The 72,089-nt window shown below is 38.0% G+C and overlaps 2 protein-coding genes and 2 pseudogenes across 2 annotated transcripts in view; all 4 read left to right on the forward strand.

Moving 5' to 3' along the window:
- The first annotated feature begins 593 nt into the window (after window positions 1–593).
- LOC113040328 (zinc finger protein 239-like) lies at window positions 594–3,313 on the forward strand (annotated as a pseudogene).
- Window positions 3,314–10,036: 6,723 nt separating this feature from the next.
- LOC113040324 (zinc finger protein 501-like) lies at window positions 10,037–59,314 on the forward strand (annotated as a pseudogene).
- On the forward strand, window positions 36,472–39,222 carry LOC113040323 (zinc finger protein OZF-like). The gene is made up of 2 exons (XM_026198666.1): window positions 36,472–36,654; window positions 37,453–39,222. The coding sequence occupies exons 1-2, from the start codon at window positions 36,504–36,506 to the stop codon at window positions 38,655–38,657; spliced, it is 1,356 nt and encodes a 451-aa protein (XP_026054451.1). The 5' UTR covers window positions 36,472–36,503; the 3' UTR covers window positions 38,658–39,222.
- Window positions 59,315–71,597: 12,283 nt separating the features above from the next.
- Window positions 71,598–72,089, forward strand: part of LOC113040325 (zinc finger protein 501-like) — a 2,938-nt gene continuing 2,446 nt past the window's right edge. The window contains exon 1 of the mRNA XM_026198667.1: window positions 71,598–72,089. This exon is cut by the window's right edge and continues 227 nt beyond it. The gene's annotated coding sequence lies outside the window, so the exon portion shown is untranslated.

Consider the following 72,089-nt stretch of genomic DNA (forward strand, 5'->3'; position numbering starts at 1 on the left):
CAAACACGTCATTAAAATGGAGTGTAACAAGTGCTGCTAACAGATATTCTGTGATAAAGTAATCCATATGAAAACAACGCGATGTCTGTTTTTCATGTCTCCCTTTGTTATATCTAATGTGACCACGCCCCTGCGCTGAATGCTCTATTCAGATTCAAACTGAAGCGCGCGGCTTGAATGCACCCACACAGAAGAAAAAGCAGCGAGACTGTTCAAGTTTATTATTTTACTGTTTGCTTCGCGATGAGAGGAATAAGACATAATTCACCCCAAACAGATGCTAACGCATAGTTTACCGTGGAGGTGTGTGCGGAACAACCAATCAAAACTGACTATGTTAGTTGACCAATCAGAACACAGTATGCTACTGAAAGGTGGGGTTTAAGGAAACTGAATCTTTTGAACAGCTTCGCGCGAACCGTTTGGGGATCTCTGAGAATTGAGGCGAGGTGATATTTTGACAAAATGACAATGTTTTTTAACCTTGGATGGATTTAAACCTAATGTACAGGACTTATAAACAGTGATAGGAAGCTTAGAATTTTCATCTTACTGACTCTTTAATGTGTAATAACTGATTTATCTTTAATTTTGGCAGATCTGCTTCAGTGAAGCCCCTCCCACAACAATCACACCAGCAGTGAAGCTCCTCCCGCTGCAGTTCATCAATAAATGCTGGAATATTCCCATCAGTCTACAAGTGAAGACCAGCATCAAATCATCAGGAAGAAGTGAAATCTGCAGAGACAGAGTTTATTGAAGAATATAGAGAACATGAGAGATCCAGAACCCTGCAGAATGAACCACACTGAAGAACAAACAGGTTGGTGTTTATTCTTCATCCATCATCAATGAGGCAGAAGAAAAATTAAAGTTATCAGCGGTTAATCAGATTTGATGTTTATAGTAGAAACATAATCTAGGAGTTGTAAAAAAATAAAAAATGAAGAAAAAAAAACAATAAATAATATAGGGGAGACTTTCTATCCCCAGGGTAAAAAATATGGACTTAAAGGGATAGTTCACCCAAAAATGAAAATTATGTCATTAATAACTTACCCTCATGTTGTGCCAAACCTGTGAGACCTCGCTTTATCTTTGGAACACAGTTTAAGATATTTTAGATTTAGTCCAAGAGCTCTCAGTCCCTCCATTGAAGCTGTGTGTACGGTCTACTGTCCATGTCCAGAAAGGTAAGAAAAACATAATCAAACTAGTCCATGTGACATCAGAGTGTCGGTTGGAATTTTTTGAAGCATCTAAAATATATTTTGGTCCAAAAATAGCAAAAACGACGACTTGTGTCGAAACAAAGCAGTTCAAAACAGTTCAAAACAGACACCTCAAAACAAAGCAGTTTGTGATATCCGGTTTGTGAACGAATCATTCGCTGTAACCGGATCTTTTTGAACCAGTTCACCAAATCGAACTGAATCGTTTTAAACGGTACGCATCTCTAATACGCATTAATCCACAAATTACTTAAGCTATTAACTTTTTTAATGTGGCTGACACTCCCTCTGAGTTCAAACAAACCAATATCCCGGAGTAATTCATTTACTCAAACAGTACACTGACTGAACTGCTGTGAAGAGAGAGATAAACACCAAGCCGAGCCAGATAATGATTCGTTCACGAATCAAGAACCGGTTGCATCAGTAGTTCTTTCTGACAGTTCGATTCAATAAAACGGTTCACTGACTCTTTTGCGCTCGACATAATGGCGTCATGGGCGATGACTGCAAGCCTTCAGTAGTGTCTGTATTTTTAAGATAGATCATTGTATCTTATTTTTTAAAGATTTCTCTAAATTATCATAATTTTGAGTAGCCTTTTTCTGCTTTTACTTCACATTTCTCAGATTTTTTTCATGGTTTATTTATATTGTAATTTTTAAACCTTTAATTTCAGATCTAATGGAGAGACCACATCATGTCAAAACTAGAGAAAAAACTCTCTCACAGACTGAAAGAGTTTCTTTACGTAAAAGAAAAGCCAAGAAAAGTTTCACCTGCACTCAGTGTGGAAAGAGTTTCACAAAAAAACAGAGTCTTGAGATTCACACGATGATCCACACTGGAGAGAGACCTTACACATGTGATCAGTGCGGGAAGAGTTTTACAGCATCATCAACCCTTAGGAGACACATGATCATCCACACTGGAGAGAAACTTTATGAATGTGATCAATGCGGAAAAACATATTCACATGCTTCATACCTGAAGAGTCACCTGAAAGTTCATTCAAAGGAGAAACCACATTCATGCTCTTTGTGTGGAAAGAGTTTTTCACATCTGCAGAGTTTAAAAGTCCATCAGAAGATACACACTGGTGTGAGAGAACATATGTGTTTTGAGTGTGAGAAGACTTTTATTACAGCTGAAGATTTGAAACGGCACCAGAGGATCCACACTGGAGAGAAACCTTACAAGTGTTCACACTGTGACAAGAGATTCAGTCAGACAGCACCCCTGAAATCACATGAGAGGATCCACACTGGAGAGAAACCTTACAAGTGTTCACACTGTGACAAGAGATTCAGTCGGTTAGGATATATGAAAACACATGAGAGGATCCACACTGGAGAGAAACCTTACAAGTGTTCACACTGTGACAAGAGATTCAGTCAGTCAGCACCCCTGAAATCACATGAGAGGATCCACACTGGAGAGAAACCTTACAAGTGTTCACACTGTGACGAGATTCAGTCGGTTAGGAGACCTGAAAGCACATGAGAGGATCCACACTGGAGAGAAACCGTATCACTGCACTGTATGTGGGAAGAGTTTCAGTTATTCATCTTCTCTACAGAGACATAAAATAAACAAACACTTTAAGTAGTTTATCTGCAGATCCACAGCATTCAAGCTACACTGCATCTCATCCATAGTAATCTGTCATAAGAAAAATAATTTAAATTAGTCGCAGTGAATAAAGATTATCTTCAAGTCCAGCAGTTTCTGTGAGATTCAGATCAACTCAAAGATAGAGATCGTCCACTAAGAACAATATCGAAAGTTTTATTCTCGTATACAAATTTGCTTTATGATATAAGTTATATTGTTATGCTTAATTCCGAGTTTCATTATGTTCAAAGAAGGTTTTTAATGTTCTTGTTCACTAAGCTAAAAAAGAGGCTGATTTTTCACTTCATATTGAGTTGTCTGTTGATTTTTCTAGCATCACGAATGAATACTTTCATAATTTTAGTTACTTCTAAAAGCATCTTACAATAAATTGATAATAGCTTTGGGAGCTTATATTTGCTTCAGGTATTAAATTGTAATCGTCCATTATTGTTTTCTGTTGATTCTTTTTGCATCACTAATAAACAATTTTAATAAATAATAGCAGTGTTGCAAATAAATTAATAGATATGACCATGGAAAATATGTATTGCAAAATCATTGCTTTTGCACTATTTCATTTATGTTTTGCAATTCTTTATTTCCTCTTGCAATTCTTTATTTTTGTTTGCAGAAAGCAAAATTATTTTCCTCAATTTTCTTTTGCAAAACCTTTTTTTTTTTCGTATATATGTGTTACGGCCCATTACCATTTCAAGGCTTGTGAATTCTAAGGACACAGGCCGAACATATAACAAAGAAGAATCACAACCCCTGATGTGAATTCCAAGACGTCTCTATTTAATTAAAGTTCAAAATCAAACATTCACAAATAATATTTATAATAAAGAAAACAGTCCAATGGATAATAAAGAGAACAAACAGTTCACGGGTAGGAAAACTAAGAAAACAGTTCCCTAACTACACCTGCTCTCAGAGTAAAGTTCTTACCTGGCTACCGAAAAATAAAAACAGGTGAGTCTTCCGGACATCTGCTTCCCTCACTCAGTTCTTACTAAATAAGCAAACGTGAACTAATAAATAAATACATACACCACCCGCAACTGAACAATAAGAAATATACTAAATATCAAAACACAACTTTATACGTTAAACCTAAGCTTAACATAAAACAAACAAAAATCGCCTCCAAAAGGGGGTTGGAGACGCTGATGAATGGGAAGCGGAGAGAAAGAGAGCACCGCCATTGCCGTCTCGGAGCCTTTTATCCGGTATCCCCGATGACGTCATAATTCTCACATAAGAAATCCTCCCAAAACGCCACCTACGGACTCAGAAATAATTAATCACACAGATACACATAACAATATGTAAGGCATTATTTTGACTCCATAGTCTGACTGCATACATGCACTCTGACCCCTCATTTACACTGAACACGTGTGCGGCGCATTACGGCTGCAATACGCGCCCATTCTAATCAATGCTTGTGTTTAAATTTCAAAATAAACACCCTGTGCAGACTCCCAAACGTATTGCATGTATATTGGCAATATATCCTTGGTAGGAGACAAGAAATAGACAACGAGAGATTCATTCTGGAATCAGAAAAAACACGTCGGACAGGCAAATCACGTGGTCTCACGCATCCAGTCGCTCAGCTTCTGATATGCTCCCGGTGTGAGTTGGCACCGCGTGGAGGACGGAATAAAACCTTGTCGCAGCCGTAACCCCTCATTTACACTGAACATGTGTGCGGCGCATTACGGCTGCGACAAGGTTTTATTCCGTCCTCCACGTGGTGCCAACTCACACCGGGAGCATATTAGAAGCGGAGCGACTGGATGCGTGAGACCACGTGATTTGCCTGTCCGACGTCGTTTTCTGATTTTGGGGTTTCAAGTACCAAGGATATATTGCCAATATACATGCAATACGTTTGGGAGTCGGCACAGGGTGTTTATTTTGAAATTGACAAGAGATTTTTGACTTTTATTTTGTATTTCCTGTGCGACTTGGACGCGTGTCCGTCAGAAATAGACTAGGCGCCTATATTTAGCGAAGCGGCGCGGAGAGCCGCTTCTGGGAAGCTTCTGAAACGTGCCGCGTCGCGGCCGGTGTAAACACAAGCATTGACTAGAATGGGCGCGATCAGCTCCGGTAGCCGTGTCGCAGCCGTAATGCGCCGCACACGTGTTCAGTGTAAATGAGGGGTCAGACTCACGCATGCGCACTGTTTTAAATGCACGCACACAGGCCAATCAACTTGATAAACAGGATTTAACGGTCGCACAGATAGGCTATTATTGTAGGCTAAGTATATTTATTTAATCCGTTCAAGATAAAGTTTAAGTAAAAGTGTTGTTTTAGATCAATGTTTTTGAAAATCATACAAATGTTTGTAATGTGTCAAGAGCGCATGCGTGAGCCTCAGGCCGGCGACACACTGCATGCGTGGCGCAAGCGTCTCAGCCGCGTGGCGTGTCGGTTTTTAATTCGGCTCCCATGTTAACAGGTTAGAGCTTACAGACCACCTGCGTGAGCCGTGCGGAAAACGCGTGCATACTAGAAATAGAACCGACGCCTATTTTTACCGCGACACGCGCGTGTTGGAAGCGTTTCCAGGCATAATATTATAGGAAAATGTGTTTATATGTCATTTTGTACACAAATACATATGAATTCATGATATTTTGATATTTGACAGTCTATAGGTTGACATAAATTCAGATATAAATGTAATTTAAATATAAATTATTGACGGACACGCGTCCAAGTCGCACTGGAAATACAAAATAAGTCAAAAATCCCTGTCAATTTCAAAATAAACACCCTGTGCAGACTCCCAAACGTATTGCATGTAATATCCTTGGTAGGAGACAAGAAATGGAGGACGAGAGATTCATTCTGGAAGTTGAAAAACACACTGTTATATGACACCACAAATCCTTTTTACAAGGACAATTCCAAAAAGGACAAGGCATGGAGTTTGATTGCACAAGTTTTAGGAGTGGAAGGTGAATACAATAACCTACTAATTATCTTCCTACTACATGATTTTGAAAAGTATCCTATATAACCATTATTTCTATATCTGGTTATTTATATAACCAGTAGTTATGCATCTTGAAAACCACGTAGGACAGGCAAATCACGTGGTCTCACGCATCCAGTCGCTCCGCTTCTAATATGCTCCCTGTGTGAGTTGGCACCGCGTGGAGGACGGAATAAAACCTTGTCGTAGCCGTAATGCGCCGCACACGTGTTCAGTGTAAATGAGGGGTCAAGACACAGAATCCGCCACGCTTCTGGCACGCAGCAGAGACGCCACGCAGCCAATGTGTCACCGGCCTCAGTGTATGGAGGGCCAAAAGGGTCAAATTCACGTGAATTTTATCGCGTCGACAACACGTTAAATACGTGTATTTCACGCGTAAACAACACGTATTTAACGCGTTAAATACGTGTTGTTTACGTGTTAAAAATCAGCGTGTATTTAACGTGTATTTCACGTGTTAAATACACGTGAAGTACACGTGAAGTACGCGTTAAAAATCAGTTTGAACGGGTCAATGTCATTGGCTGCTGAGGACTTGGGTCAAACCACTTCTGTGAGCTTAGAGGGGTGTACCATTCACCGACAGGCAACCATCATTTAACATGCTATAGATCAGCTTATTCCGCCTTATTATTTTGTCCTTTTTTGTATAGACTATAGAAATAATATATTTAAATTGCAGTTTTATTAAATATTTATTTTTTAATAAATATTAATTAAAATTTTGTGGTGATAGTATAATGTTTATAAAAGTTACAGTATTTTGTAATGAAACAGGACTTTTTGTTTAGCTCTTGACTCTCCTAAATATACTATTTAAATACTGTTGCTTTCTGAGTGCCATACACAAAAATACCAACTCATAACTCCACGAATATAGCAAGGAGAGTCAAAAGTTATAGTCTGATTCTACTGTGACGATCCATGGGGCTGTAGTATTTTATTTTGCCCAGCAGGTGTCATGGGGTAACACTTTTTGTGTCTTTAGGTGGCTGGTCTGGGAAGATTGTGATCAGCGAGACAGGTTACAGATGAGGCGGCGGACCCCTCGTTATCTGCCTCACGGCAGAACAAGACAGGCAACAAACAGTCCATACAAAACTCTCCAAACGACTTGACAAGACTAGACAGGACAGGACAGGACTAATGGTCTGTAGAAAAAGCACAAAAACGTCAGAAACATCCAAAGTGGTTAGTAATAATCTAACAGGGAATGGAAAGAGACAGAGCTAGAAATAGAGAGCCTATGATAGGAGATAGAGAGCAGGTGAGCGGAGGAGAAAGAGGAACAGCTGAAGATGATGATAGTAGAGATAAGTGAGCGGAAAGGAAAAGAAAGAACCAGCAGATGGAGACCGAGATAGAAAAGAGAAAGAACTGGGATCATGACAGTTGCAATCCCGACTCGTCATCTCCTCATTAGAAGCGCTTTTAGAGATAAGTACATCTTTATGGGTTATAGTAATTTTTTTTATTTTGTTAAGTAGTTATTTAAAGCTATATATATATGTATATGTATATATATATATATATAGATATATATATATATGTGTGTATATGTGTATATGTTTTCACTGAGTTTCGGTTAATTTTTGTACTCCTATTAAAGACAACACGGCAGAACGAGCAACTGTTTTGTTGATATTGTGTTTACAGTTACGAATAATGTATTACTTTTACCTTTTATGAGCAAAAATGATGGCATATCCAAGGAAAAAATTGCAAGTGATCATGCTGCCGTCTCCCTGTCCTGAAGCATCTCCTCACAAATGATTGGATAGCTTACATTTATCTGGGTCTAACAAACACTGTCATATGCTTCAACTGTTTTATATCTATAGATTTTATTTTAGGCAAATCGTGATGATTTGAGAAGGCTAAATTGATCAAACATATAGGCTCACTGTCTTGTATAGGCTCAAGTGGACTTGTAAGAAAAAAGTTAGGCGCACTAGTGTAACAAGTGAAAAAAATGAGCCTAGAGCCCTGTTGTTTTATTCTACTTCATGAGACCTTTCAGATGACATATGGCACATGTGTATCCGAGTTGTGGGATATTTTTATAAATATTAGAGTACATGGCAAAATGATGATTATTGTTTTTTTTCTCAGCACTATTTTGGAGTTGATCAACATGCTATATGCATTGTAATGCTCAGACTCTAAGCTTTCAAATGATTTCTATTTTTTATTGATTTTAATTCAGCAGTTTGAAAAATATGATTAGTAATATTGATGTGTTGGGGGGGGGGTTGACTGTGGTAGCAGTAGAATACTTCTGTCCTGACCCTAGTACAAGTTTTCATTCTAATCCTGAAAGTCTTAAATGCTTATGTCTTATAACATCACCTGTGTCCCTAATAACTGATTGTCTGATGAGTGCATCGCTGAACAAAAAGTGCAGAATTGCTGAACAAAAAAGAGGTTTCAATAAGTGCCACCTGCTTGGCGATAGCTGTAAATGTAAGCACAATAAAAGCTGTTGATTCCTAAGATGATTGTATTCTAAAGACATATTGATTTCAATGGTTTGTATCTTAAACCTGAATTGATTGCTTATCTCCATTGTAACTATTTCCCCCACACAAATGTTAATGCTCGATGCTAACTTAAGTCTTATACTATCACAAAACATTTGAAACCAGTACTTTAACTAAACTTATGTATGTCCTGAGATATTGAATATCAAATATGATGGATATAAATAATTTATCTTGAACGCTATATTTTTTCTTACATTTTTGTCAGTTATTTCTCAGCAGGAGAATGTGCAAATATATATTTTTATTTACTGAAAGTCAGAGTTGAGCAGTAAGTAGTTACTAGTAATTTAGTTATTTTAATAATATTGGAAAATTTAAAATTCTCTCGATTAAAATGAGCCCAATTATACAATAATCTATCATTTAGATTTGAAGATATCCGTCATCGAATGATAACAAAACAAGAAAAAAACTCCAAATGCACACATGCTACAATATTCTCATGGTTTTACCTTTATAACTTCATGAAACATGCTCTGATTGTGAAAATGGCATATCATTATTTACAGCCGATTCTCAAGATTGAAATGAGTCCTAAATCAAAACAATCCATACAATCTTTCGTATGTAAAAAAATACCTAAACCCATGAATCAGTTGGAGAGCTCTATTAAACATTTGACAGAACGTAGTGTTACAACCCCTTGGATCAAGGAGTAACAACATGAATAGAGAGTCCATACAACATAATCAAATTTGCACAAATATGTGTTTTAATCAGAAAACAGCCATAACCACATTGAGGTAAAACATAAAAAAAATATAAAGATACAAAAACACAACATCAAGCCTTGGACTGATAGCGTGAGTAAGCCAGCATCTTATAGGCAGCATGGTTAATCACAATAAATTTTCCACACCTGCATCACAGCACTTAACCTAAAGACACAAAAAGTGTTACCCCATGACACCTGCTGGGCAAAATAAAATACTACAGCCCCTTGGATCGTCACAGTACAATCAGACTATAACTTTTGACTCTCCTTGCTATATTCGTGGAGTTATGAGTTGGTATTTTTGTGTATGGCACTCAGAAAGCAACAGTATTTAAATAGTATATTTTGACGAGTCAAAAGCTAAACAAAAAGTCCTGTTTCATTATAAAATACTGTAACTTTTATAAACATTATACCATCACCACAAAATGTTAATTAATATTTATAAAAAAATAAATATTTCATAAAACTCCAATTAAATTATATTATTTCTATAGTCTATACAAAAAAAGACAAAATAATAAGGCGGAATAAGCTGATCTATAGCATGTTAAATGATGGTTGCCTGTCTGTGAATGGTACACCCCTCTAAGCTCACAGAAGTGGTTTGACCCAAGTCCTCAGCAGCCAATGACATTGACCCGTTCAAACTGATTTTTAACGCGTACTTCACGTGTACTTCACGTGTATTTAACACGTGAAATACACGTTAAATACGCGCTGATTTTTAACACGTAAACAACACGTATTTAACGCGTTAAATACGTGTTGTTTACGCGTGAAATACACGTATTTAACGTGTTGTCTACGCGATAAAATTCACGTGAATTTGACCCTTTTGGCCTTCCATATCAGTGTGTGCATATCTTCAAAGCGCATGCGTATGGAAAGCAAAGTGCCCAGTGCGCATGCTCGGCTGAGGGTGCATCGTGTCTGCAACAAGGAGATTGGGTACGAGATTATTTCATCGGATTCTCGTGTGACCGTGGTGTTATTTGTTAAAGAAGAGGCTCAAGTAAACCGCATAATAACTAATGGAATTGTGGTAAGTGGAGAATTTATTGTTGTTTCACCACTTGTTGCGCCAACAACTACAGTTACTGTATCTAACGTGCCTCCGTTTATTTCGAATGAGGAAATTGAGCGAGGACTTTTCCGTTATGGTAAATTTGCTAGCGCAATAAAAATGCGACCACTCGGCTGTAAAAACAAATCGTTAATACATAATGTCTTTCAGAAGATAAAGGTGTTCATGTTTCTGGAAGAACCTAATTTAGATGTGTCTTTTTTAGAGTGGTACACGAGAAAGGCATATATGATTTATGGCAGCACTGGAAGCATGAAATGTTATGAATGTGGGCAGGGGCGAAAATCCCATCTAAATGTTGTGGGGGACAATAAACATAACATTTCTCACGAGCAAGTTTTGAAGGGGACAGCAATAAAACAGGCAAAATTGTACTTAAGGATATGTGTACAGAGAGGAAAGCCTTACTATTGCATGGAACCAGTCCATTATCCTTCTTCTCTAAGTTTCTTTCTGGTTCAATGAAAAAGTTGACTAAATTGACCAAAACATTGTTCAAAACTTTTTTTTTTTTTTTTTGCAATATTTTTGAAGTTGTTTACACAATCAAGCCACCAAAATACAATGGAATTTGAACTTAACTTCAACTTTTATTTATATAGCACATTTAATAGGAATGTTATTGCTTCACAGTTATAATTAAAACAAGCATATATAAAAACATTTGCCATGCCTAGCAAAATGAAGGCATACACCCTCACACAAATGTGTATAGTGAGATCGGTATAGACGTGAAAGAGAGGGGGAAAAAATAATAATTTATTACGTCAAAGACTGAGTTGTTCAAAAAGTGGATTCACTCAGTTAGGAAACACCTCCTCAGTGTGTTTCTCAAAATAAGTGCTGTTACTGCTGTAGCTTAGTTTTCAACTTCTTTCATTGGTGAAATGGAGCTAAAACAGGCAATATGGTGCCTAAAATGCACTTAATATTAACTTGTTGTTTATTCAATTTTTATAAAAATCAAAACCACATTTGTTATGCTTATATCTGGAGAACAACTGCACTCTTAGTATGATGTTATATTAGATTAACTATATTAAATTAAATAAACCGACCAGTGGCGGCTCGTGGGTTTTAAAATAGAGGAGGCAAACTAATTGTATTGGTCTGGGGATCCCTGACGATTGTTATTATTATTATTTGCTTAACCACTTTAAAATGCCTTTTTGGTGGCTTTTAGTCAGAAACGGTAAAGAAAATATATCTAATATCGATGCTCATTATAAATAGTTGGTAAATTATCAGCCCTGCCGCTCCGGGAGACGTTCAACCATAAGACTGTATAAAAACAGGTTCAAACTAATAGCACCTAATTAGTTGCACTGAGACAATTTAAATGGTACCAGACATGAGTGTTAGTTCACTTGCATTAATATTTTCTTGTAATAATTTTGATTGAGTAGAAGGAAGAATGGGTGAAGGGATTTAAAATGAAACAAATGGCCAGAAGGGGAGGAGGACTCCTGCTCCTCCACTCTGTGGGGTGTCTCGAAGATGCCTGTGCATGTTTGTATTGTCTGTTTCTCAGGAAATCAAAGTATCTCAGGTTCTTACATCCTTACACTAGCAACAAAAATGGCTAGACTCACATTGATTATACTTGATTGTTTAAAATCTTATTAATAAAAATCTTCCACACTTTCAATGTAATGGTATTACAACTGTGAAATTACAAACAAAATTATATACATTCTGAGACATGAACTGAAATAAATAGTGAATTTTATTAACATTAAATCTTCCTCATTTTCACCTCAAAAACTGGGCCTCCCCTGCCTCACCCGACGAGTCGCAACTGAAACCGACTAAATCATAGTGAACGCGGGAAAATCTAAATGCGCACCCGCACTATATGCGTACACTATGGGTGTGTGTAAGATGTTATTAAACAAGCTAGGTAAACAAACGCCTGTATAAAACAAGGGTAAACGATGTTATAATCGCTAACAGCGCAGACTACATCGGTGACAAAAGTAAATTGGTACACAATAATATTTTTGGACACGATTTATTAATGACTCAGCATCATCTATATTAAAGAGAAAATAATCACGTCATCCGATGTTTAATGTGAATAAAGTAAGCTAGACTGGTGGAGTTACACAACTACTGAAACACGTTGTTTTCTCGGACTGGACTGTGTGTGTGTGTCGGTGGTGGTGAGGTAAAAGGGGAGCAGGCAGTGGACCAGTGTGAGGCAAAGCAGGGGGAACTCGAGATGTTTAAAACTTTTTTTGTTGTTGCTCCATTTGCATTTGTATTGTTTTATTACTTACACATTTAGTTTAACTATATATCATTATATTATTTAAAATACACATATTTTAGGGGGGGACAACCCTCAGATGGGGGGACCGGGGGACCTCCCCCCCACCCCCCGCTATTTCCGCCTATGAATGTGGGGATGGGTCACAAGTGGCTAGCATGCCACAAAAAGTTGGGACTAGTGGGGAGAACTCCGGGCCGAGTACTGCGAATGCATCAGAGGCTGGTTTGGCCCCAGCTGTGGAGGAGCGTGACGCTCAAATTGTTGAACAGTCTGAAAGTGTTATAGATAACGGTCAAAATGGGAAAGTTGTTGCTGAAGCAGAAGAAGGTGAAAATGGTGTAATGAATGACGATGTGAGTGATCAGGTAGTCATATATGGTGAAGTGGCTAGTGTTAATATAGATACATCAAAAGGTGAAGAAATTAAAAGTATTTTAATATACACTATTATACAGTATTAAAAGTTATGCAAGAATTTAAAGTATTGGACGTGTGGAGAACAAGAAATATAGGTATAAGGCAATATACATGGTTGAAAAATTGTGACCGTATAGTTTGTGGTGCAAGACTGGATCGTTTTTATATGAAAGAGATATAATAAAAATAGAATAACTGATGCATGTATTTGACCAAATGTTTTTTCCTGACCATCACATGATTATTTTTGGATTTAAATCTAAATAAGACATTAAGATCTAATTATTACTGGTTTTTAAATGTTAAATTATTACATGATGCTTTTTAAAGTTATTGGAAGATGAAGAAACTTTTACTTGAGAATCCTTGTCAATGGTGGGCTTTGAAAGGCGAATATTTTTTCAGAATTATGCTTTTCATACATCAACAATGGTTAAAACAACAGTAAATGTTTAGCAAAAGGACCCTGAGTTGTTGGAGAAAAAAAATCTTGTAACTGAAAATGGGGATGTACATGGTGATGTGTTGAAGAAAAAAAACTTTTACAAGGGCAGGCAAAAGGAGCATTGATAAGGACAAGATTTTGCTCTTTCAAAGACAAGTGCTTTCTTTTTTAATCTTGAATGAAAATGTGTTAATCAAAAACAAATGTGTCATCTTTGCCATCAGGATGGATGAGTGACATCAAATCCAGTTGAAATGAGAAAACGAACAAGAGACTTCTATCAACATTTATACAGTGCTGAGAGCTGTGATGCTGAAATTGTTGATTTTTTTTATTAAAAAAACTACCTCAGCTTGAAAATGAATAAAAAAAAAAGGAATGAAACGCTTTAATTACTTTTAAGGAACTTAAAGTAGAAATTACGTATTGGCCGTTCTTCAGGAATTGATGGACTACCTGTAGATTTTTATCAACAATTCTGGGGTGAAATAGGACAAGATTTTTATGAAGTGTTGCTAGACTGCTTTAGATGTGAAACTCTTCCCATAAGCTGTCGTCGAGCTGTCTACTAGCCTCTTCTGCTTCCAAAGAAAGAGGACTTGGGACTTCTTAAAGGTCCCATCACATGGATTATTTCCTTTTCTTTAAATGCTTTTTAATGTTTCCTTAGGTGTACCTATATTGTTAGTATGATTTTTTTTTTACATTTAAAATTTAGAAATAAAAAGCATTTTTATATCCTGATATGAGCCCTCTGGCTTGATTGCTTTGTTTGAAGGGGCGTGTCTGCTGCGAGACTCCGAGTAAACGACAACTGTTGTGATTGGCTGACATCTTTGCATACAAAATGCGTATTACATGTGGAACCCCTCTCAAATATATATATATATTTACTATTACAGCTGTCGAGATTAACGAATCATGGAAGTGTTGATTATATAATTATTTTTTCGATCTTTTCCCATCACATGAAAGGCTGCAGTGATGAGCATTGAGTAGACCGAGTCTGTTTATCGCCTGGATGCAGTGATCTCGTCATTATTGCAACACGTTTTCTTCACAAAAAATGCTTTCACCACAACTAACACCAAACACATGAATACAGTAAGACAGCTTTGTTGTGAAGCATAACAGCGTCATTCATTGTAACGTCAGTTTAGGCAAGTGTGCAGATATACTCACGATGTGTGACCGCTCCGAAAAAAAGGGAGCATTCTTTGATCGCTCTCTGTAGTTAAATCACAATTTAAAGAGCCAGTTAGATGAAAATTCTAAGCTTCCTATCACTGTTTATAAGTCCTGTACATTAGGTTTAAATCCATCCAAGGTTTAAAAAACATTGTCATTTTGTCAAAATATCATTTTAAAATTACCTCAATTCTCAGAGATCCCCAAACGGTTCGCGCGAAGCTGTTCAAAAGATTCAGTTTCCTTAAACCCCACCTTTCGGTAGCATACTGTGTTCTAATTGGTCAACTAACATAGTCAGTTTTGATTGGTTGTTCCGCACACACCTTCACGGTAAATTATGCGTTAGCATCTGTTTGGGGTGAATTATGTCTTATTCCTCTCATCGCGAAGCAAACAGTAAAATAAAAAACTTGAACAGTCTCGCTGCTTTTTCTTCTGTGTGGGTGCATTCAAGCCCCGTTCAGCGTGGGGGCGTGGTCACATTAGAATGAAGGGAGACATGAAAAACAGACATCGCGTTGTTTTCATATGGATTACTTTATCACAGAATATCTGTAAGCAGCACTTGTTTAGTTTTAAAGTAGACATGTCAAGCTTTCTATAGATATCTCTCTCATGTTACACTTCATTTTAATGACGTGTTTGTACATGACGATCAGCACAAACAAAGGCTGCAGACAGCACACATACTGATAAGACGCTCGGGAGAAAACAGACCCATAACTTCATAATCATACTTCGCGTGGTGATTCGGAGATAATAATAAATAATAATGCTCGTTGTTCTAAATAAAGTTGGTAATGAACCATCTTTTATGGCCAAACGCTTTGAAAATCCCGCTGTACTCACAGAGATTAGAAAAGCAGTCATCAGTGAACACAACAAAAGGGATTTGTTGTACTGCTAAGGTATTGTGGTGAAAATGAATTTTAACCATTGGCTCTTCTGATCTTCATTCTTTGGCAGTGAAAATAAAACACACTGTCTCCTCGACATGATGCTCTCACACCAAACAGAGCGTCTGTGTGGGGGGGTGGGGCAGGTCAGAGTTCAGTTTCTCCCAAGACGGTAGGCGGAGATTATTATGCAAAGTGCTCCTAGTGACGTACATAGAGATGGGCAAAAGATTTGAAATCTATAACGACTCGTTTCAGCGATTCAGAGTCGACTCCTTACTTTAGAAGCCAATAACTTTATAAATCGTGTACTTTTTGGTTTAATTATTTGCACATTGTTTACACAGATGGACAGCTACATCATACACTGTAATACAGGAAATTTTTGATTTCCCATCTGTGTGGCTCTTTAAATCACAGATTTGTTTCATGCTACTAAGAGAAACAACGTGAAGTTGATCGTTTAGTCACTGGCTTCATTCACTGATGCATAAACAGTATTAAACGATTTAGAAAGTAAGTCTGTGTGAACTTGAATAATTAGCTACACATCAGAAATCACTGATCACAGATCAGGCATTAATGAGCACTGTTACTCACTGTTTGTGCCGGTGCCGTTGAATCCATATCATAAAAGTCTGTTTGAAACGCCTGTGCTGACATTGCGACTGAATTATATGTAAATATTTGGGCGGGCAAAGCAGAGAAAGGGGAGGTAACCTTTCTCCTTACAACTTCACAAGGAGGAGATTCAAGATCAGCCCAGTTGAGCTTCCATTTTCTCAAAGGCAGAGAAAGATAGCAAAATCTCGATTTACACAGATTAAAATTTCTAGAAACTTGGGAACCATATACAGGCTAGGGGAACTCATATTAATGTTAAAAAACCTCAGAAAGTTTTTACAGGTTATAATCAACATTAATCATTTTTATCATGTTAATTTTGGAGTTCTGTCACTTGATCAAGAAAAAGCTTTTGATCAAGTTGATCAGGAATATCTTTTTAATGTGTTAAGTATTTTGGGTTTGGTGACAGATTTATATCTTATATTCAGTTGTTGTACTGTGATGTTTATGTTATGGTTAAAGCGGGCGGTGGATTGAGTGAACCAATACCTGTGTCGAGTGGTTTTAGACAAGGATGTCAGCACTGGATCCATGCAGCTGCAAGTTATTTACGTTATTTAAGAGGGTGGTCAAGGCTTGGTGGATGTGAGGAGTAGGATTCGGGCCTTTCGGATGCATGCTGTGCAGAAATAAAATGACAAGCGCAATTTTGAAGTGGACAGGTCGACTTGATAAACACCAGTTTTTAGTGAAATTGAAAATTTCAGGAAGAAATTACAGTAGTGAGCTTCCACTTTTTTTTATAAGTCTGTGCTCCGGGTTGGGGAGTAACGGAATACATGTAACGGCGTTACGTAATCAGGATACAAAATTCCAGTAACCGTAATCCGTTACAGTTACGTCAAAAAACGAAGTAATCAGATTATAGTTACATTTTGGGGAATACTTTCAGGATTACAATGGTTTCATTTAAAACTATATAAATGAGTATTTTGGCATAATAAACACTATATTAAGCGCAGCTTGATTAATGATTCATGCGAGTGTGCCACCCGCTTTCTACAATCTCCTCAGACGCAGATTGATTCACTGCTGCTAAACGATATGCTGCCTGCGGGCAAAAACGCGTTCATTTCATGGAAATTCCGCTGCTATTTTGTTTTCAAAGAAGAAAATGCTAACAACATGGTTGTACAGTGGAAACTGTGCCTTCCAGCAATGATATTCTTATCCCTTGGTCAAGCAGCTCTTCATGAAGTACAATACCACATTGCCTTCTAGTGCTCCCGTTGAACGTTTATTTAGTTATGGGGGAAATGTACTTACATCATCTCCCACCTCTAGAAGAAAAAAATATTTTTTTTGCAATCCGTCCCTTCAAATTCATAAACTGTTCCCTCGGATTATCAAAACGTGCCCACAATTTTCCATTCGTGCACTCAGATTTTGTAAACCGTACCCTCGTTTTTTGAATCCGTACCCACAAATTTATAATCGGTGCACACGCTTTCGCAATCCGTTCCGGAATACGTGAGTACGGTTTATAAACTGAGGGGACGGATTGCAAAACTGTCGCCACGGATTGATTTTTTTTTCTCCTACAGGTGACGTGCTGGGCTTAATGTCCGATGACCACATGGAGCAAGTCCTCCTCCTTCGTTACAACAGAAATCTGAATGAACAGTTTGAATGCACATTCTGTCTTCATTTACCTATGCCAAATGCTGCCAAAAGACTAACTGCAATTTTTAACAGGATTAATATATACTTTTTAAAATTAGTTTTATATTTGCAAGGAGAAAAAAAAATTGTATTCTGTTTTCCTTTTGATGAAACATTTTTCATTGTCTAAAAATTAAGTTCTTACTATATTTGCTTGGGAAAAAAATGAATTTGTATGCTCTATTTTCCTGTTGGAGAAACATTTCCATTGTCTTAAAATTATTTCTTATTATATTTTCTTGAAAATTCAACAAAATAATCTGTAATACCAATACCATGCACTAGATGTCTGTATAGTCCTTTACATATATATTAATTCAGGGCTGTGATATTCTTAATTAATAAATGTTGTTGTTTTAAAAATATATATATTTGACCTTGAAGTAATCCAGAAGTAATCTTAAAGTAATCAGTTACATTACTTTCATATTGTGGTACTTGGACTACGTTACTTTTTTTATGAAGTAATTAGTAACTGTAACGGAATACGTTTTTAAAGTAACCCTCCCAAGCCTGTCTATGCTACAGATATGGAGAACTGTTTTTAGAGTGGAGCGAGACATGGATGACTATGGACATTGGACTCTAGAGGAACCATTGTTCTTCAGCCCAGTGACTGAAACAAGACTGCTGTCCTCTGTGGGTGTGAGGAGATGTTTACTGAGGAATGGTGTTACAAAACTTGGACATCTCTTGGATGAGAGGGGCTGGAAGTCCATTGAGGCACTTCAAGTAATGACAGGTTTAAAGTCATTACACCTTGTTTAAAGGGGGGGTGAAATGCTCGTTTTCACTCAATATCCTGTTAATCTTGATTACCTATAGAGTAGTACTGCATCCTTCATAACTCCAAAAAGTCTTTAGTTTTATTATATTCATAAGAGAAAGATAGTCTGTACCGATTTTTCCCAGAAAAACACTAGCGCCTAGAGGCGTGACGTGTGGGCGGAGCTAAAGAGTCACGAGCGCGAGTAGGATTTTGTGTTGAGCGCGTCTGGAAGCTGTGACACAGATCCAGAGGCTGAAATTTAACAAGAGCAGCATCAGCAAAGGCTTCTCTATGTGGTATGTACTGAAACTGTATATATTTGCTTAGCGGTTTTGGAAAATGACTAAGTTCCACTTTGTCGTCTTTTTTTTTTTTTTTTTTAAGCTGTACATGTGGAAAGTGCAGTTTGATGACAACATCGCATGTTGTTTACTTGATGTGCTTACACGCCGATAGCTAAGTTAACAACACAGAGATATTTGAAGCAGTTTTACTCGTGCAGTTTGATGACAACATCGCATGTTGTTTACTTGATGTGCTTACACGCCGATAGCTAAGTTAATAACACAGAGATATTTGAAGCAGTTTTACTCACCGCCTGCGGTTCCAACACACGATCGTGACCCTTTTTCGTTGGGATTGCATTATCCTTAAGAAATAAACGATGTGCAAATCCGTCGTCAAACTGGGCCTTGTTTGTAAAACAAGCATCTTCGAAATGCAGGGGAACAAACACAAACACTTGCACAACTCCGTTGATGCTCTGTAAAAAATAAACTCCATCCACTGGTCCCTTAATGCTGTTTCTCTTTTGGTAATCTGTGCAGGGTTGTCTTGCCCTGGCAACCAAAAACACACTCCTTTTGTGACATTTCGCGACGCTCTCGCTGTGATGAGTGATTGTCTGTGCACAGCCTCTCTCTGCTCTGCTATACGGGAGCGCGCGCTCTATGGCTCTTCCGGCAGACGCGCCCTTAGCACCCATATAAGGAAATTCCGCTCCATCTAACGTCACACAGAGCCATACTCGAAAAAAACTTTCCGAAACTTGTGACAAACCGGAAGGAGTATTTTTGGAACAGAAATACTCCTTCAAACGTACAACTTAATTTTTGAAACTTTGTCCATGTTTAGCATGGGAATCCAACTCTTTAACAGTGTAAAAAACTCAGTATGCATGAAATAGCATTTCACCCCCCCTTTAAAAAAGGTTGAAATAAGACATTTTTTATGTATAACCAAGTGGTTGCAGAACTTGGATAGGGTTAAGACAAACACAGAACATGAGCGATGGTCAAGTCCTTCCAGAAATAAACATTTCACCTGTCATGGATGAGGAAGATGGCGGTGAAGTTGTGGACTCGATTTTATCTTTTAAGACCCCTCAGTTAGGCAATTTCAAGGACGTGTCTAAGAAAGCAATATATTGCACTTCAGTTAAAATCACACACCGAGATACTTTGAAGAAACAAAATGTTTCTCGATGGCCCGAACTGTTACAGCCAGACTTTCTCGTGCAGGACAGGTGGCAGACCCTGTATAAACTCCTTGTAGAGAAGCGTACTGCTGTTCTTCAGTGGAGGATCATTCACGGGGCCATAGCTACAGACTGACATGTAGCTCACCTGAACCCGGCAGTAGTTGGGGAATGTCGTTTTTGTAGGAATCAGGAAGATCTAGAACATTTGTTTTTAAGGTGTAGCAGATTGCGAGACCTTTTAAAATTTGCTTAAGGACTGGTTTAGAAGATTTAATGAGGAACTTTGATGAAGTTTTTATTGGGGGAATGAAATCTATTTTCTAAATGAGGAGGAAAATCTGTTTATTGAATTATCTTATTGATACAGCTTAACTAGCCGTTTGGAAAACAAGGAAGAACTAAGGTCTACAGTTTGCTACAATATATTCTGAAATGATGTTTAGTCGATTGGTAGAGGGTTAAAATTGACTGAAAATTTAATTTGCTTATTATAGACTTACAATGTGGTGTTTTTTTGTGACGTGAGTATTAATGAGGTACTATGTACAGTTGAAGATGATCAGCTTTGTGAATTTTTAAAGCAATATAATTAAATTAATTTTAATTCCTGTTTTTTTGAGGATTTTTTTGTCAGTAATATAATGTGATTATATTATACAGTACTCGATGGCGCCGCGGCATGGCTGCTTCAGTGCTTGGCTCTCCAGTGTTTGTACTGTTTTTGTTCATTTTTCCAGTTTTTTGTTTAACAAACACGATCAGTTTCACCAGGGATGAACTGCTGAACATTCGGCAGAACACACCACAAGATCTTTTACCGGATTTAAATTATTCAGACGTTTTACTGAACGTTGTTATCGGAGGAGCGGCGGTGCTGATCAAACGCTTCAGGACGCGCAGACGGGGGAAGCGAGCGGGAGCGCTCTTCAGACTCAGGAAGCGTGGATTTCGAACGCCGTTGCCTAGCATCCATCTGGCAAATCTCCGCTCTCTACCCAACAAAACAGACGAACTCCTTTTGCTCTCTCGGACAAATAAGGATTTCTCACACTCTGCTGCTCTGTGTTTCACGGAAACCTGGCTGAATGACGCCATACCGGACAGCGCGCTCCATCTGCCGGACTTTCAGCTGTTTAGAGCGGATCGCGAATCAGAATCACCGGGGAAATCGCGCGGCGGCGGGACATGCTTTTACATCAATGAATGGTGGTGTACAGATGTAACTGTGTTAAAGAAGATGTGCTGTCCTGATCTAGAAATGCAGTTTGTCAACTGCAAGCCGTTCTATTCGCCCCGGGAGTTTCACTCGTTCATTCTGGTTAGTGTTTACATCCATCCGCAAGCGCACGTGAGCTCAGCTTTACAGAAACTCGCTGATCAGATCACAGAAACAGAACAACAACACCTGGACTCTGTTTTAATCATTCTTGGGGATAAAGCTGATTCATCTTATTCCATCATACAAGCAGAAACTTAAATCTGCTAAACCTGTAGTAAGGACTGTGAAGAGATGGACCAGCAAAAAAGGATTTACAATCTTGTTTTGACATTACTGATTGGAGTGTTTTTGAAGCTGCTAGCACCGATCTGGACGAACTCACAGAGACTGTAACATCCTATATTAGTTTCTGTGAGGATGTATGCATTCCTACCAGGACTTATTTAACATTCAACAATGATAAGCCATGGTTTACAGTAAAACTCAGACATCTTCGTCAGGCCAAAGAGGATGCTTACAGAAATGGGGACAGGGTCTTGTACAATCAGGCCAGGAACACACTGAACAAAGAGATCAGAGCGGCTAAAAAGACCTACGCTAAAAAGTTCAGTTTGGAGAGGACTGAGGGCCATCACAAACTACAAGACACCATCCCCTTGCACTGAGGCTAATCAACGGCTTGCTAACGACCTGAATGAGTTTTATTGTAGATTTGAAACCCCCAACACCCATTCTGACCATCTCCCTACACAACTATTAACACCTCCTGCAATCCCCCGCTCCACACCTCCTGCTCTTCAAATCTGTGAAGATGATGTGCACCAGGTCTTCAAGAAGAACAAAAGAAGAAAAGCACCAGGCCCAGATGGCGTTACACCAGCCTGTCTGAAAATATGTGCTGACCAGCTGGCCCCCATCTTTTCACAGATCTTCAACAGATCCCTGGAGTTGTGTGAAGTGCCTTCCTGCTTCAAACGCTCCACCATAATCCCCATTCCAAAGAAACCCAAGATAACAGGACTTAACGACTGTCGTCATGAAGTCGTTTGAAAAACTGGTTCTGGGTTACCTGGAAGAGATCACTGGACCCTTACTGGACCCCCTGCAGTTTGATTACCAAGCAAACAGGTCCGTGGATGATGCAATCAACATGGGATTGCACTTCACCCTGCAACATCTGGACAAAACGGACTTATGTGAGGATTCTGTTTGTGGACTTTAGTTCGGCTTTTAACACCATCATCCCAACAACCCTCCAGACCAAACTGACCCAGCTCTCTGTTCCTAGCTCTATCGGTCAGTGGATCACCAGCTTTCTGACGGATAGGAAACAGTTAGTGAGACTGGGGAAATTCACATCAAACAGCTGCTCCACCAACACTGGCGCCCCTCAGGGATGTGTTCTCTCCCCTCTGCTCTTCTCCCTGTACACCAACAACTGCACCTCTAAAGACCGTCAAGCTGTCAAGCTCCTGAAGTTTGCAGATGACACTACAGTCATAGGCCTCATACAGGACGGTGACGAGTCTGCTTACAGACAAGAGGTTGAGCAGCTAGCTGTCTGGTGCAGTCTTAACAACCTGGAGCTGAACACGCTCAAAACAGTGGAGATGATCGTGGACTTTAGGAGAAACCCCCCTGCACTTTCCCCACTCATCATCATGAACAGCACTGTGACTGCAGTGGAGTCATTCAGATTCCTGGGGACCACCATTTCTCAGGACCTGAAGTGGGACAATCACATTGACTCCATTGTGAAAAAGGCCCAACAAAGGTTGTACTTCCTTCAGCAGCTGAGGAAGTTTAACTTGCCACAGGAGCTGCTGAAACAGTTCTACTCAGCCGTCATTGAGTCTGTACTGTGTACTTCTATAACTGTCTGGTTTGGCTCAGCAACAAAATCAGACATCAGAAGACTACAGAGAACTGTTCGGACTGCCGAAAGGATTATTGGTGCTCCCCTGCCCACCCTTCAAGAACTGTATACATCCAGAGTGAGGAAAAGGGCTCATAAAATCACTCTGGATCCCTCACATCCAAGTCACCCCATTTTTGAACTTTTGCCATCTGGCCGGCACCTCAGAGCCGCAAATACCAGAACAGTAAGGCACAAAAACAGTTTCTTCCCCCAGGTAATCTACCTCATGAACAGTTAAATGTTCCCCACTTATGCTTATGCAAACAAAAGTGCAATATCCTATATTTATTTGTTACCCCTCCATCCTAGAACATCCCTGCATCTTATTCAATCCTATTCCATTATCATTTATAGCACAATTGTTTATACACTTATGTGTTTGCCTACAATTTTTTTTTTTTTTTTTGTGTTGGTGTCTCTGTGTACTGGAAGCTCATGTCACTAAAACAAATTCCTTGTATGCGCAAACATACTTGGCAATAAAGCTCTTTCTGATTCTGATTCTGATGTAGCTTTATAGAGTAATAAAGTGCTTGTTAAACCCCTCTCTCTCTTTCTCTCTCAAAATGGCCATATGTGAGAGAGACATTTTTTTTAGTAGTGTGCATCACTGGATATAGCTGTCGGTCATTTAACATTTTCTATCGTTAAAAGTTGACTAATATTAATAAATATAAGTGATTGCAGCTTCGTCTTCGCTCTCTTTAGTGTTAAACTGAAGATTTGTGCTCTGCTTTGAACAGTAAACCCCGCCTACTTTGATTTGATTGGCCATCTCAGTCATTTTGACATTGACTAACGCTGTTAGACCGCTGAGGCTTTGATCTGCAGCCCCTAGTATGTGCAGTGGTCACGCAAGTCTGTTGATAGTTTCATAATATTTATAGCTCCTAATAAGCTGTGTGACCATGAGAAGTTATTACCTCAAAATGTACATCAGTATGCAGTTTTCCCTATTGCTCGCGTGCCAGCGATTGTCCTTTTGAATCTCACTGTTGGCAGAATCAGGCAGTAAACAGTGCAGTCCGTAAAGGAGAGATGCGAGGCATGAACACTGGCATCAACACTGTTCAAAGTAGGGTTGTCAAAAAAAATGCGAATTTCGAATATCCATCGAATTAAAAATAAAAATCCACATTCGAATGCAAAACCGTTGCATTCAAATTTTAGGTGTGCGTTAAGGAGGCTGCTTTAAGGCCAGACCCGGGTATTGAGAGTGAGGAGTTGTCGTCTTAGCACAGAGCCCCTCCCCTCGATATCACACTCTCCGCCATGTTGGTAGGACACTGCTGTGGGTGGGTGCAGGACACTACAAGCCTCCAGGTGATGAAAACAGTGTTGTACCGGCCAAAGTAAGTTTATTCACATGCGTTTTAGCGTGTTGTATTTACATTGCATTTAGCAGACACTTCTTGACCAAAATGACAAAGTAACTTAAATAGCTGCGACTGTTTCGTAAACACTAGATTGTAAGGAGATGTTCAATGTACACAAACGTTTCAATTTTATTTTTTTGATGTAGGCTAAAGCTGTGTATGTTTAGTTATAATTAGATTTTAGCCCAATGACACATATTGTACCAGGTATTTGTGTTGGGGCTGCAAAGTGGACAAACCAGTTCTGGGTAAGCTATGGTAGTTAAATGTGTGATTGCAAGATGTAAATGTCCTGGTTCGATAAAATCCATTAACATAGTGAATGCAAGGTGACTTACATCATAAACAATATAATTCACAATGTCCATATGTGTGCACGGCGGTAAATGCTCCAGGTCTCTGTGCCGCTTCAGGGAGCTCCTATGGGTCGATATTTTGGATGCCTGAGAGCTTCTCCAAAAACCGCTGTTTTGTGCTTGGTGTGAGCTTGTTCCTTTTAAGGTCCCCTTTCTTTCGCCTTATCTTTTTGCATTGCTTTACTTTCTTCCTTTCTCATATTCGTAGATCTGTGTCTGCTCCACCGACATAATAAATGCTAAAAAAGTTAAAGAGCTCGGAAATGATTAGTCACGCCTCTGTGAAGTTCTGAAGGCATTGCCCCTTGCAACCGATAGCGTGTCCTACCTAAGGCTGAATATTGTTCAAAAATTTCAAAAACAACACAAATACATTAAACACAAAACTTGTATTTTTCACCTTAATTAAAACAAATTCTGATAACACTTCACAATCACACTTCACACTTGGTATAAATCCTAACTTGGCTAAAATTAACAAAAAAAGAGAAACCTTTTGCCACAACATGAACATATTATAAATAAATACATTTTATTGTGTACATGCTAATATTGAACCAACTAAAATGCAAAGGAATGTAAAAAAAAAAAAAAAAAAAAAAAACTTTTTAGTGCAAAATCAAACTGTATTTGTGGGTAACCAACCGCTCAGCAGTTTTGTTTTTTTCAGAAAGATCAACATGTCGGCTTTTTCTCAAGGGCAGAAAGCTTTGCCCGCTTCTACAAACAGAAAAAAAAGGCAACATTACTGGGTAGCCAGACTCAAACATGCATCTTTTCTTCTGAAAATGAAGCAGGAAGAAACAGGATGTCCGTATATATTTACCTGTTGCTGTGTTGTCACTGGCGCAGCGCAAGCTTCATCAGATAAGTCATCACCACTTACTGCCTCTTCATTGTCTTCATCAGGCTGCTGGGCCTGAGTCCTTTCACCTTTATTCTGTATTTGGGGGAAACCCAGGTATCATGTACATTGATTTAATTTACAATGGAAGAGGGTAGAGAAAGATTACCAGTAATAAGAAAATTAAACACACCTGATGATGTGTGGCCCTATTAATCAGCTCCTTCTCTACTCTGTCCCACACTGCATCTGCCACTCTTGGGTCTAAGGCTGTGCTTTCCTCCAAAAACTGCCGAATGCACTCCTCCTGCAAGACAAGAACATAGTATAGAATTTAGATTTCTGAGTATACCTCATGAAAACAATTGAGGAATCAATAGGATTATGATACTCACTTGGTATCTTTTTGAAAGATCACCCCAGATTTTTTCTTTGATGCACTTAGTAAATGTGGAGTCCTTTGCACTTATAGTGAAGTTGTTCTCAAGTTTCCCCAAGATGGGCAGAATCTGACCCAATGTTGGAATCCTTTCAGCAGACATGCAAAGTGTTGAAGTATACAGTTGCTTCATGACTTTAGCAAACTGCTCAGCTTTTCTGAAGTCATCATCAGTAACTCGCTCCAGTCTGAAAATAATAATAAAAATAATAATAATAATAATAATAATAATTTGTTACATTCATATAGCGTTTTTTCTAAGATCTTAAAGCACTTCACATATGAAAATGTCCACATACATAGTTTTATTAACAAGATTAAACCGCTTAACAAAAGATATTTAGCACTGCACTGATAGTAGAACAAACCAATTCAAATACCTGTCCTTCTCCATTGACCTCTTTAACCTTAGCATCAATGGCAGCTGCCTGGATGGCAGGGAACTGCTCAAGGAACCTCTCCACCATTAGAAATAGGCTATTCCACCTGTTCTTAACATCCAAGATGACTCCATGCTCTGGAAGGCCTACAGAGAGAGACCAATGGGTCAAACTGGTTATCCATTTGGGTTAAAAGTTAAACAATTTAATCAAAACATGATAAGTTTAGCGTATTATGATTTCTACTTACCGAGAGGTTTCTGCTTTTCTTTTAAGACAGGTTTAGCCAGGCTAGACCTCTTCAAACAGACAACCATTGCATGGATCCTTCCTGCCCACCTTGAAACGGAGGGCACATTGTACAGTTTTTGAGCAGCTATGTTTAGTGTGTGAGCAAAGCAGCCAATCTTTATTATGCTCATCTTTTTCACTGCCACATCCATGTTTGCTGCATTGTCTACAGTGATGGATACAACTTTGTGCTTTATTTCAAATTCATCTAGAATTTCTCCTATTTCCTCTGCTATGACTCCCCCTGTCTGGGACATGTAGACTTCCCTTGTGTGGAGTACATTCCCCATCATGGAACCTTCTTTCACATAGTGGACCGTAACGGTCAAATAGTGGTCTTTAGCCACACTGGTCCACCCATCAGCAGTCACAGCCACATCAGCCACAACTTGCAACTTTCTCTTCAGATTTCCTTTTTATACTGCATACCATGCAGGAAAAAGTGTATTTGACAACATGTCTCTGCTGGGGGACTGATACTGGGGGTTTAAGGTGCTTATCATCTCCCTAATTGACATCAGAGCACAAAACATTATCAATATAATGGTTTCATTATTTTTTTTTTACTGACAGTAACAGTAATATGTTATCCAGGCTAAAAGAGGCTTTATTGACAAACTACCTTTAAAAAAAACAACTCTTTATATTTATATTGACCGATGATGCTGTCGCCACTACCCTCCACTCAGCACTCACACATCTGGACAAAAAGGACTCATATGTCAGAATGCTGTGCATAGACTTCAGTTCAGCATTCAACACAATCATCCCTCAACAGCTCATTTACAAACTGATTCAGCTGGGGCTCAACACTTCACTGTGCAACTGGTTGTTGGACTCTCTGACTGAAAGACCTCAGGCAGTACGGGTCTGCAGCAACACATCCAGCACCATCACACTGAACACTGGGCCCCCCCCCCCCCCCCAAGGATGTGTGCTGAGCCCCCTCTTCTTCACTCTGCTGACCCATGACTGCACACCATCACACAACTCCAACCTCTTTATTAAGTTTGCAGATGACACTACTGTGGTGGGTCTCATTAGCAACAAAGATTTTACAAAACTACAGACTTCAGGAGTGAAGTGAGCCGCCTGGCCGGGTGGTGCAGGGACAACAATCTCTCTCTGAACGTGGAGAAGACAAAAAAGATTGTAGTAGACTTCAGGAGAGCAGACAATCAGCACGTTCCTCTGACCATCAACGGTGCGACTATGGAGAGAGTGAGCAGCACCAAGTTCCTGGGTGTGCACATCACAGAGGACCTCTCCTGGACTGAAAACACAGCAGCACTGGCCAAGAAATCACAGCAGTGTCTCTACTTCCTCCGCAAACTGAAGAGAGCCAGAGCCCCGGCCCCCATCATGTACACCTTCTACAGAGGCACCATCGAGAGCATCCTGTCGAGCTGCATCACTATGTGGTATGGCGCCTGCAACGCGTCCTGCTGAAAGACTCTGTAACGCATAGTTAGAGCAGCTGAGAAGATCATTGGTGTCTCTCTCCCCTCCCTCCAGGACATTTATGGAACCCGTCTCACCAGCAAAGCCCTCTGCATCACAGGTGATTTCACTCACCCATCACACAGCTTCTTCAGTCTGCTGCCATCAGGGAGGAGACTGTGGAGTCTTCAGGCCATGACCAGCAGACTGAAGGAAGCTGAACACCCTCCCGAACTTGCCCCCCCTCCCCTCTCCTGCCCCAGGCATCACTGAACTATGAACCCCCACACACACACACACACACACACACACTAATTATATGATGGCATGCACCAGTCACTTTGTGCAGCATTGGTCTGCTCACTACCTCATTCAGCATGGAACTGACGTCATTACACTAACTCATCAGTCAATTAAATAAAATAACTGCTCTTGAGCCCTTTGTCACTTGTCACTTTAATCAGACTTAATAGGGTGTTTTTAGAAAAAATATTTTATCTGCACTGTTGTTCACTTCATTGATTTGCACTCTATCTGTCTTTTGCCTTGCGCTGCTTTTTTAACTTTATTTTTTATTTTATTATATGCCCTTTTTACATTCCCTTTTGTATAGTTGTATCTATATTTGATATTTGATCTAGATTTTTAGACTTTAATGTTAATGTTATCTGTATGCACCGGGGTCTGAGAGTAACGCAGTTTCGATTCTCTGTATGTATGTACTGTACATGTGGAAATTGACAATAAAGTAGACTTGACTTGACTTGATAGCTTGCTCACCTCCACCATGGGGCCTCGACTGTCGAAAAAGGTAGCAAACCTTGAACAATAAACCCTGTGACTGCTCTGTGGCACTCATCTCTTCTTTGTGTGGACATTTTCCCTCTTGCTGCCAGTGTGAAGGGATTGGCACCTTCTGGTATTGTCTTCCTAACATTAGGGTGGACCGGTGCAGAGGCTAATGTGAAGGGGGAAATAACAGCGTTAACACTATAGCAACTGACTAGCAGCACAAGCTAACATACATAAAGTGGTAGTCAACGTCATGGGGATGCATTTGGTTTAAGTAGTGAAATTACACTTATCTGTAGAGTATTTCTAAAATGTGAAACCTTAACGTTACGTTGGAAAAACAAAGATGTTGCCTGGTCAAAGAATAAGGTTACAGCTATCGCCTAGGTAACGTTACATCGCAACGCAGAGTTGCATCCACACATTTAAACCATTCAAGTTAGCGTAAACAATTACATTAACTTCTATTGGCAGTACCACTTAGGTCTCATCATTCACCTTGTGCGTGCGCTGTTGTACGCACTGACTCGTAAATTGCCTGCACGTGGGCAGGGTGCGCTGCTGTCCACGAGCCCTCTTGATGATGAAAATTACAATGCAGATGGTGTGTGGATGCAGACGGCTGAAGTATATTTTGGCCGTTTTCAGTGACGCACGAGATGCAATGACAATGTAACTTTCATTACATTAAACTTTTCTTGTTAGCCTATCCAGTTGAAGCCAATAGATGCAGCGCTGCAGCAATGTTCTTTCAAAATATTGTGGAAAAAGAGAACAAAAATGTGGATAAGACGTTGTTTACACAAAACTGGAACCAAGCCGTTCACACAGAACGCATATTTCTCACATTTTCTAGAAGGACACCGTTGGACTCGCGTCTCGCACAAGAGAGCCGGATGTTTAGAAAGCCATGTAAAATTAGTGTATGTTCAACTTTTTAAAAACACATCTCGAGAATTTATGGTGGGTTTTTTCCTCATCCCACTGCAACTCATGTTTTTAAATGTAAAATGTACTTTGTGTGATTGGCTTTCCGGCCGAGCTCTGTATTAAACTATGTATGCATACATGATACTTCTTATTTATAGTTGTTTAACCAACTCAATTATAACTGGTTTATAATTTTTTTTTTTATATGGTTTTAGAGCTGCAACTAATGATTATTTTTTCTGTCGACTACTCTTAACGATTGTTTTTATTACAATAAATAATTAATCTTATGTTCTTTTTTTGATTAGCTAATGAATCCTTTGGATAACTTTACAAAAAAATAGAAGTACAACTTCTAATATAATATTTCAACCTTTATTCATTTTCAACCAATGTGGTGGAAGTATTTAGAGTATACAAAAATAAAGAGGCAAAGAAAATTATTTTACTATGGTAAATATTAGTTTACGATAGTGCTTATAATTTAACCACAGTAGCCACAACTTTACAGTTGTCTGAGACGTCATGAAATGTTCTTTAGCATCACAAACCATTAAATGTAGTCAGGGTTCTGCTATGGTTTAGCATGGTTTCCAGAGATCAGGAGCTGATTCGGGGTAGCTCTGTGGTCTGTGACCGTTGTCTTGCAGCACGCTGTCTTTTAAGGGGCCGTTCACATATTGCATCTTTTGCGCGCTCAAGTTCGTTATTTCCAATGTTTGCTCATAATCAGTTATTGTGGCATTACAAGATATAGACAAGTATTGTAATAGTGTTTATTTAATGAATCTGCAATAAACCTTGTTTCATATAAAACAAATCTAAAACACACAAATACCATTTTTGTTTAACTTCACCTCACAAATTTGGAAATATTTTCTGTTCATCATTTTTTCTTATATAGTTTATTATACATAGTGTTTTGACTATATATTAGTGATAATTAAGATAAATGAAGGATTCAAAATATGTGGAGGAAATTCTTAATAAAATGAAATAGAATTTAATTTTTTTGTATAAAACACTTGAATACTGTGAATTAATATGAATGAATATTAATACTTAAGTTGTAACTTTGTATAATGTTTTAATCAGGAATGGGTTTATTGATTTAGGAATGGGTTTATTGATTGAACTTGAGGTAATCGCATTCCCAATAACCAGATGAGCCATAAGCAGCGAGCATATTTCAAGAACAATCAGATGGCATAAAACAACATCTTAAACATTAGCTTCTAGCTGTTGAAGGTTTAACCAAGTACCAGCACTACCAACCAAAAGCTTAAAGCAACAAGCAGGTCTAGCAACAAACATAATACTGAGCAATAGAAAAGCCCTAACAAGCAAGCAAAACAATTCACTCATTCATCTTATCTATGGAGTCATAAAATAGTAAATAGTAAAAAAAAGTAGTTTATCTTCTTTCAAGTGTGACATTGTATCGGTTCTGTTATAACAAGTGACATAACAAAGAAAAAAAAAAAGTTAATCTTCAAGACCAGCAGTTTCATTCTGTGAGATTCATATCAACTCAAAAATGGAGTTACTCCACAAAGACCATGTTTGTAGCCAGCTATGAGAACTGTAGCCTTGTAGCCAGCAAGGTCTGGACCTTAGTCAATTTTTCATGTTCATAGAATTTGTTCTCTAAATGACTAATTTGCTTTTTAAAACTCCTCATATGAGTGTAGACAATGTGTGCTTAATGTACATTGAATGAAAATGATAGCAGCCAGACGCTGGTGTAAGTAAACAAGGCTTGAGACAGTCATGAGGGTGCGGGTGCAACCTCTGAGGTGTTGCCAGATCCGGCTTTTATATGCGGCTTTGCCTATCTTTTCTGCTTAATTTGACACTTTAGAAAGTGAATAAAGTGTGATGTTGCAGTTTAGGGTTAGTGATTAGGGGTGGGACGATACAGGTACCTCACGATTCAATTCTGTGGCGATATATGGTCCACGATATGATAGTATCACGATTTGCGATATCTACGATATTGAATATATTGGAAGAAATTTCATCAACGATATATCACGATATATGTCACTGAAAAGAAAAATAAGGAAATTTTATGCATTTATTAATGCCAACATTGTGCAAAGAAATATGCATTTGCATAATAATTCACTGCCTCCTGGTCTTAAATGTTAACACTTTACATCTAGACAGATAAAAGTGCATGAACATTACAAAACAACATTAACATGTGTAAACCATAATACTGAAACATCAGTAGTAAGTTACTGTAAACAGTGGACACATCAAGGCATATTCTTCTTGAGGAACACTAACTGATCAGTATGCTCAGATGTAAGAGCACACCTCTGAGCAGAGATTATGTCAAATAAATTCGGCGATGGACTTGATGGACGTGATACTCTGTGCCCTCAGCGACCCAAAGGGGAGCTTTGCTTTGAACGCAGTAGTGATTGTCGGCTGACTTGGTTTGCCCTCATTATCACCTGAGAGTAGTTCACCGTGATAGCGAACGAGGTGCATTTGCAGATTCGTAGTGTTGCTGTTATATTTTATCTTTGCAAAGCAGTTCTTGCAGATTGCATAGTCCTTATCCAGTGCCTTTCCGTCGACTGTCTCGTAAAACCCGAAGTGTCTCCACACTTTAGTGGAAACTAGCGGGTGGGTCTTTGATTCATTTTTTTATGCCATTCTTCTCGCTTCTCTTTTTTTCTGCAATTCTCTGTTGTTGTTAGTTAAGTTGTGTTCTTCACCGGCCGCTGTTTGCGCCAATTTACCCCTATTTATTCGAACAGCGCCCCCCGCAAACAGAATGGTAGATATTGGGTAGTGACTGTGACACTGACAACAGGTAAATTAATCATTTTGTGTTGTAATAAAATATTGATATTGGGCTTTAGTGTATCGATTATTTATTGCGACAGAGAGCCAAGTATGGTGACCCATACTCAGAATTTTTGCTCTGCATTTAACCCATCCGAAATGCACACACACAGAGCAGTGAACACACACACACACACTGTGAGCACACACCCGGAGCAGTGGGCAGCCATTTATGCTGCGGCGCCCGAGGAGCAGTTGGGGGTTAGATGCCTTGCTCAAGGGCACCTAAGTCGTGGTATTGAAGGTGGAGAGAGAGCTGTTCATGCACTTCCCCCATGAAGGTTCATGCACTTCCCCACAATTCCGTCCGGCCCGAGACTAGAACTCACAACCCTTCGATTGGAAGTCCAACCCTCTAACCATTAGGCCACGACTTCCCCTGAGTAATATATTGCAATATAACAATATATTGCAATATCGATTTTTTTCCCCACCCCTATTAGTGATATCTTTATCTTATCTAATAACGGTCTAAGAACGGTGATTAAACATAATGCATGCTATTTAAAACAGTAGCATTTAACAGTAATATGCAGATCTGTAGAACAATGTTATGAAATGACATATACAAACACCAGCCGTTCATTCAGTATATTAGTTCAATTTACATCAGGCTAAAACATTCATCGTCTATACATTAACAATGATTATTAATGAAAACTTCAACAGAAGTACGTTTAGTTTATTTCATTTATTTATACAGGGACAATGAACAACAAAAGTGTTGTGCCAGAGTTAGCTATAAATCTATTTGCATCTGAAGTCCCTGGGAAGGATGTGGTTAGAAAATTACAATACATATAATATCACATAATACTTAAATTAAAAAGACATAAAAAAATTCAAGTCAATGATCAAATATTTTATTTTATTTACAAACAGGTTTTAAATTCCATCTTTCTCTTGCTCTAACTGAAAAAAAAATGACATGGCCAATCTGACTTTTTTTCAATGCAGCAGTAAGTTTGATTGCAGCTTGTTCTTTTGTCTTAGCATAAGCATAAACAACTGCACAACAATCTCCATACATCTGAACCTGGACCTCTGGACAAACTGTAGGCAGATAAATAATGTTTAAGCTTAACAAAATTGGTCCAAGAATCGACCCCTGTGGAACTCCAATATTACAGTCAAGAAATGGTGAACAAGCATCATTGATTCATTGTACATTGTTTGCTTAGAATCAAGTATGACTCCATCCATGTTAATGTATTAATAGAAAAATCAAACATTGATCATTTAAATAAAAGAACATTAGATAACAGTACCAAAAGCCTTTTAAAAATCAAAGAAGACAGCACCAACACCACCTCCCCTGTCAAGACTGGATTTAATTTGTTCAGCAAAATAACAGTTTGCTGTCTCCATAGAGTGATGTGCCATAAATCCAAACGGCATCTGATGTAATGGAAAATGACCAAGATATAAATGCTCAACTAACTGAATAACATAATTTATCTATTTCATCAACCACAAAAATGTCAAAATAAACTTTCCTCTTTTTGGTAGGGGGCGGGGGGGTGACTAGGTTTTATTGGTTTGTTCGGGTGGGCGACGTGGCAAAAATGCCTTTTTTTTTTTTTTTTAAATACCATAATTTTATCGTGAATGTTTGTCATGTTACAGCCAAACTAATATCCCTATAAAATAGACAAAGCTTGTTACATTAAGGTAAAAAAAGAAGAAAAAGAATGGCGGATATTTAGGCCAAAGTGGGAAGAGATAAAAATCTTTGTCCTTTTTTTTAAATCTTTGCTATTAAAAAAAAAAAAAAAAAAAAACGTGATACACATTACAAAAAAATTTGTTTTATTTTCAGGTACTATAATATTTAGTAGGAGACAAAAAATGTAATAGTACTGTTGTATTGATTGATTTTATAGTCTCAAGTATTCAGAAATGACACAAAAGAAAATTTAACCTCAATAGAGCCTAGTATTTCTATTGTAAAATGGTGGACAAAAATGAAAGAAAGAAAAAAATTAAGGATTAAGTGGATATTTGAATTAAATGAATTAAACAGAAAAAAATTGAACTCTTAAGAGAATATTAAGGCAGATGCGAATTATTACTAACTTAATGCTATCAAAATACAAAAAAGTTTAACAGGATTATAAAAGTACTTAAAAGTGATGCATAGGCCTCATCTTGTGCTTTTTTCTTTTTCTTATCTCGGCGCCGGACTACTGTTGTCTTTTCCTAGACAAAGTTGTCCATCAGTTATGATCATTTGCGACCGGAAACATGCGTGGCTGTGGGAATGGCGCGTCACGTGTGCTTTGTCTTTCTACTGTCTTCACCGTGAAATGCATTTTTTGTAATTATGTTTACGTGTTCAATTACGTACATGTTAACATATATATATATATATATATATATATATATATATATATATATATATATATATATATATATATATATATATATATATATATAAAGCAACTGGGATGGTGCCCCCCGGGAGCTGGTGCCCTACGAAAACCGCCTATTCTGTGTATAGGAAGTTTTCAGTACTGCATGTATTTCGCAGTATATTAATTCCGCGGCGGGGGCTAGAGCTGCAGCTGATAGAATGTGCGCTGCAGCACAATACAACATATATATCTTCAAAAGAAGATCGTGGAGACATTTTTATAGTCCACGGTCAAAAATCTTCATATCAAACACCCCTTCCCTCGGAAGAAATCTGGACTGAGGGCAGACTGAACCGCAAGGGCACTTTTTTTGCCTGTTAACAAAGTTTCTCTCCACATACAAAATGGTAGAGGAAACTATTTTGTTGTCATGAATGTAATTATCATAAAATCAGATTGTATTTAGATTCAAATGGAAAAATCATAATGTCTGTAATAATAATAAAATGTAATATTAGTATTGGTATTTCTTTTGTATCATTAGAGAAATAATTTTAAAAAATTTCATTAGAGCACTCAGCACTTAAATAGGCTTTCAGCTTAAATTCTGATGAAAACAATCAGTTTCTACCAGCAAACTGCTGCTGATCCTGAATGGCTTGTTTAATGAGTGTTTATAGTCTGAGGCTCATCAATATTAGCAGCTGATGAAAATCCTCTTTATTTCACGTCAATAGATCCTGTTTTCACCTCATTCATTATGCTGATGACTTCAGATCTGTTAATTCAATTCAATTCAATTAATTGCCACATTAAGCTAATTTTATTGCTGTCAACAGACTTAAGCACTTCAGTTATTATATGTATGTGTATATATATATATATATATATATATATATATATATATATATATATATATATATATATATATATAGTGAATTAGTATGAAACACTTTGTGGTTAATTTAAAACTTAGTTCACTAGTTGGATGAGTGAATATTACCATTTTAAATGTGTAAATTATTATACATTAATGTGTAATAAATGATTTTTCTTTGGCAGATCTGCTCCTCCTTCAGTGAAGCTCCTCCCACAAGAATCACACCTTCAGTGAAGTTCCTCCCACAACAATCGCACCTTCAATTAAGCTCCTCCCACAACAATCACAGCTTCAGTGAAGCTCCTCCCACAACAATCACACCTTCAGTGAGACTCCCACAAGAATCACAACTTCAGTGAAGCTCCTCCCACAAAAAAAAAATCACACCTTCAGTGAAGCTCCTCCCACAACAATCACACCTTAAGTGAAGCTCCTCCAATTGCAGTTCATCAATAAATGCTGGAATATTCCCATCAGTCTACAAGTGACGACGAGCATCAAAGCATCATGAAGAAGAGAAATCTGCAGAGACAGAGTTTATTGAAGAACAGAGAGAACATGAGAGATCTAGAACCCTGCAGAATGAACCACACTGAAGAACAAACAGGTTGGTGTTTATTATTCATCCTTCATCAATGAGATTGAAGAACAATTAAAGTTATCAGCGGTTAATCAGATTTGATGTTTATAGCATAAAAATAATCTAGGAGTTATATATTAAAAAAAAAATAATGGAAATTGTGTTTAGTAAACAATATTTGCCAGTTAATAAATTGAAAAAAAAGTTACAATATTTTTTGGACTATAAGTCGCACCTGAGTATAAGTCGCATCAGTCCAAAAATACGCCATGATGAGGAAAAAAACATAAGTCGTACTGGACTATAAGTCACATTAATTTAGAACCAAGAACCAAGAGAAACCATTACCGTCTACAGCCGCGAGAGGGCGCTCTATGCTGCTCAGTGTAGACTACAGGAGCACTGAGCAGTATATCTGGCAGCATAGAGCGCTTTCTCGCAGCTGTAGACGGTAATGGTTTCTCTTGGTTCATTTCTCTTGGTTCATGTCAAATTAATTTTGATAAATAAGTCGCAGGACCAGCCAAACTATGAAAAAAAAGTGTGACTTATAGTCCGGAAAATACGGTATGTAATAATATTTTAGTATATTGTAGTAATGTAAGTATTATATTTACAATACATTATTATTTTGGAGTTGATCAAACATAGAATAGTCGTCACAAAAACATTGGATTAGTGTCTGTATATTTAAGATAGATTATTGTACCTTATTTTGTAGAGATTTCTCCAAATTATCTTAATTTTGTGTAGCCTTTTTCTGCTTTTAGTTGACATTTTTTTCATGGTTTATTTATATTGTAATTGTTTAACCTTAAATTTCAGATCTAGTGGAGGAACCAAGTCATGTCAAAACTAGAGTAAAAACTCTCTCACAGACTGAAAGAGTTTCTTTACGTAAAAGAAAAGTCAAGAAAAGTTTCACCTGCACTCAGTGTGGAAAGAGTTTCACATACAAACAGAGTCTTGAGATTCACACGATGATCCACACTGGAGAGAAACCTTACACATGTGATCAGTGCGGGAAGAGTTTCACATACAAACAGAGTCTTGAGATTCACACGATGATCCACACTGGAGAGAAACCTTACACATGTGATCAGTGCGGGAAGAGTTTTACAGCATCATCAAACCTTAAGAAACACATGATCATCCACACTGGAGAGAAACTGCATGAATGTGATCAATGCGGAAAAACATATTCATATGCTTCATACCTGAAGAGTCACCTGAAAGTTCATTCAAAGGAGAAACCACATTCATGTGCTTTGTGTGGAAAGAGTTTTTCACATCTGCAGAATTTAAAAGTTCATCAGAAGAGACACAGTGGTGTGAGAGAATATATGTGCTTTGAGTGTGACAAGACTTTTATTAGAGCTGAACATTTGAAACATCACGAGAGGATCCACACTGGAGAGAAACCTTACAAGTGTTCACACTGTGACAAGAGATTCAGTCAGTCAGCAAATCTGAAAACACATGAGAGGATCCACACTGGAGAGAAACCTTACAAGTGTTCACACTGTGACAAGAGATTCAGTCAGACAGGAGACCTGAAAACACATGAGAGGATCCACACTGGAGAGAAACCTTACAAGTGTTCACACTGCGACAAGATATTTTGTCAGTCAGGATCTCTGCTTACACATGAGATGATTCACACTGGAGAGAAACCTTACAAGTGTTCACACTGCGACAAGAGATTTAGTCAGACAGCATCTCTGAAAACACACGAGAGGATCCACACTGGAGAGAAACCTTACAAGTGTTCACACTGCGACAAGAGATTTAGTCAGTCAGGATCTCTGAAAACACATGAGAGGATCCACACTGGAGAGAAACCTTACAAGTGTTCACACTGTGACAAGAGATTCAGTCGGTTAGGATCTCTGCTTACACATGAGATGATTCACACTGGAGAGAAACCTTACAAGTGTTCACACTGCGACAAGAGATTTAGTCAGGTAGCATCTCTGAAAACACATGAGAGGATCCACACTGGAGAGAAACCGTATCACTGCACTGTATGAGGGAAGAGTTTCAGTTATTTGTTTTCTCTACAGAGACATAAAATAAACAATCACTTTAAATAGTTTATCTGCAGATTAGGCTTGGGCGGTATCCAAATTTTGATACGGTCAAACCTCCTCCCTATTTTACCTCGGTATACGGTATTACCGTGAATGATTAAAGAAATATGACGAACGGCTGAGACAGCATCACCAAACTGTTGTCTTATGCCTAAACCATTAAGAAACTGAATACCAAACACTAATACTGAAATAATAACAAAATGACATGCACAACTATATTAACAACTTTTATTAGCAACAAATAGCAATAGTCAAACATAATTAAATTAACATAAACATACAGAACAGTTTTTGCGCAGAGATGCGCACACAAATCAATAAAATCACTTGGGGTGTGCACAGATTATTATAATATTGGTTCGGCTCTAATTATTCGACAAATAAAAATGATATTCGAATTTCGACATATTTTTGCTTGCCACAAAGAAAAGAAAAAAGTCCACAATAAAACCTAATTCGGTTACTTTCTGTGATTCTCCACGGCATATTTGAAGATGTATGAAAGCAAAAAAATAATTAATGAATGAATAAGAACTGCGGTCTTCTACAGTACTTCAAATATGCCGTGGAGAATCACAGAAAGTGACTGCATTCAAGAACATTGTTCCGGCGTCCTTGATGCGAGTGGTGCGTCACCAACGATGAAGAGGATGCAATGCCCACTCGTCGGAAAAGATCTTCTTCTTCTCCAGTTCTTCAGCGATGATTACAGAGGACCAGCCGAGACGAGTGGGACCAGTTCTTCCTGGAGCCATGTATTCCACCAGATGAGGATCCAATTCAGTGGTGAAACGAAAACACGAAGCGCTTCACAAAACTTATTCACTTAGCACACCGTTATTTGTGAGTTCCGCCAACGTCTGTGCCGTCAGAGTGCGTTTTCTCCGCAGGCGGCCTTATTTTTAACAGACTAAGGAGCCGACTTTCCCCCGATCATGTTTACATGCCCGGGTTTCTTAACAAGAAAATGTAAAACAATAGGAAAAAAAAAGCAAAAAGGATCTGCAGACAGTTTCAAAGTTAAGTGTAAGCTACAATCTTGTACAATGGCATAATTGCTGCAGGCTGCTTTACGTTTTTTTTTTTTTTTTGCTTTTAATCTGTAGGCTACTTTTTTTTGTTTGCGTTGTTAAAGTTTTTCAGCTACAAAACACGATTTGTAATGTTCAAGCTTATTGTGTTTAGCCTAAGCTTGTTCCAATATGACAGAAACAATAAATGTTGCTGAAAAATAACGTCTGTCTCATTAAACTTAATTTAAATAAACGAATATTCGAATATTTGTTTTTTGTGAGCTCAAAATGATTTGAATGTGATATTTGCTGAAAAACGCCCATCCATAAAAAAATCACACCGCACGAACAACTTTTAATAACAAAGCGCAGCTTATAAAAAAGAGCGAATAGACCCACAACACTCGATCAGATATATATATATATATATATATATATATATATATATATATATATATAATAAAAAAATACTGAAAAGACCCGAATACCCGAATCCATTAAATAAATAAAAAATAAACAGTGCCAATAGGAACGAATGGCAAGTGGCATACAGTCAAGATTTTTCGCTAGGGCACGCTGTGGACCGACAACTTTACCTGCGGTGCTGAAAACCTGCTTCGATAGTGTGCTTGTGGCACAGACGCGCAGGTACTTTCGTGCCACTCGCGACATCTGGGGAAAACACCAGTCAGCATTTTTCCATGAATGAAGTGGGTCCTCGTCTCCTTGACTAAACTGGCTTTAAACAGGCTGTTATTTCAGCTCCGATCCGGTCCTCTACGTTGCCGATGCCGACAGGACCTGCCATTACATCTGCTTTTTTTTGCAGCATATTCACAGTCATTTTTTTCGTGAGGGCACAATTTGCAAATAGCCTCGTCCTTATTTACCACCTCTCGCCATCTTATCCCCTCCTCTCTCTTTCTCCTCGTCTCGTTGTCACGCGATGACAACCACGCATACACATTTTTAGGCTTTAAATAAATTATATTTAATATTTAATCCTTGTCTCCTATATAAGTGCATTTATTTTATTTTATTTTTTTATTTTATTTTTTTTATTAACGGTATGACGGTATTGGAACTGATACCGTTGCTATTTTTAGATCCCGCGGTATACCATATTACCGTATTACCGCCCAAGCCTACTGCAGATCCACAGCATTCAAGCTACATTGCATCTCTTCCATAGTAATCTGTCATAAGAAACATCATTTAAATTAGTCGCAGTGAATAAAATCTTCACTTTTATTCACTTGAGATGCTTCTCTTTATTGTTAGTCAATAAAGAGAGAAGATTTGTCTCATTCTTTTCCACTTTGACTTTATATTTTTCTTCAAGTAATAGTCTCTTATTGTTCATGTTTATTGTTGTCTGTTGATTTTTCTAGCATCACAAATGAATATTTTCATAATTGTAGTTACTTCTTAAAGCATCTTACAGTAAAATGATAATAGCTTTGGGAGCTTATATTTGATTCGGGTATTAAATTGTAATTGTCCATTATTGTTTTCTGATGATTCTTCTTGCATCATTAATAGACAATTTCATAATTTTTTATTACATCTAAAAGCCATGAAATATTAATTACTTTTGGGGCTTTCCATTATTACATTTCTCATAAAGTTTTTAAATAATAAACTATATTTAATCACACATCTGATTGTCTGCCTATCTACATTTATAACTGTATAAACCTAATTTTTGTTTGAAACATTGTTTTATATATATTTTGACGTTTAAAACAGAATTTTGTGCATTTTTGATTAGGTAGCTCTGGTTTCAAAGCACGGTGATGATGTCACTTGCACGCACTTGAGTTCGGAGCAGTAACGTTATTCCAAGTAACTGTAAAATACACATTACATAGTAAAACTTGAAGAAAACAAACTGAGTCTATAAATAGTTTATTATTATTATTATTATTATTGAGCTCTTCTATTTTTGTGCCTTCTAACACTTTTCTTTACACAGTGTGTAAAGAAAACTTTGTCTTTTTTCTCGTCACATACTACAAAACCATAAAATACAATTTTTGTATAAAATACTGTAATATTATGACGTAATACGAATGAATATTAATACTTAAGTTTTAACTTAGTATACAGTTATAATCAGGAATGGGTTTATTGATTTTTATACATTTCAGCCTACAAACTTAAGTAAAAATCGATTCCCAATAATCAATCAATCAATCAATCAATCACCTTTATTTATATAGTGCTTTAAACAAAATACATTGCGTCAAAGCACTGAACAACATTCATTTGGAACACAGTGTCTCAATAATGCAAAATGATAGTTAAAGGCAGTTCATCATTGAATTCAGTTATGTCATCTCTGTTCAGTTGAAATAGTGTCTGTGCATTTATTTGCAATCAAGTCAATGATATCGCTGTAACTCCACCGAAACTCCATCGGTGACCGAATGGAGAAAAAAACCTTGGGAGAAACCAGGCTCAGTTGGGGGGCCAGTTCTCCTCTGACCAGACGAACCCAGTAGTTCAATTCCAGGCTGCAGCAAAGTCAGATTGTGCAGAAGAATCATCTGTTTCCTGTGGTCTTGTCCTGGTGCTCCTCTGAGACAAGGTCTTTACAGGGGATCTGTATCTGGGGCTCTAGTTGTCCTGGTCTCCGCTGTTTCTGGGAAGTAGAGGTCCTTTCTAGGTGCTGATCCACCATCTGGTCTGGATACGTACTGGATCCGGGTGACTGCAGTGACCCTCTGATCTGGACACAGACTGGATCTGGTGGCCACGGTGACCTCGGAATAAGAGAGAAACAGACTAATATTAGTGTAGATGCCATTCTTCTAATGATGCAGAAGGTACATGGGAAGGTGTTATGGGAAGTGTTTCCGGTTCTGGTTTACCTAATTAATGCAGCCTAAAAATCCTTTAACGGATTTGGATATTAAAAGCATGTTAGTATGTTATGTGTATGCCAGGTTAAAGAGATGGGTCTTTAATCTAGATTTAAACTGCAAGAGTGTGTCTGCCTCCCGGACAATGTTAGGTAGGTTATTCCAGAGTTTAGGCGCCAAATAGGAAAAGGATCTGCCGCCCGCAGTTGATTTTGATGTTCTAGGTATTATCAAATTGCCTGAGTTTTGAGAACGTAGCGGACGTAGAGGAGTGGTGTAACCCAAATTTTGACTTCTTACACCAAATATTGACTTCTGTCATGTGTGCATTTGCTACGTGCTTAAAAGTACAGGACAGCCTGTTCTGAAGGTCTCAGCTGAACTTTAGACTTAGAAGACTTCTATACCAATATGGAACTGAGGAAATTAAAGATATAGATTTCCACGAAATGTTTATACTTCTAAAAACCGCATGATTGGAGACGTTCATATTTCATCACGTCTGTTATTTGGAGTTATTTTAATTCCCTCTGTGGGTTCTTAATAAGAGAGAACGAGACTGTTAACCTCCTGAGGTAGGACAGTTGGACTTTGAACAAACAATCTGCTGACCTTCAGAAATAGGGAACTGAAATTAGGCTGCAAGAGCTCATATGTATTTTCGGAGGAAGATGACGAATGTTTTGATATCTGTCTGAGACGTGGCTGCAGAGACGTGGCATGAGTTTGATACAGATTTGCAGGACTATAAGAGGAGGCAATCCACCCCTCTTTGCTTAGCTCAGACTGAGTTCAGACTAGACCCTTCTAGCTGGACTTAGTCTTTTCTCACCTTTTTCTTCCCATATTCCGGGGCTCACTTGAACTCTTTGATCATCTTACAGGTTTTCATTCATATCAGATACATTGTCTTTATTGTTGTTATCTTGAAATGCAGGTATTTTATATGCTTGTTATATACTTTGTATTATTTTACTAATATTTTGAATTGCTTTTGCATATTGTAATCAAGGATATTGCATTCATTTTAAATGAGTAAAATCCACTATATATGGATTGCTTTTAAAACTATATTAATTTTGGATTTGCATTTTCTATATTTGAAATTGATTTTAATACTTAATAATCTGTTTGCAAGAAATGAGTTGTTGTCATACTACTTATTTTCTTTGAATAAATTTGCATACTAAAAAACACCACACCGTCTGACCAGGATTGAAGTCTCTATTTTTGCATCAAGGAGTATAATGTAAAAGGAGCTCATTCAAATACTGAGGTGCTAAACCATTCAGGGCTTTATAAGTAATAAGCAATATTTTAAAATCTATACGATGTTTGATAGGGAGCCAGTGCAGTGTGGACAGGACCGGGCTAATATGGTCATACTTCCTAGTTCTAGTAAGAACTCTTACTGCTGCATTTTGGACTAGCTGTAGTTTGTTTACTAAGCGTGCAGTACAACCACCCAATAAAGCATTACAATAATCTAACCTTGAGGTCATAAATGCATGGATTAACATTTCTGCATTTGACATTGAGAGCATAGGCCGCAATTTAGATATATTTTTGAGATGAAAAAATGCAGTTTTACAAATGCTAGAAACGTGGCTTTCTAAGGAAAGATTGCGATCAAGTAGCACACCTAGGTTCCTAACTGATGACGAAGAATTGACAGAGCAACCATCAAGTCTTAGACAGTGTTCTAGGTTGTTACAAGCAGAGTTTTTAGGCCCTATAATTAACACCTGTTTTTTCTGAATTTAGCAGTAAGAAATTACTCGTCATCCAATTTTTTATATCGACTATGCATTTCATTAGTTTTTCAAATTGGTGTGTTTCACCGGGCTGCGAGGAAATATAGAGCTGAGTATCATCAGCATAACAGTGAAAGCTAACACCATGTTTCCTGATGATATCTCCCAAGGGTAACATATAAAGCGTGAAGAGTAGCAGCCCTAGTACTGAGCCTTGAGGTACTCCATACTGCACTAGTGATCGATATGATACATCTTCATTCACTGCTACGAACTGATGGCGGTCATATAAGTACGATTTAAACCATGCTAATGCACTTCCACTGATGCCAACAAAGTGTTCAAGTCTATACAAAAGAATGCTGTGGTCAATTGTGTCAAATGCAGCACTAAGATCCAATAAAACTAATAGAGAGATACACCCACGATCAGATGATAAGAGCAGATCATTTGTAACTCTAAGGAGAGCAGTCTCAGTACTATGATACGGTCTAAAGATTTTAGAAGTAAAGTAGTTCATAAAGTCATTACTGTTGTGGTGTTGGGAAATGTCAACACTTGTTGAGGCTTTATTTTTCGTTAATTTAGCCACTGTATTGAATAAATACCTGGGGTTATGTTTGTTTTCTTCTAAAAGAGAAGAAAAGTAATCAGATCTAGCAGTTTTTAATGCTTTTCTATAGGATATGCTACTTTCCCGCCCAGCAATACGAAATACCTCAAGTTTTGTTTTCCTCCAGCTGCGCTCCATTTTTCGGGCTGCTCTCTTTAGGGTGCGAGTATGCTCATTATACCATGGTGTCAAACTGTTTTCCTTAACCTTCCTTAAGTGTAAAGGAGCAACTGTATTTAAAGTGCTAGAAAAGAGAGCGTCCATAGTTTTGGATATGCTAAGGAATTTGGATACATCAGGAAGATAACTTAAAAAGCAGTCTTTTGTGGTAGAAGTGATGGTTCTTCGATATTTGTAACAAGAAGTAGAATTTACAATTTTGGCTATATGAAGTTTGCACAGAACTAAATAATGATCTGAGATATCATCACTTGGCTGAATAATTTGTGACAGTATTAAATCTAGAGTATGATTTCGACAATGAGTAGGTCCTGAAACATGTTGTCTAACACCAATAGAGTTCAGAATGTCTATAAATGCTGATCCCAATCCATCTTTTTCATTATCGACATGGATATTAAAATCACCAACTATTAAAACTTTAGCTGCAGCCAGAACTAACTCGGATGTAAAATCACCAAACTCTTTAATAAAGTCTGTATGGTGCCCTGGTGGCCTGTATACAGTAGCCAGTACAAACATAACAGGGTATTTATCATTAACAATGTTTTCTCTGGATAATGTTATATGAAGCACCATTACTTCAAACGAGTTATACTTGAAGCCTGCCGTATGAGAAATCCTGAAAACGTTGTTATAAATTGAAGCAACTCCTCCCCCTTTGCCTTTTAGACGCGGTTCATATTTATAACCGTAACCTTGGGGGTGGACTCATTTAAAATAATGTAATCATCAGGTTTTAGCCAAGTTTCTGTCAAACAGAGCACATCTACATTATGATCAGCTATCATATTATTTACAAAAAGTGTTTTCGTAGAAATGGATCTGGTATTCAATAAGCCAATCTTTATCATTTGTTTATCCATATTGCATTTGTTTTTTATTAGTTGAACCTCAATTAAATTGTTAACCTTAACTTGGTTTGGACTTTTTTTGTATTTTCTAGTTCGGGGAACATACACAGTCTCTATAGTGTGATATCTAGGTGAAAGAGTCTCTATGTGCTGAGAATTAACTGACCTCTGTGATGGGAGGCAGCTAGCAGACGGTCGGCTTAGCCAGTCTGTCTGCTTCCTGACCTGGGCCCCAGTTAGTCAAGTATAAACTCTAAGACTATTTGCCATATTTCTAGACAGAAGAGTGGCGCCACCCCAGGAGGGATGAAGACCATCTCTTTTAAACAGGTCAGGTCTGCCCCAAAAGCTTGTCCAATTGTCTATGAAACCTATGTTATTCTGTGGGCACCACTTAGACATCCAGCCATTGAGTGATGACAATCTGCTATGCATCTCGTCACCATGGTAAGCAGGGAGGGGACCAGAGCATATTACAGTGTCTGACATTGTGCTTGCAAGTTCACACACCTCTTTAAAGTTATTTTTAGTGATCTCCGACTGGCGAAGTCGAACATCATTAGCGCCGGCATGAATAACAATCTTACTGTATTTACGTTTAGCATTAGCCAGCACTTTTAAATTTGCCAAGATGTCAGGCACTCTGGCTCCTGGTAAACATTTGACTATGGTGGCTGGTGTCTCTATATTCACGTTCCGTACAATAGAATCACCAATAACTAGAGCACTTTCATCAGGTTTCTCAGTGGGTGCATCACTGAGTGGGGAGAACCTGTTTAATGTTTTGATCGGAACAGAAGAGCAGTGTTTTGACCCATGACTTCGCTGCCTCACCGTCACCCAGTTGCCCTGCTGCAGGGGCTCTGTTGCTGGAACCGGACAATGTACAGGAATCCCTGATCTAGACGCATCCAAAGCTGTATCTAGAGCCCTAACATTCTTACTGTCCTCAATTAAAGTTTGGATGCGTGTCTCTAGTTCTCTCAATCTTCTCTGTCAGCCAATGCTGGGTTATTTTTACCCAACAAGTTGGGTTATTATGTTTAACCCAGCATGCAAAAAATGAAAATGGTCATAATTTACTCTCCCTCGTGTTGTTTAGACCCAGACAAACTCTGCAAAGTTCTGGAACACCAATAAATATATTTAATATTCTCTTAATTTTGTCCTCCATTGCTAGTCTGAGAGACCAATATTTTCTGTAGAACATACATGTTCACTATCCTATAATTTAAGATTTACTCATATATAAACATCAGAATGGATTACTTAGGGGACGCTGTAGGGAGAGGATGCTGGCGCACTGTGGCTGCCGCTTCTCCATCAGTGCGTTAAATTGTTTATTCTAAGGTGCTGTTGAACGGTTTTATATTGGCTGATATCTGCTAACATGCGGCTTTGCTGGATTTTATTTGTTTTTATACTGGCATTATTTGGTGTCTACTGCAAGATTAACTTCTACCTCTCGGACTGCACAATGATAAAATACTCGGCCACGGAACTTTTACAGCTTCGTCATTCCCAGCCCGTTGCCTCTGGTATTTCGGAAACACAGCTGCGATCGCTACAACTTCTCCGACGGCCAAAGTACGTTCATCGAGGCTCCCGCCGGAATCTGCATTTGAAAGGAGCAGTTATAAAAACAGTTTGGTCTCAGAGGTGTCTGGATTGTCGCCATTTATCTTCGCGTCATGTCTGCTCTGCTAATTTTTCCTACCTCCAGAAGTCCACTCCATCCAGCTGTGGTGTCCGCCTTGACACAATCAGGTTTGCACATCTGAACACTCGATCTATTAACGATAAAGCGGCTTCACTTTGTGACATTGTTTTGGACAAAAAACTGGACTTCTTTTGCCTCTGTGAAACATGGCATCAGCCTAATGACAATCTCAATATGTGTACTCTGCCTGGCTACACTTATCTTGACCGGCCGCGCTCCATCAGCCGCGGTGGCGGTCTTGCTGTCATTTATAGATCTGATGTTGTGATTACTGAGGTGTCATTGCCTTGCTTTTCGTCATTTGAATGCTTGGCTTTTATGCTGACTGGTCTTTCATCAGTTCTTGTATTGAATATCTACCGTCCTCCCAAACCTAACTCTGCATTTTTCTCTGAATTTACTGAGTGTTTGACACTTGCCAGTGCACTCTGTCCAGCTATTCTTTTAACTGGTGATCTAAATTTTCACGTTTATAATTTGGCTTGCAATAATGCTGTGTGCCTCATGGATGCACTTGAATGTTTTAACTTCACTCAGCATGTTGACTTTGCAACACACAAACACGGACATATATTAGATCTGGTCTGCACTTCGGGAGTATTTATTGAACATCTTGAGTGTACTGATGTATGTATAGGTGATCACAAGCTTCTCACGTTCACTCTGACTCCTCCTTTGCAGACTGTGAGAGAACGTGTTATTTGTTTCAGGAAAATCAGTGATATTGATTTTGATCTCCTTAGTCATACTATGGGTGGTATGCCTCTATTGATCAGCATAATGTTACTCTTACATCTATTCTGGATGAGTTTGCTCCTCTGAAAAAACGTGTTGTGTCTTTTAAGAGATCATCTCCCTGGTACACATCTGAGTTGCGCAAGTTGAAGGCATTAGGGCAAGCAGTTGGAACGGAAATATAAAAAATCTGGTCTAACAGTTCACAGATTAATATTTAATCGGCATCAGATTGAGTACCAAAACGCTCTCAAAGCTGCAAAAGGGGCATATTATTCTACTATTATTAGTAGCAACATCTCTAATCCCCATGTTCTGTTTAGAACAGTCAATAATCTTATCAAACCTCCTAGTGACCTTAACTGTTCCACCATTGAGCAGTGAGAATATCCATAACGCTATTCCTTGTGAGGTTGCTCCTGAGCTTGTTGAGTTGCATCCTGCTAATTTCTTTGGTATTGCTTTTTCAAGTTTTAGTGCTGTTGACTCTGATTTTATTTCTAAACTTGTCTTGTCTATGAACTCTACTACTTGCATACTTGATCCACTCCCTATGACTGTTTTAAAAAAATGTCTGCCTGTCATTTTACCCCACATCACAACCGTAAATGCCTCACTCATTAATGTCTCTACTGCTCTAAAAATGGCTGCATTTAAGCCAGTTCTTAAAAAAAGCTGGTAGCGATATCACTGACATGTCACATTATCGACCCATTTCTACTTACCTTTCCTGGCAAAAGTACTTGAGCGTGTGGTTGTTGGGCAACTCCATACTCATCTCCATACGTACAGCATATTAGAAAGATTTCAATCCGGGTTTAGATCTGGACACAGTACAGAGACTGCTTTGGTCAGGGTTCTGAATGACCTCCTCGTTATAACTGACTCTGGGGCCTGTGGCATTTTGGTCATGTTAGACATTACTGCTGCATTCGACACCATATTTCATAGAATATTATTGGAAAGATTGCATAAGTGGAACGGTCTGTCTGGAACGGTGTTCAATTGGTTTGAATCTTACCTCTCAGATCATTCACAATCATGGGTTCAAACCGATCTCAGACTGTTTCTCTGTGTCAGGGTGTCCCTCAGGGATCAGTCTTCGGTCCTACTTTATTTAGTATTTATATGTTGCCTCTCGTGCAGATCATTCAGAAATATGGCCTGAGCTATCACTGCTATGCTGATGACACCCAGATTTATATCAGCCCTCTGCCTGATCTTAATTTTTCATCTTCTAACCTGTCTGACTGTTTGATGGAAATTAAAGGGTGGATGAAACTCAACTTTCTTAAACTAAACTGCTCCAAAACTGAAGTCTTATTAATTGGCACTCCTTTGAATGTAAGTAAATGCAAGGATTTTAGAATCTCAGTAGACAACACCCAGTTGTCCCCTTCTGGCCAGGTTCGTAATTTGGGGGTTATTTTCGATGCCCAGCTATCTTTTATTCTCATTTTAATAACATAACGAAGGTTGCTTTTTTCCCACCTGAGAAACATTGCGTGCATTAGACCGTTTCTCTCTAGGCCTGAAGCAGAGAAGCTTATCCATGCTTTCATCACGTCAAGGCTTGATTATTGTAACTCTCTCTTTGCGGGCTTAACAGCAAGTTCTATTAAGAGGTTGCAATATATTCTCTCCGCTCTGCTGGCTATCTCTCTCTGTGTCAGCCTTGTTGTAAATTAAGAACTATGGGGGGAAGGGCCTTTTCCTGTAATGCGCCTAAGTTATGGAATACATTACCTGCGTCTATCAGGGATGCTGCTTCTGTGGGTTGTTTTAAGAGGCTTCTTAAGACACATCTTTTTACTCAAGCTTTTAATTTATAAATTGTCAATTTTTGATACTTTTTACTGCAATGTTTGTTTGATTGTTTAATTATTTTTGTATGTATGTTGTAGCACTTTGAGCATGTGAAAGGCGCATTATAAATAAAATAAAAAATGTATTATTATTACTTCTACAATAACTTGATAATAGCCAAAAAAAGCTTGAAAACACCTATTATCTAGACTCTCAGTGGATTAACTAGAAATTATGAGAAAATTAAAAATATATTCATTTGTGTTGTAAAGACAGTTTGGAATGACATGAGGGCAAGTAAATTATTTGTGAACTATTCCTTTAAGAGGGAAGATCAAGAATGACAACTCTCCAAATCAGACAACTCCAAAGTTGGTTCGAGTTCTGCAATGAACAACACAGACATCAGTGGTTTTAATGAAATGACACGTAATCACACTGTTGTTGCATCACAATGTGAAATAAATAAGCAGGAGACAACAGAAACATTTTTATTTTTCTAAAAATAACTTGCATAAAATCTCAAAAGAATAAAGTTATATTGTTTCTGGCTTACAATATCTACAAAAACAAACATTACTAACGTACGTTCAGTTTAACCATGAAAAATAAGATTGTAACCATAACCATAACTGTCTATTAACACCTCAAAAAGTGCAGATCTTGTAAAAACACTCATGGACAATATATTAAAAGTAACATTACCTCTTCTGTTCAGTAAAAGACCCCCGTTTCTGAGGCGAAAACCACATCCACGTATTTTTCAAAATAAGCTCTTTTATTTCTGCCTTTCAAGTAACCTCGAACATAAACAACGAATGATAACTTTTATGATCACTTAACATAATGTCTTTCACTCTGACGTGTGTGCTCTCTTTCACGTCCGTGTTCCCAGCCCAGCGCCGCTGGGTTATGATCGAGACCAAATTTCAACCAAAACTTGGGTTAAAACAACGTTCTACCCAGCAGTCTCAACACAGCATTTTCTAGAGTGTATTTATAGCAGACAATCATGTGACTGGCCACTTGAGCAGTGCATTCCTGAGTTCGCAGGAACATAGACCAGGACCACTGTAAATAAACCCCCATCCAAATCCAGGTATTTCACCACTGAGGTGATATGTAAAGTAATTTTTACAGATGTTCACATGAGAAACAATGAATATCCTAATAGTTCTAAAAATTGAGTTTCTCCCCTCAATATATTGTGTTCAATTTTGCTTCATGATTGAGATTATATAATTATGCTTAATTACATGTTTACCTTTGTTCAAAATCTTAATCTAATGCATAGTCTGTAAAAGGGTTTTACACGTTCAAAATGTTCTTGTTCACTAAGCAGAAAAGGAGGCTGATTTATTTTTCATTTCATCTTTACTGTTCATTTTTAACTTTCTGTTGGGTAGCAGTGCATGTAGGATTGAAAGCAAATGAGTTGGCAGACAAATATGCATAAGATGCTACCAAGAAAACATACACAGATATATGTAGTTAAAGTGTAGCCCTAGTTGTTACAGCTGCTGGTGTGTGAATGAAGGTGCACGAGGAAGATGATATATAAAAGGTTCTTTTAATGATCGCGGGAGAATAAGGGCACATCCAACATAACTATACAATAAGATACAATACATTAATCACGGACCAGGAGGATCTAAAAATAAATAAATAAATAAGACAGACACAAAGATAAAACACAGTGGACCAACACCAGCAGCTGACATGGCACCCCAGACCATCACTGACTGTGGGTACTTGACACTGGACTTCAGGCATTTTGGCATTTCCTTCTCCCCAGTCATGCAAAATTTGCTTTCATCCGAAAAAAGTACTTTTATTTAATACATTATAGCATATTATAATTTGGCCTGCCAACTCTCCTGACCTGAACCCCATAGAGAATCTGTGGGATATTGTGAAGAGAAAGTTGAGAGACGCAAGACCCAACACTCTGGATGAGCTTAAGGCTGCTATCGAAGCATCCTGGGCCTCCATAACACCTCAGCAGTGCCACAGGCTGATTGCCTCCATGCCACGCCGCATTGAAGCAGTCATTTCTGCAAAAGGATTCTCGACCAAGTATTGAGTGCATAACTGAACATAATTATTTGAAGGTTGACTTTTTTTGTATTAAAAACACTTTTCTTTTATTGGGCTGATGAAATATGCTAATTTTTTGAGATAGGAATTTGGGGTTTTCATGAGCTGTATGCCAAAATCATCAGTATTAAAACAATAAAAGAAACTGAAATATTTCAGTTGCTGTGCAATGAATCTAAAATATATGAAAGTTGAATTTTTATCATTACATTATGGAAAATAATGAACTTTTATCACAATATGCTAATTTTTTGAGAAGGACCTGTAGTTTCCACAATATTCACCAGAAGACATCATCTCTTTAGTTGGTGACCTAAAGTGGTGGTGGGGGGGGCTGCAGTAACTCATAGCCCCGGGGCCCAGTGAGCTCTTAATGCGGCCCTGTGCACACACACACACAATCACTCTCACTCTCACACACACAGAGAGAGTCTGAGATCTGAGATTGTGCTGTGAAAAAAAAGTAGCATTCAGATACTCATAAACTTTGTTGTCAGTGTTGCCACGTGACTTTTATTTAATGATACTGAATTGCTACATATATATATATATTTCTGTCAAGACTCTGAGGAAGGAAAACTCCTTGTCTATTCATACTGAGCACCGCAGCCACAAGGTGAGGAAAAGGACACACAGCACAATGACAACATGAAATCTACTGACAACAAGGGACAGACACAGGGAGAATATAAGGGAGAATGGGAACAAGCGACAGGTGAGGGCAATCAGCTCGTGATCTGCACACAGCTGCGCCGATCAATCAACACTGATTGCCGAGGTCACGAGCTGCAGAAAATGACAGGACACAGATAACAGGGAAGCTGATAAAGTAAACTGAACTATGAAAATTTCTAAGCAAGGAGGCGGTAAAATCGCAGTTTTAAGTAAGTAAACGCTTTGTTTGTAGAGAGAGACAGACAATTTAAACCTCTCTCTCTCTCTCTCTCTCTCTCTCTCTCTCTCTCTCTCTCTCTCTCTCTCTCTCTCTCTCTCTCTCTCTCTCTCTCTCTCACTCCCTCTCACTCCCTCTCACTCTCAATTTAGGTGTGCTTTATTGGCATGACAAAAACTGTTCATTGGTATTGCCAAAGCAGTAGCTGGGCTGCTTAGAAATAGTGCACATACGTATGTATTAAAAGAATAATAGTAATAATAAAATACATAAAAGTATTAACCATGTAGTGCAAAGTGAATTAGTGTATGTGAATGTATAAGTTTGAAATAAAATAAAATAGAATATGGTATTAGATTTAGAGAGGCAAAATATACATCCAAGTAATACCTCTCTTGACTAACGCTGTTAGACCGCTAAGGTTTTGATCTGCAGCACCTAGTATGTGCAGTGGTCACGCAAGTCTGTTGATAGTTTAATAATATTTATAGCTCCTAACAAGCTGTGTGACCATGAGAAGTTATTACCTCAAAATGTACGTCAGTATGCAGTTTTCCCTATTGCTTGCGTGCCAGCGATTTATCCTTCTGCATGTCACTGTTGGCACACGTGCTGTGGGTTGCGGACCCCTGTTCTATAACAACAAAAACTACTTTCATGCATCTGATTATCAGATAAACCTTGCGCTCTTATTTCAAGGTCGTTTGTTAATGCTGTGGTTATTTTAACAATTTCCTTCATACATTCGGTTCATCGGCATGGTTAAAACACATTTATCATTCAGTGGAACTGTGCGTATGATTTAGACACATCCCAGACAGCAACATAGTGTTGGCCCAGATCCGGCCCACATCTGGCCCGCATGAAATCCATGTGGGCCAGACCTGAGCCGAAACTGCTTGCTGTCTGGGATTTCTGCTACATCCATGCAATAAATAACGCAGCTTTCGACTGCTCCGGTAAAGGCTTCTGTAAGAAGCAGGGAGCCATTGAAAAACTACAGAAAAGTAAAACCACTAGACTTTAGCATTACTGGTCATGAGTCCTAAAGAGAGATCACACATCAGCTGTAAGTGAGATGTAGCGCGAGCACAATCCTGTCACAGGCGCTTAAACTCTGGCCTGAAGGAGATGAACACTGTTTAAAGTCTCCATTGATTTGTGCTTGTTATTTAATACATATATATTTTGAAAGCATTGAATCGCTGTTTTCAAGATCGATACACATGCATCGTGTTTGTAAATGATTCTTTGAGAAAACTAGAGAATCGTTACACCCCTATTAATGAGTGTTTATAGTCTGAGACTCATCAAAACAATCCTCTTTATTTTCGTGTCAATAGATCTGTTTTCACCTCATTCATTAAACTGATGACTTCTGGTGCCCGGTCTTCGTACGTCGCTTAATACATCCGAGATCAAATGACACATCCAAGATGATATCATCGTGCTAATCATGATCCGGCTAAATGGGTTCTTTGAACACACCTGTTGTTTATTATTAGTATCGCTAGATTGAGTTATCTGAGATAATTGCGCGTTCATGTGTTGTCTTAAAAGGGGATATGTATCGATACTCGAAACCATGATCAGCAGTGCAGCGATTGGCTGGTGGCAAGACGGCAATGTAATGACGTCATATAATTTAAAATGACATCTGACGAAAAACTTGACAAATTTCTGGACTTATAAGGAAACAGCCAAGCAAACAAAACTACATAAATGTGATTATAGATACATGTTTTTATTTTATTAGAATTTTTTTCATGATTCCCAATTATTTAGATTCACAATTTATAATAGTTGTGCAGTCTTTACATTTTTATTTCAATGTAGAAATTATCTATACATTTCATTTTATATTTGGACAGATTTATTACGTGACAGCATTAATGAAAGTTTCTTAAGGGTCAATATCATGTTATGTGCATCTCCTGCGCTCCATCAAGCCACTCTTATAATAGCAGTCATCACTCAAAATAATGCACGACTCTATTATCTGTATAGCATGTGTGTAAGACTCTAATACAATTATGAAGTAATAATTTTATGACAAATAAATATTTCAGTGAGTAAAACTGGCTGTGTCTATAGTAGGCTGTTATGGACTACACAGCATTTTTATATAATTTTTAAATATTTCTTTTAATGATTGTTATTTTCAATTATTGTCCCTGGATCCGTATGATACTCTTGTAATAAAGTAGCGGTGGTAGCAGACATATTTTGAGTATCAGTTCTTGTTGAAAAGAAGCGATCTAATCCTGTTTACATGAAATAAGCTGCTCCCGAGCAGGTTTAAGCTTACGGACCTGTTGCTGTGACAGCAGCTCCCGGATGAACTTCGAAGAACCAAACGATCCAAGATCACGCCAAATCGTCAACATTCAAATCCAGCTAACTGAGTTAGCGACGTAAGAAGAACGGGCCCCTGATCTGTTAATTGACACATTAAGCTGATTTTATAGCTGTCAACAGACTTAAAAGTCATTAAGCAAATGACTCGATCAGCTATTGTGTCATTACAAGATAAAGATAAGTATCATATTGACATTTATTTAATTAATCTGTGATAAACTATATTAAAACTAATATGTGCCCTAAATATGCCAAACTGCATATAGTTTAATGGGAAATGACCAAGATATAAATGCTCAACTAACTGAATGATAATGACCTTTTCAACTAATTTAGAAACAACTGGTAGAATACTGACAGGTCTATAGTTACATTTGCAGGATCACCAGTTTTATACAGTATGTTCAGCGGGATTAGTTTTTCCTTTTCATCAACTGCTAAAATGTCAATAGAAACTTTTCTCTTTTTTTTTAATTTGTTCATGTTCTTGTAATGTTTGTTTTCTGCTAACCTTTTTCAAATTAAAAAATCGGTAAAAGGATCATTTTTATTGGTCTCACTGCTATTTGTGTGCCTGCTAACACTTATAAAGAAGGTTTTGTCTTGTTTCTCTCCACATAATAAATGGTAAAATCATATTGTCTGAGAAAGCTCATTGTTAGTGTCTTTTATTAGTCATATTCTTTGTTTCATTTGAGAAATAATTGTAATACTTTTCCATAGAGCAATTAAATAGGCTTTCAGCATAAATTCTGATGCAAACAATCAGTTTCTACCAGCAAACTGCTGCTGATCCTGAATGGCTTGTTTAATGAGTGTTTATAGTCTGAGGCTCATCAATATTAGCAGCTGATGAAAATCATCGTTATTTCACGTCAATAGATCCTGTTTTCACCTCATTCATTATGCTGATGACTTCAGATCTGTTAATTGCCACATTAAGCTCATTTTATTGCTGTCAACAGACCTAAAGTCATTAAGCAATTGACATGATCATTTATTGTGGCATTACAAGATAAAGGTAAGTATCATATTGACATTTATTTAATTAATCTGTGATAAACTATATTAAAACTAAAACATACAAAAACAAATGTTCAGTTAAACTCAACTGGCGGGTTATTTGTACATTGCAAATTTGTAAAATTATATTTCTATTTTTTTCTTTAATTTTTTCTTAGTTGTTTATATTTGGTAAATGTTTTAATATTTGGTAATTGTTGGGCTACCCCCCCCCCCCCATATCTTTATATGCCTTTAAATTAAAAAGATGTAATATAAATGTAAAAATTTAAATATATAGATGGAATTCTTAGAAAACAAAAATATATATACATTTTGAGTTAGTATGAAACACTTTGTGGTTTTTTTACTTAAAAGTTACTTCACTAGGTGAATGGGTGAATATTACTATTTTAAATGTGTAAATTATTATACGATAATGTGTAATAACTTATTTTTCTTTAATTTTGGCAGATCTGCTCCTCCTTCAGTGAAGCTCCACCCACAACAATCACACCTTCTGTGAAGCTCCTCCCACTGCAGTTCATCAATAAATGCTGGAATATTCCCATCAGTCTACAAGTGAAGACCAGCATCAAATCATCAGGAAGAAGAGAAATCTGCAGAGACAGAGTTTATTGAAGAACAGAGAGAACATGAGAGATCCAGAACCCTGCAGAATGAACCACACTGAAGAACAAACAGGTTGGTGTTTATTCTTCATCCTTCATTAATGAGATTGAAGAATTTAATTCAAGTTTATTTATTTGTAGCGCTTTTTACCATAAAAATCATTGCAAAGCAACATAACAGAAAATTAAGTTTCTACAATATTTAGTATTAGCTTAGAGGCGACTGTCAGTTTATGTGCATATGACAGGAATTTTCAGAAAAAGTAATAAAAGAGGTAGTCAAACAGATGATTAAAATTAGAAAAGATTGTCACAAAAACATTGGATTAGTGTCTGTATTTTTAAGATGGATCATTGTATCTTATTTTGTAAAGAATTGTCTAAATGATCTTAATTTTGTGTAGCCTTTGTCTGCTTTTACTTCACATTTCCCATTTCCAAGTTTCAGATCTAATGCAGAAACCACATCATGTCAAAAGTACTGAAATAACTCTCTCACAGACTGAAAGGGTTTCTTTACATAAAATAAAAGTCAAGAAAATGTTCACCTGCACTCAGTGTGGAAAGGGTTTGACATGCAAACAGACTCTAAAGATGCACATGAGGATCCACACTGGAGAGAAACCTTACACATGTGATCAGTGCGGGAAGAGTTTTTCAGAAAAGAGAAACCTTAAGAAACACATGATCATCCACATTGGAGCGAAACTGTATGAATGTGATCAATGCAGAAAAACATTTCAGCGTGCTTCAAACCTGAAGGATCACCTGAAAATACATACTAAGGAGAAACCACATTCATGTTCTTTGTGTGGAAAGAGATTTTCACATCTGCATAGTTTAAAAGTTCATAAAAAAATGCACACTGGTGTGAGAGAATATGTGTTTTGAGTGTGAGAAGACATTTATTACAGCTGAACATTTGAAACAGCACCAGAGGATCCACACTGGAGAGAAACCTTACATGTGTACACACTGTGACAAGAGATTCAGTCAGTTAGGATCCCTAACGAAACATGAGAAGATTCACACTGGAGAGAAACCTTACAAATGTTCACACTGTGACAAAAGATTCAGTCAGTCAGCATATCTGAAAACACATGAGAAGATTCACACTGGAGAGAAACCTTACAAATGTTCACACTGTGACAAAAGATTCAGTCAGACAGGATCCATGAAAACACATGAGAGGATCCACACTGGAGAGAAACCTTACAAGTGTTCACTTTGCGACAAGAGATTCAGTCAGTTAGAAAATCTGAAAACACATCAGAGGATCCACACTGGAGAGAAACCTTACAATTGTTCACTTTGCGACAAGAGATTCAGTCGATTAGACAATCTGAAAACACATGAGAGGATCCACACTGGAGAGAAACCTTACAAGTGTTCACAATGCGACAAGAGATTCACTCAGTCAGGATTCCTGAAAACACACGAGAGAGTTCACACTGGAGAGAAACCGTATCACTGCTCTGCATGTGGAAAGAGTTTCAGCCATTCGTTTTCTCTAAAGAGACATAAAATAAGCAATCACATTAAGTAATATATCCTCAGGTCCACTGCATTCAAGTGCTACACTGCATCTCTTCAATATAAATCTGTCATAAGAAACAATCTAAATTTGACACCATGAATAAAGATCATCAAGACCAGCAGTTTCTGTGAGATTCCGATCAACTCAATGTTCCTCCCTAAAGTTTATCTAGTTTGATCTAAAGTTTTATTCTTGTATACAACATTGCTTTGTGATATAAATAATATTATTATGCTTTATTACAAGTTTCATTATTTTACAACTGTTGTTCTAATGCATATTTATAGAAGTTTTTTAATGTTCTTGTTCATTAAGCTGAAAAAGAACCTGGTTTATTTTTCACTTCATATTCACTGTTGTTGTAGGTGTTTTTTTTATTATTATGTTTTTTTTAACAACTAATTATTCTTCCACTTAGGCTGTATTTTACAAAAAGCTTGTGTAATTTATGGTGCATGTAGTTTTAGTGTTATGGTCTGATCCATCTTCACTTTTATTGATTTGAGATGCTTTGCTGTATTGTTAGTCAATAAAGACAGCGATTTTGTCTTATTCCTTTACACTTTTACTTTATATATTGCTTCAAGTATTAATCTCTTATTGTTCATTTTTGTTGTCTGTTGATTTTTTTCTTGCATCACGAATGAATACTTTCATACAAACCTGATTCCAAAAAAGTTGGGACACTGTTGAAATTGCGAGTAAAAAAGGAATGGAATAATTTACAATACAATTCATATTGTTAATATATGTAAAAATGTCTAAGTCATAACATAATCATTTCATATATATATTTAAATAACGAAAAAGAAATATTAAACTGTTACTATACTTCCACTATTCGAGCTCTCCGATTGGTTTAAGAATAAATCACCAATTTATCTTAGATATTTTTGCTGCATATGCTACAGAACCACAAATTCAAACGTGCATAAATGGCCATTGTGTTTCCTCCTGACTGCTTGCTCCAGTGACTGTCTACCCGCTGCCGAGCTCTGTCTGGATCTGGTTTTCCCGTTTTGCTGAGCGGTGCCAGCCAGAGTTATTTTCTGTTAATTTCCAGTCCATTCTAGGACTGTGTGATTAATATAAATAGTCAAATCAAGATTTGAGCATGCGCAATTTCCAAATTCTGACCTCCCGTAGTATGTTATCCGATCCAATCAGAATGCTTTGCGCCTAGCGCGAGAACAGAACCGACTGGGCATATGCCTAAGTCCAGGTTCACACACTGTCTGTGATGCGCCTTTTTTCAAAGCCCATGCTAACGGATCAGAGCGTTTACACTGTGGTTACACTTACGGTAAAAGGCTAGAAATAAAAACATGCGAAAATAATTAATATCTAACACATGAGCATAGAGAGAGTTGTGAGTGCGCAGGACGCAGTTTAAGTGAGGGGAGACACGTTTTAAATGCGCACACTCTCACCGCGCAGAGCAGCGTGTATCTGAGCAATTACGTCTGGTTTTGTGACCGCGCAAAGGAAATCTGTTTGCGAACAGAGACATTTGCGCTCATACATTATTTTAATGTGCTTTCGCGTTAAATTTATGCACTCTCGCTGCTGATCGCATACACATACTGTATACACACTGCAAACACCTGAGGCACCGCTACAATTAATGAATTCTATGAACAATGCATGGCGAAAAAGAAAAGAAAAAGTTCCTGTACACTGATTTATTTTTTGCCATGTGTCTATACATTTTGTTACATCTTTACTATAGTGATAATTTTGACTTATGTCTGTTCTAGAGACATTACAACTTTTTGATAATATGATAATAATAATAACTGATAATAACTTTTGGAAATATGTTTTAAATTAATCCTGAATGCATTTATGACTGTTAAAGCATATCGGTGTGTGTCACAATTCGCAAAATTGATCAAAGAAATCGTGATTTTTTTTTTTCATATCGCACAGCCCTAGTTCATTCAATAAATACAGTTAACAATCTAGCTTCTGAGTACTTAGTTATTAGGATAACAGATGTGACCTCACTCTATCGGTTAGTAAGACTGCCACTCAAGACTGACAGTCATGCATATGTTCTGGAACAGAATAATATTGTGTCCACATCGCAGGCTTTTGCGATTAGCAAATTGCAATGTCTCAAATCGCGATTTCGATTCAATTTCGATTAATCGCACAGCCCTAGCTGTCACCCTCCACCTTGAAAGTGTACGTGGCTGCCATTATATCTCATCATGATGCAGTGGACAGTCAGTCGCTGGGGAGGCATGACTTGATCATTTGGTTCCTGAGGGGTGCCAGAAGGAAAAATCCTAATAGGACACCCCTGATACCCTCCTGGGACCTCTCTATTGTTCTGGCTGGACTTCAGAGAGGGGTCCCTTTGGGCCGCTGGATTCAGTTGAGCTTAAGTTCCTGTCTTTCAAGACAGCACTCCTGATCATGCTCACTTCCATCAAGAGGGTCGGGGACCTCCAAGTATTTTCGGTAAATGAAGAGTGCCTTGTGTTCGAGCCGGCCTACCCTATGTTGTCCTGAGACCCCTGCCTGGATACGTGCACAATGTTCCCACCACTCCCTTCCGAGACCAGGTGGTGAACCTGCAAGCACTTCCCCTGGAGGAGGCAGATCCTTGATGTTGCTGTGTCCCTTAGAGCGCATTGCATATGTGGACCACTCCCAGGGCTTCAGAAGCTCTGAAAAGCTCCTGGTCTGCTTTGGAGGTTAGCAGAAGGCAGTCTGTCACCAGGCCAATTACTAGAGTTAGCATGCCTGGAGTCCCAGTCAGCCCCTTTACTGGGCTATGTGTCCTGATGGCTTGATTCCCTATGGGTTATCCCATATGTGTATTCTTCCTGGTAAGGTTTCCCTCTTGGTAAACCCATGTCTTCCCTTCCCTTCCCTCTGTCAGTCTCTTCTGGCAGCAGTTCCATCCCTACTTTTAGGTACGACCAGCCTCAGAGACCCATTCCAAATGTAGTACTGCCGAACCCCCCCCACCCCACCCCCGGGCCAGTCCATATCAGTATCTCCACATCACCTCCTCACAGGTAGGATGTGGTCTCTGTAGCGACCTTTTCCTAAGGATCGTTTCTACATTGTTTGGCCAAGCTGTAAGAACCAATAGGAAAGATTTGAAGCAATCTTCCACAGAAGTAGAACTTTTTGTGGGCGGAACAGCAGTATGGCCTTCCCCAGCAGCGGTGTGCCCACCCTTTGGCCCCTTTGGTACCAAGGTCAGTGAATTTGCGCTGGGGCTTTGGGAAAGTTACGACCTTTAGCATAGCTTTTGTGGCACGCCACAACTTCTCGACAATTGCAGTGCCACAAGGTTGTGACAGTGTTCAGGTTGTGGCATTTTCCATAGGACCCTATATGTCGTTTGACATAACTCGTAGTGACCGACAGATAAGGAACGTCTCGGTTACATATCTTACCCTCATTCCCTGATAGAGGGAATGGAGACATTGGGCCCTATCTTGCACCCAGCGCAATTGACTTTGTACACCGACGCATGTGTCATTCCTATTTTGCACCCGCGCAAAGCGCGCTTTACCCTCCACAGAAGCACGTCGCTAAACTAGTGAATGAACTTGCGCTCCCTGGGCGGTTCAGCGCAAAAAAGGAGGCGTGTTCCGGCGCAAACAATCCCTGGTGCTATTTTGATGTTCCATTAAACAATTGCGCCACTGACCAGAAAAAACCTAGTCTAAAGTCAGTGGCGCGTTGCGCGTTGTTCATTCTGCTATTTTAAGGGCGCATGCTTGACCATAATGTATAGCGTGCACAACGCGCATACACTTTGTTCATGTAATCTACACAGATGCAACAGTTATTTTTGCAAATCATAAATTGTTACACTTAAAAAAAATATTAACACATGAGATGACGGAAATCATTGTGGTGTGCCACGAAGATGTGAAAAAATAGGCATAAATCTAGCTTACAAATTATTCAGGCTAATTGTAGTAATTAAGGATCAGACCTGTTTGAGGTCATATATGTATAAGGACATCTGACAAATTGGTTTGTCCGTCAAGAACCAGGAAAAAAAAAATCGACGAAACAATTGTGGCTATTTCCTCCCACGCCTGTTTAACCGACGCTATTTTGGGTGGGTTTCTCCCATCCCCATACAACACAACTTCTCTGTCTTTCACTGCTCTTACAAGAACATCAGTCTCCTGGGCTGTGAACCGCTCCTGGCGTGCGCCTGGTAAATACGCCATAATAATAGCAATCCATAATGGAACTTGCGCACCTGCTTTTAAAGGGAATGTTTGATGACGCTCTGATTGGTTTATTTCACGTTACGCCCAAACCACACCTATGAATAATGAAGCTACTTCAGACCAACCCATTTTAGATTTGCGCCGGGCGCAAGAGCCATTTATCCCGCCGGGAAAATAGCAACAGCGCCGAGACCCGCCCACAAACTTACTTGCGCTTCGCGCTTTGACACTTGCGTTTCAGATCGTTAAAATAGGGCCCATTATGTCCTCATGCCACAACTTTGACCTGTTCACTGTTGCCGGGACACGTTCTCGGCTCCTCAGCGTAAAACCTGAATGAGTGTATGCACCTGCCGCCTATTTATACCCGTAGGCACGGGGAGTGGCTCGGGTATGTTAAATCCACTAGCCAATTTTCATTGGCATTTTCTCTTAAACTCAGAGATGATTGGCCTCCCAGGTGAGACCCTATATGTCATTTGACATAACGTCTCCGTTCCCTCCATCCGGGAAAGAGGGTTATGTACGTAACCGAGACGTTACTTCTAAAAGCATCTAACTTAAATAATAATAGCTTTGGGAGCTTATATTTGGTTCAGGTATTAAATTGTTATTGTCCATCATTGTTTTCTGTTGATTTTTCTTGCATCACTAGACATTTTCATACTTTCATTTACATCTAAAATTTATGAAATATTAATTACTTTTGGGTCTTTCCATAATTACATTTCTCTTAAAGTTTTTTTTTTAATAATAAACTATATTTAATCACACACCTGACTGTCTGCCTGTCTACATCTATAACTGTTTAAAAACATTGTTTGTTTGTTTATATAAACAAGTGATGACTTCACTTGCACATGCTTCAGTCTGGAGCAGTACCGCTATTTCAAATAACTGTAAAGTACATATTACATAGTTTGTTTAATTACATTTTTACTAGGTCTATAAATATATATATATTTTTTTAGCTCTACCATTTGTGTACCTTCTAACACTTATAGGTGTGTAAAGAAGGCTTTGTCTTTTTTTCTCTTCACATACTACAAAATTATAAGATGGAACTGTTTTATTGTTGTGAATCTAAATATTTAGATTCATATGGAAAAACAAATAAGTATAGTTGTAATGTCTTTATGGTAGTATTTTTTTCAGTATCATGTGAGAAGAGACCTTTTCCTGGACTGTGCCCAGCTCGTGGAATGACCTCCCAATCTCAATTCGTACAGCTGAGTCTTTACTCATTTTCAAGAAACATCTAAAGACTCATCTTTTTCGCCTGCACTTAACCAACTAACACTAGCACTTTTCCTTTTCTTGTCTTTTCATTTATAAAAAAAAAACTGGCTATGCATTCTATACTAGACTAACTGAGACTTGTCATGGCACTTGTATACTGTTGTTGTTCTCTTGTTTACCTGACTGCTTCTATTGTTCTCATTTGTAAGTCGCTTTGGATAAAAGTGTCTGCTAAATGATTAAATGGAAATGGAAATGAAAACACAAGGTGAAAACAATCAATTAATGAGCACCCAACAAGGACTAAACAAGGGGGCGTGGTGATGTGAAACAAGGTGGCAGGATGAAAGGAGCACATGGCCAACATAAAGACAAAACCATGTGGTCATACACAGGGAAAAAAGAGAAACAATAAACGAAGATAAAATAGACACAGCTGCCAGGGCAGAACCCTGACAGTACCCCTCTCCCAAAATCAGGCAAACAAGTCCAGGGGGTGCAGACATTGCAGGACCAAAGCAACCAGGCAGCACATGAGAGGGGGTGGGAAGGGTGGGAGTAAGTCCAGGGGTGTAGCCTGACAGGGTAGAGCTGAAGGCAGCAGGCATGGTTTGAGTATGGTTAAACCCTCGCCGCAGAGAAGATGGGGCCATAGGGATACAGGTGGTTGCATAAGGAGATTTAAGGTACCCCCTCCTGAAGTTGGACTGGATCAGGAATGGGTGCTGGGACTGGCTCTGAGGGCTCTTGGATTGAATATGTAGCAGACTTTGACAGACTCTGGAATGAAGCAGACTCGGGAGCTTGAGCCAACAATGGAGCGGGTTCAGGGGCAGACTCTTGAATTTCCACAGGAGCTGCAGAACTGCCCTCCGGGACCACTGGAATGGACTCAGGAATAGGTTCTGGAATGCCCTCTGGGGCTATGGAAACTGACTCATGAGTGGATTCTTGGCCACCCTCAGGGGCTGCTGAGCTGCCCTCCGGGGCTACTGGAACAGACTCGGGAGTAGATTCTTGACTGCCCTCGGGGGCTGCTGAGCTGCCCTCTGGGGCTACTGGAATGGACTTGTCAGTGGATTCTTGACCAGCCTCGAGGGCTGTGGAATTGCCCGCTGGGGCCACCGAGATTGGAGTCCTCTCTGGGCTAGACACAGGGGCTGGAACCGAACAGCTCTGGGGCTGGCTGCTCACCACTGGACTCCAGGGTCATGACTGAAGCAGCAGACCACTTGATATCTTCCAGGGAAACTGCAGGAGGGATCTCCAGACTAAGGTCTCTAGCACTCCTGGCGCGGGTCCTCCTACCCCTTCGCCTTCCGGGCCTGTAAGCGGTCACATCACCTACATCTTGACTTACTTGAACAGACATTGACACATAATTTTCAGGACAGGACTTGACTGGCTTTGAATGAGCTAGAACAGGCTTGACTGTTCAAACAGGGGCTAACAGGGAACCTCCCTCACAGCTTCCTTGAGCTCGACTGCTTCAGAGCACTTGGTTGACTCCGATGTGACTTTGAGGGATTCAGCCGAGTCGGAGGCTGGAGCCAGCACAGAGGACTCCATGGCAGATGCAGCAGCTTCGGCCGCCCTCATTCTTCTCGCTCTCCTTTTCTCAGTGGGAGTCAGAAGATGATCAGGTACTTGACTCGATGGATGAGGGAGAGTGGGGTGATCACTGTAGGTGTACTCTGGTGGTGTAAGTATCTGCCAATCCTTGCAGTGGTGCAAATAATTGGAAAAGTTCCAAAAGTCAAAGATCCTCAATTGCTCCATCTCCCACTGAGGCAGTGGATCGTCTGAACAGAGGTTGAAGACGTCCATAAGGGCTGCATCCTGGTACTCAAGGCCCCTGGACATGGTCCAAAAGAATTGGGCAAAGGCCCTCACCTCCTGCGCCTGCTGCCGAAGAGCACCCAGGCCTTGCTGTCTTGAGACTCATTCTGCTGGGTCCTGACTTGGCAAGTAAAACTCACGAGAAATTAAAAAATGAGATCCAAACAAAAAGAAACTTAAACTAGACTAGAAAAAAAAGGTGACAAGATAAACTTAAACTAATTAATAACAGACTTTTACAGACAAGGAAACACTCTATTAGTATAGATCAGCTAGCAAGCTAAACAAACACTAACTCACATACAAAACAAACCAGCAACCACATGAGGGAAATGAGCACAATAAATAGGAAGGAAAGCACACAAACACAAGGTGAAAACAATCAATTAATGAGCACCCAACAAGGACTAAACAAGGGGACATGGTGATGTGAAACAAGGTGGCAGGATGAAAGGATCACATGGCCAACATAAAGACAAAGCCATGTGGTCATACACAGGGAAAACAGAGAAACACTAAACGAAGACAAAATAGACACAGCTGCCAGGGCAGAACCCTGACACTATCACTTTTTATCAGTTTAACAAATCCTAGCTGAATAAAAGTATTGAATTTATTTAAAAAAAAAAAGAAGAAAAAATTACAGACCCCAAATTACTGACCAGTAGTGTATATTGTTATTACAAAGTATTTATATTTTAAAAACATAGCTTTTTTTTTTTTTTTTTTTTTTTTAACTTTTATTCATCAAAGTATCCTAAAAAAGTATCACATGTTCTGAAAAAATGTTAAGCAGCAGAACTGTTTCCAACTTTGATAATGAATCATCATATTAGAATGATTTCTAAAGGATCATGTGATAATGATCCTAAAAATATAATATAATGAAATAAATGATAATTTAAAGTATAATACATTTAAAAACAATTATTTTAAATTGTAATAATATATCACAATATTAAATTTTTCTTTCTATATTTTTGATCAAATAAATGCAGACTTGATGAGCAGAAGAAACTTCTTTCAAAAACATTAAAAATAGTAATGTTTCCAAACTTTTGGTCTGTACTGTATCAGTTATTTATATTACAATTAGTGTAGTATTTAATGGTTTTAAATTCCAATGCAATATTTTTTTATTTTTAATGCCATGGTTTACCTACTCTTTACTAAATATATCTAGAATATTGTAGGTCACCTGCTTAATTAATTAATTAATTTAGTTATTCATTTGAATAAATATTTGGACGATGATTAAACACTCGATTTTTAAATTAGATATTTAAAAATTGTATAACTTAGGCCGACATTTTAACGATAATCGTGCAATAATCACAATTAATGCAAGAAAATACTGCATTTAAGTTTAAATTGATGCTAAAAAAGAAATACAACTGAACTCAACAAAAGATTTTATCCCTTTTATTTTCACAGTATATACACATGAATTGATATATAGTCATTCCCCATATATAAGTGTGATCTAACACATGCAAGAGTTTCTTAAACATGAAAACTTCCACAATGGAAAAGGGTTGGGAGCTTTTGATTTTAAGAAATAGAAAATGTCCATATAAAGTCTGATGGGCACCTTTTGTTTTCAGTAAAAATCAGGTCCTATTCATTCAGAATGATTTACACTTTCAGACAGCTATTGCTAAAGACAACTACCCATATTGATGGGAACATTATTTAAATACATGTCTGATGGGTACCTTTTGTTTTCTGTGATGTCAGCCTATTTACATTTGGTCAGATGCAAACAAGTTCCTATATGCAAACAGAAATATCTGACAGTGTATATGTTGAATTACATGCCTTACAAATGCTGCATGAACACATCTGTTGCAGAGCGCTTCTTGCATTAGAACAGAATATCACCAACATTACAAGGTGGACGTTCATTCTGGCACAAATCTATCCATGTATAATTCACTCTTCTCACGTGGGATAGTTCTTGATCTTTTGTAAGCCTGCCAATGTCAGGATATGGTTTTACCAACCATTTCTGCAATGGGTAAGCAGAGTCTCCAAGAATACATCAGTTCCACAAATATGTTTTTACACTGTCATACAAAGCATTACTTTGTGGCCCAAGTCCAAAGGTGTGACTTTCTGAGGATGTTAGCATCGTGTTCCCTTCCCTGTCCAACATTCAGGCCCCAAGAAAATCCCTTTTACCAACTGCTTGTAAAATGATAGAGTGGCAGCCTCTCTGTTGAGAAAATTAGATTGGTTTCATGGTGGTTTCAATATAGGGATGTTTGAACCATCAATAGCACCCACGCACTGTGGAATATGTGCATATCATGTGTCTTGTTGCTATACTGCAGGTTTCAGAATACAAATGTATTTTTTAATGTTTCTCTGGAAACTCTGAAGTCCTCCAGCTATCTGTGAATCTTTGAGCTGTGATCTCCCACCAGTCACTTGTTCGGGGATAGGCTCATTATATTGGTGTAGTAGTGATGCATCATCTGTAAAATAGTAGAATGAAAAATAAACATTAATTATCGAGTTATGGTGCAGATCTATTGAATGTCGAAACATAAATAGATGCACATTCTGAAAAGTAATAGAATGAATAGTAAACAATAAATAACTAATTATGAAAGATCTATGTGTCCATCATTTGAAAGATAATAATAGAATAAATGTTAAACATTACTTCCCTAGTCATGTCAAATATCTATAAACATAATTGTTTATACATCTGTATAAGTAGATCTACTGAATCATCACAAAAATACTACAGTGAAATGTACAATTTACTGATTTTCCTAAATATGATAAATATCAATAAGAACTTAAATATTTCAAAATATGTGTATAAATAGATGTACTAGCTGAAGAACAGTTTAGTGAAAGGCTAATTTCACTTGTCTGATTATGTTCAAGAGGTAACTGATGTCATGCTAGTAAAACATCTGTTTTTAGTAGAAAAGAGTCTACAATTACATTAAAGAACCCTAATCAAACAACTGTGTGGCTAGGATCACACAGATTATAAGATATTATTTAATATAACAAACTTAACCATTTCCTTACACTGTTGGTATTTCTGCTTTTGCTGTAAGCGGCTTGCACGTCGCTGTAATGCTCTTTTTCACCTTGCAGCCAACATAAACTTTCGGTGTAAACGCAGCTGAGCCTCCATCTTTGCATCTTGGTTTCGCTGCCTCATCTTCCACCAAAAAAAAAAACACCAAAAGGAGCAAACACACAGCCGCTTCGCTTCTTTGCATCTTGTTTGTTTGTTGATAATACACTAGCTACTGTGTCCTACCTGAATAACTTTCATTGTTCCCATTGAAAGGGGAGGACTTTTGTGTCACGTTTGATCCAACAAGATGTGTAAAGGGCGGGCTCTATTATGTATGGACTGTGGTGCTACTGGCCTAGCAGTTGAAATGTAACTTGATTTTGGTGTTGGTGTGCACGGCTCCAGCTCGAGACCACTGGCCCCACCAACCCGACAGTGGAAAAGTGTTCCACTGAAAGAGAAAAGAAAGAAAAAGATAATGTATTACTTTGACTAGTTTGTGGATTGATACTAGTTTGTGCATGCTCATGCAGTACTCGCTAATGCCTGAGCGGGGAGGAGGTGTTATTATTATATGTCAGTTCCTTCAGACATGACAAAGCAGTCACCTTTTCAGATAAAGGGGGTTTGCAAGTTTTGAACCCCCTTTATCTGAAAGTAACTTATTTTTTTTATTTTCTGAAAATGAAATGGTGTTTACATCATGTTTAAATTATTGAAAAATAATTATCTCTGCTGATATTCAGGACTGTAGAGGTCATCTCAAGGCCCTAATCAACCAGTGACAATCTGATCAGGATACAGACTGGATCTGGTGGCTACGGTGACCTCAGAATAAGAAAGGAACAAATTAAAATTAGCAGTAAGCAATTACTCTTCATCTAGTTTTTTTATACTGCCAAGCATTATGCTATTTTTTTTTCAAATTGGTATGTTTTGCTGGGCGACAAAGAAATATTGTATAGAGCTGAGTATCATCAGTATAACAGTAAAAGCTAACACAGTGTTTCCTGATGATATCTCTCAAGGGTAACATGTAAAGCATGAAGAGTAATGGCCATAGTACCGAGCCATGAGGTACTCCATACTGCACTTGTGATTAATATGATACCTCTTCATTAACTGCTACAAATTGATGGCAGTCAGATAAGTATGATTTGATCCATGCACTAATGTCGACAAAGTTTTCTATTCTATTCAAAAGAATGTTGTAGTCAATAGTGTCAAACGCAGTGTTAAGATCCGGAAGCACTAACAGAGAGATACAACCACGATCAGATGATAAGAGCAGGTCATTTGGAACTCTAAAGGGAGCAGTCTCAGTACTATGATACGGTCTAAATCCTGACTGGAAATCCTCAATGATATCATTTTTCTCTAAGAAGGAACATCATTGTGAGGATACTACCTCAGACAAAAACTAAGTAGATATTTGGGGCCAAGTTGTGTGTTTTTTTATGTGAAAAAGGTATTTCGTATTGCATGGTGGGAAAGTACTCATAAAGACTGCAGTTACAGTATATCTGATGAAATGCACATTATTATTCTTTAGTTTGGGTAAAAGTAATTCACTTTACTTGGTTGGAACAGCAGCTATGCTAATAATGTCTCTATTTGTTTCTCTGTTTTGCCACAGGGTTTACATCTGGTGGTAACTACTAACTAGGATTATCACAAACAGTCTGGATCCAGAACAACTGAGAAGAGATGATGTTGACCCTCAGAGGACCTCAGATGGTCAACTCTGAAACTACATACATAACTAACAAATATTGCTACAAGTGTGATTGCATCATATAATAATTGCTGTAAATAGTGTTAATCATCTGTTTGTCTACTTCTTTTATTAATTCTTCCGAAATTTTCTGCGGACATGACATGACTGAAAGTCACCACTGATGAGTTACTACTACTGTTGTAAAAACTGAATTTTCTGTAAAGTTGCTTTTCAAATTTTTTTTTTATTGAATTGAACTGATGTTTCTTAACTTAATTGTCCTCAGTGCGTTGTTAGCTTACTGTTTTATGTTAAAATAGCATTTGCAACTATACGAAACTATTTTGTTGTAATTAATGTAATTATATACAAAAATATAATATAATAATAATAATATTAGAAAAAAAATTTATATTTAGATTAAAATGGACAAATCATAATGTCTGAGAAAGATTGTTGTAATTGTCTTTATATTTGTGGTATCTTTCTATTTTCATTTGAGAATTTTTTTTTATTATTAGAGCACATAAATTCTGATGCAAACAATCAGTTTCTACCAGCAAACTACTGCTGATCCTGAATGGCTTGTTTAATGAGTGTTTATAGTCTGAGGCTCATCAATATTAGCAGCTGATGAAAATCGTCTTTGTTTCATGTCAATAGATCCTGTATTCTCCTCATTCATTATACTGATGACTTCAGATCTGTTAATTGCCACATAAAGCTCATTGTATTGCTGTCAACAGACTTAAGCAAATTACATGATCAGCTATTGGGACTTTACAAGATAAAGATAAGTATCATATTGACATTTATTTAATGAATTGGTGATAAACTAAATTTAAACTAAAACATAGAAAAACAAATTGTTCAGTTAAACTCAACCAGTGATTTATTTGTACATTGTAAATTTGTACAATTATATTTATATGTTCATTCTTTCATTTTTTCTTACATTGTTTATATTTGGTAATTGTTGGGGTACCCCCACCCCCAACATATCTTTATATGCCTTTAAATTAAAAAGAGGTCATATAAATGTAATAATTTAAATATATAAATGGAATTCTTAGAAAAAAAAAGATATATAAATTGTGAGTATAAAACCCTTTTGGTTAAATAACTTAAAATTTACTTCACTAGGTGGATGGGTGAATATTACCATTTTAAATGTGAAAATAATTATACGATTATGTGTAATAACTTATTTATCTCTAATTTTGGCAGATCTGCTTCTCCTTCAGTGAAGCTCCTCCCATAACA

Source organism: Carassius auratus, chromosome 22 (genome assembly GCF_003368295.1).
Source record: "Carassius auratus strain Wakin chromosome 22, ASM336829v1, whole genome shotgun sequence".
Lineage (NCBI taxonomy): Eukaryota > Metazoa > Chordata > Actinopteri > Cypriniformes > Cyprinidae > Carassius > Carassius auratus.

Excerpts from the sequence above, each read along its gene's own strand:
- LOC113040323 (XM_026198666.1), top strand. The coding sequence starts at position 36,504 with ATGCTGGAATATTCCCATCAGTCTACAAGTGACGACGAGCATCAAAGC. Across the intron at positions 36,655-37,452 it reads CCACACTGAAGAACAAACAG|ATCTAGTGGAGGAACCAAGT; the intron begins GTTGGTGTTTAT and ends CTTAAATTTCAG.